This window comes from Mercenaria mercenaria, unplaced genomic scaffold (genome assembly GCF_021730395.1).
Source record: "Mercenaria mercenaria strain notata unplaced genomic scaffold, MADL_Memer_1 contig_2215, whole genome shotgun sequence".
NCBI classification, from domain to species: domain Eukaryota; kingdom Metazoa; phylum Mollusca; class Bivalvia; order Venerida; family Veneridae; genus Mercenaria; species Mercenaria mercenaria.
The window spans coordinates 1-54,074 of record NW_026460260.1 but is presented as its reverse complement, the minus strand read 5'-3'; the positions used below and the strand labels follow the sequence as shown (position 1 = coordinate 54,074).

At 37.8% G+C, this 54,074-nt stretch overlaps 2 protein-coding genes across 2 annotated transcripts; both read right to left on the bottom strand.

Annotated features, from left to right (window-relative positions):
• Window positions 1–6,819: 6,819 nt before the first annotated feature.
• Window positions 6,820–46,189, bottom strand: LOC128552261 (uncharacterized). The gene is made up of 5 exons (XM_053533290.1): window positions 46,024–46,189; window positions 28,107–28,168; window positions 21,240–21,347; window positions 7,774–7,857; window positions 6,820–6,853 (listed from the first exon to the last, which is right to left on the bottom strand). The coding sequence occupies exons 1-5, from the start codon at window positions 46,075–46,077 to the stop codon at window positions 6,820–6,822; spliced, it is 342 nt and encodes a 113-aa protein (XP_053389265.1). The 5' UTR covers window positions 46,078–46,189.
• LOC128552260 (uncharacterized) lies at window positions 15,937–19,723 on the bottom strand. Its single transcript, XM_053533289.1, has 2 exons — window positions 18,927–19,723; window positions 15,937–16,425 (listed from the first exon to the last, which is right to left on the bottom strand). The coding sequence occupies exons 1-2, from the start codon at window positions 19,100–19,102 to the stop codon at window positions 16,209–16,211; spliced, it is 393 nt and encodes a 130-aa protein (XP_053389264.1). The 5' UTR covers window positions 19,103–19,723; the 3' UTR covers window positions 15,937–16,208.
• Window positions 46,190–54,074: the final 7,885 nt, after the last annotated feature.

Here is a 54,074-nt window from a genome sequence, read left to right as displayed (position 1 = left end):
AGTCTTCAACCATTGAGACGGCCTTCATGAGTGCTTCAGTCTCTGCCTTGTAATTGCTGCAGTGTTTTCCTGTGGCTGCATGTAGTGTTTCTCTCTTGCCAGATGGGTATTGAATGAAAACTCCTGCTCCTCCATCTTTGACGGCGCATGTGGCTGATCCGTCTGTATAGACATGAGTACATGATTCCAGAGGATAGGCTTCATTGATCATAGCAAGTGTGAGGCTCTTCCAAATGCCTTCATCCTCTTGCTTCCCGCGGTCAAGACGAGGAACAGCAAGTCTCATAGTTACTGAGGACAGATCATTCGCTAGTGGGTTTATAATGTCTTCACTACCTAGGGGAGTCGTTGGTATGTTCAGCTCAGTTTTGAACTCTCGGTTGAGTTTCTTTGCCTCATGTACGAAGCTGCTACGTTTGAGCCGATTTTTTGTGTAGTCATCTAGCTTGGCTTTCATGGGATGGTCTTGAAAAGACCTGAACTTCTCTGCTTGAAGCAGAACCTTTGCATGTCTTCTGTCTTGTAACGGCTGTGTGCCCGTTAGCTTCTCCATGAAAGAGATTGGTGTAGACTTTGTAGCACCTGTCATGATCTGCAATGCTTGGTTCTGGACCTTGTCTAAAGCCTGTTGGTTAGTTTTGGCAGTAGTGGACCAGGCAGTTGAGCTATACTCTAAATGGGGTCTTACTGTTCCCTGATATACTGTCTTGAGTATTTGCTCATTTGCTCCCCACGTTGTTCCAGCAAGTTTGCGCATCATGGCAAGCTTCCTACGGGCCTTCCCTTCTGCTTGACTAATGTGGGGCTTCCAGGTTAGCCGTTTGTCAAAGGTCACTCCTATTAAATTTCAACATTCTGGGTCAAGTGGTTCTCAAGTTACTGACTGGAAATGGTTTTCAATGTTCAGGCCCCTGTGACCTTGACCTTTAAAAGAGTGACCCCAAAAATCAATAGGGGTCATCTACTCTACATGACCAATCATCCTATGAAGTTTCAATATTCTGGGTCAAGTGGTTCTCTAGTTATTGATTGGAAATGGTTTTCACTGTTCAGGCCCCTATGACCTTGACCTTTGATGGAGTGATCCCAAAAACAATAGGGGTTGTCTACTCCGGCAGCCCTACAACCCTATAAAGTTTGAAGGTTCTAAATCAGATGGTTCTCCAGTTATTGATCGGAAATGAAGTGTGACGGACGGACAGGGCAAAAACAACATGTCTTCCCCAGAGGGGTGGGGGGGGGGAGACATAAATATTGTCTTTGAGTAGTTTGCTATTTAACATATACATTTGAACTTAAAAGAACAGATGTCCTTAAGAGAGCACAATCAAGTAAGATATCTTGAACATGGCTGGCGGCAGGGTGGGTGTGGCTGTTGAAGGTTTGAACATTTTTTCAACAAGAGGGCCATGATGGCCCTATACATCGCTCACCAGAGTTGATCTGGCCTACTGACATAGTTTTTGACCCCGCATGACTAAGAGTTGAACTTGACCTAAAGATCATCAAGACAAACATTCTGACTAAATTTCGTAAAGATTTGGTTAAAACTGTGGCCTCTAAGTGTTCACAAGCTTTACCTTTGATTTGACCGGTGACCTAGTTTTTGACCCCACATGACCCAGATTCGAACTTGACCTATAGATTATCAAAACACACATTCTGACTAATTCCCATGAGTTTCAAACTTAAACTGTGGTCTCTAAGAGTGTTAAAAAGAATTTCCTTTGATCTGGCCTAGTGACCTAGTTTTTGACCTCACCTGACCCAGATTCATACTTGACCTAGAAATGATAAAGACAAACATTCTGACCCAGTTTCATAAAGACTGAGTCACAAATATGGCCTCTAAAATGTCCACAAGCTTTTCCTTTGATTTGACAAGGTGACCTAGTTTTTGACCCCACATGACCCAGTTTCGAAACTAACCTAGAGATCATCAAGACAAACATTCTGACCAAGTTTCATAAAGATTGAGTCAAAAATGTGGCCTCTAGTGTGTTCACAAGCTTTTCCTATGATTTGACCTACTGACCCAGTTTTTGACCCCACATGATCCAGTTTCCAACTTGCCCTAGAGATCATCAAGACAAACATCCTGACCAAGTTTCATAAAGATTCAGTCAAAAATGTGGTCTCTAGAGTGTTCACAAGCTTTTCCTTTGATCTGACCTACTGACCCAGTTTTGACCCCACATGACCCAGTTTCAAACTTGATCTAGAGATCATCAAGACTAATATTCTGACCAAGTTTCATAAAGATTGGGTCAAAAATGTGGTCTCTAGTGTTCACAAGCTTTTCCCATGATTTGACCTACTGACCTAGTTTTTTACCCACATGACCCAGTTTCGAACTTGACCTAGAGGTCATCAAGACAAACATTCCGACCATGTTTCATAAAGATTGGGTCAAAAATGTGTTATCTAGAGTGTTCACAAGCTTTTCCTTTGATTTGACCTACTGACCTAGTTTTTGACCCCACATGACCCAGTTTCAAACTTGATCTAGAGATCGTTAAGACAAACATTCTGACCAAGTTTCATAAAGATTGGGTCAAAAATGTGGTCTCTAGAGTGTTCACTAGGCAATTGTTGACGGACGACGCATGACGGACGACGCACGTCGACGGACGCCGGACAATGACTGGTCACAATAGCTCACCTTGAGCACTTTGTGCTCTGGTGAGCTAAAAAAGGAATGGAAAAAAGATATTTAATTTTGGTGGGTGCAGGAAAGATGGGGAGGGTACAAAACATCACATGTTGATTATAGATATTGATGGAAAATAAACAAGAGCTGTCGGAGGACAGCAACGCTCGACTATTCAACAGCCTTGTCGATTGAATGAATACGAAAGTCGAAAAAGGGGCATAATTTAAAAAAAGCAAAATAGGGTTATGGAACCTGCATAGTGCTTATCAGCTCATGACAGTGGACAAGTGTGTGAAGTTTCAATCCATTCCCATTAGAGGGTACTGAGATACCAGCTTACATATAAGAATTTAACCCAAAACTCCTAAGTTTAAAAAGGTGCATAATTTTGTAAAATGCAAAGTTGAGTTATTGACCCTTTGCACTGCATGTCATATCATGACAGTGAACAAGTGTGTGAAGTTTCAATCCTTTCCCATTAGTGGATACCGAGATACCAGCTTACATACAAAACCTTAACCAAAAAATTCTAAGTCGAAAAAGGGGCATAATTTTGTAAAAAAGCAAAATAGAGTTATGGACCTGTGCAATGTAAGTCAGTTTATCATAGTGAATAAGTGTGTGAAGTTTCAATCCATTCCCACAAGTGGTTACTGAGATACCAGCTTACATACAAAACCTTAACCAAAAATTTCTAAGTCAAAAAAGGGGCATAATTTTGTAAAAAAGCAAAATAGAGTTATGGGACCTGTGCAATGTAAGTCAGTTTATCACAGTGAATAAGTGTGTGAAGTTTCAATCCATTCCCACACGTGGTTGCTGAGATACCAGCTTACATACAAAACTTAACCAAATCGGGACGCGGACGCGGACGCGGACGCCGACGCATGGGCGAGTCCAATAGCTCTACTATTCTATGAATAGTCGAGCTAAAAATGAAAGAAAAAAGGCTGGGGGCACGACTGGCTGGAGTAGCAAGGTGGGGGAACGGTACAACTTTGCATGTTGATAAATATTCATGGAAGGTTTAAATAAATTTGGCAGGTGGGGGTGACCAAGGCAAGGAGGCAAAGGGGTGCCCAGGTGTGGGTACACAACTTCACATGTTTATAATAAATGTTCATGGAAAAGAATGAAAGAAGTTTAATGAAATTCTACCAATATGGCTCCAGACGTGGAATTTTCATTAAATCAAGGACAATAATTCTAAGAAAAATTGACCAATTAAACAAGAGGGCCATGATGGCCCTATATCGCTCACCTGTTATCATTGCACTTGAGGACAAGAAGGTCCTAAGAAAAAATATCCATGTCTAAAGGACAGGAACAACAAAGGGAAGAAATTTAACCAAAAAGAAAAAAAATTCTTACAAGGTATAGATATGTCAAAATACACCTAAAAATTGGCGGTACCATCCATGTTGTACCACAGAAAAGTGGTCTCGGGTTTTCCCTACGGCCAATAATGAAAAAAAGTTACTAAAAGTAAGCTATTTATAGTAATGTAAAAGGGAAGTAATTAAAAAAAATATTGTATGTGAACAAAAGAAGGATCTGCCAAATAAATTTGTTGACATAAATAAATTTCAGATCAGTATCTTCATTAGTTATGGAGATATACCCATTTTAATTTGAAATAAAGGGAGGTAATTTGACATAAAATCAGTCCATAGTTATATACCCTGATTGTCTCAGTCCAACTAATAACAATAATGAAATTTCAAATAAGTCCTTCAAGTACTTACTGATATAAATCCATTTTGATTACAATCAGGGGAGGTAATCAGATATAAAATAACTCTGGAACCTACAATTGGATCTGATTTGTCATGGAATCCAAGATTTATTGTAAAATAAAACCATAAATGAAGTCTCTATATGGCTGCAAAAGCCAAAATAGCCAATTTTGGACCTTTAAGGGGCCATAACTCTGGAACCCCTAAAGGAATCTGGCCAGTTCAAGAAAGGAAGCAAGATCTTGTGGTGATACAAGTTGTGTACAAGTTTCGTTAAAATCAAATCATAAATGAAGCTGCTATTGTGCAGACAAGGTAAAAAAAGCTAATTTTGGCCCTTTCAGGGGCCGTAACTCTGGAACCCATTATGGGATCTGGCCAGTTCAAGAAAGGAACCGAGATCTTATGGCAAAACAAGTTTTGTGCAAGTTTTATTAAATTCAAATCATAAATGAAGCTGCTATTGTGCAGACAAGGTCAGAATAGCTAATTCTGGCCATTTCAGGGTCCACACTCTGGAACCTATAATTGAATCTTGCCAGTTTAAGAAAGGAACCGTGATCTTACGGTGATACAAGTTGTGTACAAGTTTGGTTAAAATAAAATCATAAATGAAGCTGCTATTGTGCAGACAAGGTCAAAATAGCTAATTCTGGCCCTTTAAGGGCCATAACTCTGGAATTCATTAAGGAATCTGGCCAGTTCAAGAAAGAAACCAAGATCTTATGGTGATACAAGTTGTGTGCCAGTTTGGTAAAAATCAAATCATAAATAAATCTGCTATTGTGCAGACAAGGTCAAAAAAACTATTTTGGCCCTTTCAGGGGCCATAACTCTTGAACCCATAATGGGATCTGGCCAGTTCAAGAAAAGAACCGTGGTCTTATGGTGATACAAGTTGTGTGCAAGTTTGGTTAAAATAAAATCATAAATGAAACCACTATCGTGCAGACAAGAAATTGTTGACGCACGGACTGACGACGGACAAAGGGTGACCACAAAAGCTCACCTTGTCAGGTGAGCTAAAAAAAATGATTGGCATCATCAAAGTATGTTGGTTCATATTTTTTTTCAAGTTTCATGAAATTCTACCAGCTTGTTACTGAGAAATGACTGCAGACGTGGATTTTTCATTATATCAAGGGCAGTAACTCTAATGGAAATTGACCAATCAAAAAAAAAACTTGACAGGCATCATCGCAGTATGTTGGTCCATGTTTATTTCAAGTTTTATGAAATTCTACCAGCTAGTTACTGAGAAATGGCTGCTGACGGACGCACGGACAGACAGACGCACGGACAGACAGACGCACACCCGGACAACGCCATTTCAATAAAGGAGAAAACAAGAAAGTTGGTCAGTAGGTCACGGTAACAGCTAGGTAACTCCTAATCATTGGGGTCATCAGGGAATTATAATTAAACAGTCTAGGAAATATGATCTGATAATTTTTTAAGTGTTTTTTTCCTATTACCCCGGGGTGGAGCTTCTTTTAATCCTAGGGGCATAATCTGAATAATCTTGTTAGAGCTTCACTACACAATGCTACACACAAAATATGTAAAGCCTAGGTCTTGCGGTTTCGGGCAAGAAGATTTTTAAAGTTTTGTTCCTAAGTATAAATCTATGTAAAACTTGGGACCCCCTGGGTGGGGCCGCTTTTCAACTCAAGGCATAATTTGAATAATCATGAGTAGAGGTCCACTACACAATGCAACATACCAAATATCCAATGCCTAGGCCATGCAGTTTCAGACAATAAGATATTTAAAGTTTGTTCCTATATAAGTCTATGTAAAACTTGCCCCCCCCCACCAGGCAGGGCCTCTTTTCGCCCCATGGTAATAATTGAACAATCTTGGTAGAGGACCACAAGGCAACGCTACATACCATATAGGACAAGAAGATTTTTAAATTTCATTCCTATATAAGAAGCTTGGGACCCCAGGGGCCGTGCCTCTTTTAATTTGAACTGTTTTCATAAAGGACCATTAGATAATGTCACACGCCAAATATCAAGGCTCTACGCCTTGCAGTTTTGGACAAGACTGTAAAAGTTTTTCTTTTTGGTTGCCATGGCAACCAGAGTTCTGTGTGGAATTCAAAATAGGGCCACAAAAAGATCATTCCTGTGAAGTTTGGTATAAATCTGCCCAGTGGTTTTCAAGAAAAAGTATTTTTTCGAAAATGTTGACGGGCGCACGACAGACAATGCAGGACAAGACACTGAGCAGTCACAAAAGCTGACCAAGAGACTTTGGCTTGATATAGATAAAACAAAAATCCTTACAGGGGTTAAGAAGATAAGTTTGGTAAACAGAGGTTCACAGAGGTAAACAGGCATTTGCTGGGTATTTCTTTTGTACCGAATGAATAGAATTACCATTACGAAGTTCTCAGACAGACGGATGCACCAGTGTGATATCAATCTATAGCCTAATCCACTTTGTATCTGGGGGTTTACTGATAAACCAAAACAATGCTTTGGCAATTTATAAATTATGCTCTGGCACTTCAGTCCAGCAGAACAAACAGAAAAGTATTGACAAAAGGCCCATGCATGAATCTTCAGATCAAATTTAATCAATACCTATTACTAGGTTTCATGAGAATTTTTCACAGGGTTTTCTTTATTTAGCTCCTGTGGTCCTTAAAACTGCCCAAGCACAATCTATTGCAATTTTGATCAAAGGCCATAGAAACATGCTACAGACCATGTCAACTGATGACTTGTTAAGCGGTCCATAAGAAGAAATTGTTTATAGGATTTTCTAGTTTTAACTCAGACGACCCATTGGTTGGGCCAAAACGAAACCATTTGGACAAACTTGAGAAACGACCTTACAATGGTGCTACACACAAGGTCTGATGTTGATCCATTAACTGTTCATTAGCAACAGTATAGTTTTTAAAAATAGTTTTTAGCTCTGGGGCCCTTAAAATGAGTTAAGCTGAATCATTTAGACAATTTCGAGATAGAATCTTACAATGATGCTGCAGACTAATTGGCAAAGATCCATCAAGTGGTTCATGATAAGAAGTCATTCAAGTGTTTTTCTTTTTTTCAATTTTCTGCTTAAAGCTCTAAAAGGGGCCTAGATGTACCATTCAAATGAAACTGAGAAAGGACATAACATGGATGCTACAGACCAAGTGTTTTTCTATTCATTGTGGTCAATTAGAATTATTTAAACAAATCTGAGAGGGAAACTTGCTATAATGATACAGACCAAGTTTGGTGTAACTCGCCAGTAGTTTCAGAAAGGATGTTTAACTTACAATGTTGGTGATGGATAGAAGTCGCCAGACCATTCACTTATACAAATAGCTTTCCTTTGAATGAGCTATAAATATGTGGATACAGTTGTTAACAAAAGGAATACCTTTTTTTCTCTTCAATCTCTGTTTCTAAATCTTTTATATCCTTGATTTGTTCATCTAATTCTTTCTGTCGATCTTTTGTGATTCTGAAAACAAGAGAGCCATTATATCACTCACCAGAGTTTCACAGTTCAAACATGTATAACAAGAAACATTTCTCTGACAAATTACTATAAAAACTGGCTTACAAATTAGGGAGAGAAAGTTTTTTCAACAGAGCCATATAGGGAAAATTCGCCTCTCCTCACCCTACTTCAACCACTGGCAAAATAATTTTTGGGTGATACTCTACTAAAAGTGTTAAAAATATCTTCATGTATTGTGGTTAAGGAAGAGCTGGCATCTGAACATTTACTATGATCCCTAGGCTGATCACATCCAAAACAAATGTAAGCCTCCGAAGGTCTAGTCATAAGTAATCCAAATATAAATAGTGCTCATCATTTTTTTTTCTTTCCTAGTGCCTTTTAATAGCCACATGTTTACTTTTACTCTACCGTGTTTCTGTATGTATCACTTTGCAGTCTATTGAAACCGGCATGTTCCTATCACATGCTAGGTAAAAATGGCGGCGTGAGAATTAATGCCTCAAAAAGAGAAATTGAAAGAAGCGGTAAGGAGTAAATTCAACGGGTTTTATTTAAGGAACTGTAGTTTTCTTATATAAAAGTTAACACCCCCTTTTCTATTTGTTTTTCTAAAGCAGATATATAGTTCTTTATGGGAATATGAGCTGAAAATAGACTTATTCATGGAATTTAAGGGGAAGTAACTCAGTACAAAAGTTTAACTAGAATGTGTCTGTAGGACACAGGGTGTGCCCCCCACTGGTACATTTGTCACAAATAAGGTGAAATAATTCAAATGTTTGCAGTCTTAATGGGGTATAGCCTCAAAAAAAAGTATGAGAAGGATTCATTATTCTATACCATATATTTTTTGGGCTTTGAGCAGCAGAAACAAAAAATCCACTATTTTGGCTATTTCATGGGCCATAACTCTGTAATAAATGCTAAAATTCTCAAGAAGAATGCCAAGTGTGCAAGGTCATATTATGATAAAGACTCAAGCAAGGTTTCCAGATTTTATTCATGAATTTACAATAAATATTTTCTGATTGAGGCACATAGGTGAAAATGTGCATTTTTTAAATATATCAGGGGCCATAACTCTAAAAATAGGGGGTGGACTCAGATGAAAAATAGTAGGTGCGCAAGTTCATATCATGATAAAGACTCATGCAAGGTTTCATCAATTTATATCAAATACTTTCTGAGCTAGGGTGTCACAAGGTGAAAATGTGCATTTTGGATTATTTCAGGGGCCATAACTCTAGAAATAGGGCGCGGACCCATATTAAAAATATGAGATGCGCAAGTTCATATCATGATTAAGACTCATGCAAGGTTTCATGAATCTATATCAAATACTTTTTGAGCTAGGCGTGTCACAAGGTGAAAATGTGCATTTTTGACTATTTAAGGGGCCATTACTCTAAAAATAGGGGGCGGAGCCAACAAAAAATAGTAGGTGTGCAAGTTCATATCATGATAAAGACTCAAGCAAGGTTTCATCAATTTATATCAAATACTTTTTGAGCTAGGCGTGTCACAAGTTGAAAATGTGCATTTTTGATTATTTCAGGAGTCATAACTCTAAAAATAGGAGGTGGGGCCAGATGAAAAATAGGAGGTGCATAAGTTCATATCATGATAAAGACTCATGCAAGGTTTAATCAATTTATATCAAATGCTTTTTGAGCTAGGCGTGTCACAAGGTGAAAATGTGCATTTTTGACTATTTCAGGGGCCATAACTCTAAAAATAGGGGGCGGAGCCAGACGAAAAATAGAAGTGCGCAAGTTCATATCATGATAAAGACTCATGCAAGGTTTCATCAATTTATGTCAAGTACTTTTTGAGCTAGACGTGTCACAAGGTGAAACGTGCATTTTTACTATTTCAGGGGCCATAACTCTAAAATTAGGGGGCGGAGCCAGACGAAAAATAGAGGGTGCACAAGTTCATATTATGATAAAGACTCATGCAAGGTTTCATCAATTTATATCAAATACTTTTTGAGCTAGACGTGTCACAAACTTCGGACGGACGGACGCACGGACAAGAGCAAATCTATATGCCCCCACCACTCATGGAGGGGGGGGGGAGGGGGGGGGGAGGGGGGAAGCACAAAAAAGGTTACTTCCCTTTGGCTCTTAACCAAAGTCTTAAATTCTAAGTAAAAGGGGGCATAATTTATGATAAATTGGTGTCAGAGTTATGCACCTTGTGTCATATGATGTGGGTGGAACATCTATTTTAAGTTTGAATCAAATCCATTTAGTAATAAGTGAGATATAGTGAAAATGCATCAAAATTTACCTTAAATTCTAAGTAAAAGGGGGCATAATTCATGAAAAGTTGTGTAAGAGTTATGCATCTTGTGTCACATGATGTGGGTGATAAGGTGGAACATCTATTTTGAGTCTGAATCAAATCCATTTAGTAATAACTGAGATATAGTGAAAATGCATCAAAATTAACCTTAAATTCTAAGTAAAAGGGGGCATAATTCATGAAAAGTTGGTGTCAGAGTTATGCACCTTGTGTCACATGATGTGAGTGATAAGGTGATACATCTATTTTAAGTTTGAATCAAATCCATATAGTAGTAACTGAGAGAATAGATTTTTGGATGGGACGCGACGCGACACGATGCGACAAAACTGACTCCTATATTGTCCCTGCCAACATGTTTGGTGGGGTATAATAAAGAACAGCCAGATTTAGTGGTGTTCAGCCTAGTGTTCTTTTAAAATCGTGCCAGCAGTTGTCAGTGTTGTGATAAACCAGAATAATCTGAACAATCTTGGTAGTGAGTCACCCAAGAGTCATGCATGTGGAATTGTTTTACAATCAAGCCAGAATAATTGTCAATGAGATTTTTTAATGTTTCTAAAATAAACTTATAGTGACCATGCCCCTTAGTGTCCTTTTTTATGTGTCAGAATTATCAGAAAAACTGGGGTATAATTCATGAAAAATTTGTGCAAGAGTTATGCACCATGTGTCATGTGATGTGGGTGAAGATGTTGAACAACTATTCTAAGTTTAAATCAAATCCATTCAGTAATAACAGAGATAGAGTGAAAGTGCATCAAAACTTTTACCTGAAAATCTAAGTGAAAAGGGGAGATAAATCATGAAATATTGGTGCCACAGTTTTGGCCCTCATGTCAGATGATGTGGGTGATGATGAGGAATAACTACAGTCAAACCTGTGAACAAAGACCACTCTTCGGAACAAGCAAGTGGTCTTTGTTCACAGGTGGTCTTTATTTGGGGGGAAAGGGTCACTTCTCAGTTAGCCATTATCATGCTGATAAAAAGTATTTTTTCAGCTTTTTGCTTTCTTTATGTTCTATGTATTAATTCTGCTGGTGCAAACTTGCAAACATCAATCACGCAGTAATTATTATGTTTGCTATAATGCGAGTCAAATTTAGGCAGATTTCAAATATTTTCATGCCGGAACGGTCCAGCTTGGTCGTTATTGGGGGCAAATATGGCTCTTGGAAATGAATTAGGCTGGACGCTGTTCGCGGGTTCACGGGTGGTCGCTAGCACAAGTTTGACTGTATTTTAAGTTTGAATCAAATCCATCAAGTAATAAGAGATAAGTAGAAAAAAAGAGAAAGTGTAAAAAAAAAACTTTAACAAAGGTGGGACGCGGAAAGACGCCAACGCCGGGTCAAGTACAATAGCTCTCCTTATACTTCATATAGTTGAGCTAAAATAGGAATCTTACAAAACTGGAGTTTAATTCATTTACAGGTACATTTGTTCAATTTATATGAACATTTTACTTAATTTAGCATTTCAATATTACAATTAGAATGTGTCTGTAGGACACAGGATATGCCCCCAATTGTATATTTGTCACAAATAAGGGGAAATAATTCAAATGTTTGCAGTCTTAAGGGGGTATTAAAGCCTCAACAAACATTTTATGCAAAGAATTCATTATTCTAGGCCATATACTTTTTCAGCTATGAGCATCACAAACAAAAACAAGAGGGCCATAAAGGCCCTATATCACTCACCTGACCTATTGACTTAAAGATCATAAAGATAGTTTCACTAAGATATGGTCATAAATGTCGCCTCTAAAGTGTTAACTACCTTTTCCTTTTATCTGGCCCGATGACATAGTTTTTGAACAGACATGACCCTGATTCGAACTCGACGTACAGATTATCAAGATTAACATTCTAAGTTTCATGAAGATACAGTCATAAATGTGGCCTCTCAAGTGTTAACAAGCTTTTCCTTTGATCTGACCTGGTGACCTAGTTTTTGATCCCACCTGACCCAGATTTGAACTTGACCTATAGATCATCAAGATTAACATTCTGACCAAGTTTCATTAAGATATGATCATAAATGTGACCTCTAGAGTGTTAACTAGCTTTTCGTTTGATTTGACCTGGTGACCTAGTTTTTGACCCTACATGACCCAGATTCAAAATGGACTTTAAGATCATCATGATTAACATTCTGACCAACTTTCATGAAGACACAGTCATAAATGTGGCCTCTACTGTGTTAAAAAGCTTTTCCTTTTATTTGACCTGGTGACCTAGTTTTTTACCCCAGATAACCCAATATCGAACTCATCCAAGATTTTATTGAGGGTAACATTCTGACCAAGTTACATTAAGATTGGACAAAAATTGTGACCTCTAGAGTGTTAACAAGTTTTTCCTTTGATCTGACCTGGTGACCTAGTTTTTGAACCCAGATGATCCAATATCGAACCTGTCCAAGATTTTATTGAGGGTAACATTCTGACCAAGTTTCATTAAGACTGGGTCAAAATTGTGACCTCTAGAGTGTTAACAAGCTTTTCCTTTGATTTGACCTGGTGACCTAGTTTTTGACCAGCAGCTCATTCAAGATTTTATTAAGGGTAATAATCTGACCAAGTTTAATTAAGCTTGGGCCCAAATTGTGACCTCTAGAGTGTTAACAGGCTTTTCCTTTGATCTGACCTGGTGACCTAGTTTTTGAACCCAGATGACCCAGTATCAAACTCTTCCAAGGTTTTATTGAGTGTAACATTCTGACCAAGTTTCATTAAGATTAGACCCAAACTGTGACCTCTAGAGTGTTAACAGTCAAATTGTTGACGACGGACGACTGACAACAGACAACGGACACAGAGCGATCATAAAAGCTCACCTTGAGCACTTTGTGCTCAGGTGAGCTAAAAAATCACTATTTTGGCTATTTCAATGGTCGTAACTCTGTAATAAGCACTAAAATTCTCAAAAAGAATGCCAAGTTTGCAAGGTCATATCATGATCAAGACTCAAGCAAGGTTTCATGAATTTAAATCAAATTCTTTTTGAGCTAGGCAAATTATTAGGTGGAAATTTGCATTTTTAACTATTGTCACAGAGTTATGATTATGAATATTATTTTTGATGAATTTAATATTATGCATTATTAATATTTGATAAATTTTTAAGTAGTTGTTGGGTCAAATCATGAATGCACAGCAGCTGCATATTTATTATGGTCTGGACAGAATTAAGTATAGATATTAGGCAAGGTGTGAGCTAATTAAGTGTACATAGCTTGTCTTTGATATAACATAATGTCCATGCTGGTTTTGTCTAGAAAGCAGCATGATCTACATACTGCAATTTGGTATGGTATTACTTGTTAAAAGTCACACATAGGTGAAAGTGCCTTTGATCTTTAGTTTTGGTGGGAAAAGATGGAATCATCATTAGTAACCTAATTAATGAATATTGACAAGTTATCTATTCTTTTACAAAGGCATTGATTGGTTAAGAAAGGGTCAGCCCTGTGAAATATGATACCTGTAGGTGTGGCTACGTTCAGAAGCTGCTCAAGTTTGTAAATTGTTGTGGTCAGAAGACTTTAAGATTAAGAATGGTTTAGTCAGAAGATTTTAAGACTAAGAACTGTTTAGGTCAAAATTTGGAGTTAGATCAGAAATTAAGAAATTATGAAGAAAACATTATTAATGAGATAATGAAGTGAAATATTTAAATAATGTTTGGAAATATATTTTGTTATCTAATATGATGGACATGAATGTTACATATATATATTGGAACCATAGAAATAAAAGGAACATAGTAAAATGGAATTGTTGGTTGACTTATTAAAAATCAGGAGTTAATTCCCCTAACTCTACACTATTTCAGGGGCCACAACTTTAAAAATTTGGGATGGAGCCTGCCAAAAAATAAGAGGTGGGAAAGTTTATATCATGATAAAGACTCCTGCAAGTTTTCATTCATTTGTATCATATACTTTTTGAGCTAGGTGCATCACACGGTGAAAATGTGCATTTTTAATACTTTCAGGAGCAACAACTCTAGAAATAGGGCATGGAGGCAGACAAAAAATAGGAGGAACGCAAGTTCATATCATGATAAAGACTCATGCAAGGTATCATCCATTTATATGAAACACTTTTTGAGTTAGACTCATCACAAAGTTAAAATGTGCATTTTTAACCAGTTCAAGGGCCATAACTCTGGAAATAGGGGGCGGATCCAGATGAAAAATAGGAGGTGCTCAAGTTCATATCATGATAAAGACTCGTGCAAGGTTTAATCAACTCATATTAAACATTTTTTGAGCTAGGCCTAATACAAGGTAAAAATGTGCATTTTTTACTATTTCAGGGGCCATAACTCTGGAAATAGAGGGCGGAGCCAGATGAAAACTAGGAGGTGCACAAGTTCATATCATGATTAAGACTCATGCAAGGTTTCATGAATCTATAATATCAAATACTTTTTGAGGTAGGCATGTCACAAGGTGAAAATATGCATTTTTGACTATTTCAGGGGACATATCTCTGGAAATAGGGGGCGGAGCCAGACGAAAAATTGGAGGTGCGCAAGTTCATATCACAATAAAATCTCACGCAAGGTTTCATCAATTCATATCAAATACTTTTTGAGCTAGGCACGTCACGAACTGGCAACTGGCCAACTCGGCTGCAGTGAACTGTCACATTTCCAAGTTCCGTTTTAAAATTTCACTGTCCGAAAAAGATGTATTAACGATAACAGTCAACTTGTAACTTTAGAAACAAATCCTACTTTGACTAAATTATTTGTCTAGTTTATAGCCTCCAGATAGGTTAAATATGCAGTTTCTGAAGCTGCATGTTGAAGGATTGAACATGGACATGTTCATTGAGGCGCCATCCAGTGTTGATAAAGCTGGTCTAGGAGTAGTTTGTACAACTGGCTTAGTTGGTACAACTACCGTAGCTGGTACATGTGATGTAGTTTGTTCAGCTTCTTTAGAGGTGTGTTTCACAACCTCACATACTGTAGGCGTACATTTATTGGCGCAGCAAAAATTTAGCGCAAACGCAATTTTTGGTGAAATATCTAATTAATGCGTGGACGTGAACTAGCGCTCTCGCATAACCGCTAATTTCTAATTTTTTAACGCTGTCCGAGATGTGGCTCTCGGAGATTTACAGAGATTCACTAATGAATGATGAGTTCAAGCGAAATATCAAACAAAGTTTCCAGTGCTGGTACAGTGATGAAATCGAACACGCCCTCGCAGAAGGAACCGAGATTGAAAATCTTGACATAAACTTAAAATTGAGTAGACTAAAACCTATCCATGCTGCCTGGCTGGTCGATGCACACAGAAATGTGAAAAAAGAATCAGTCATGACAGGGTCTAATGGATGCAATCGAAAAAATCCATTAGCTATAAACTTTAAAACATGTATCAAGTATGATTTTAAGATAGTGTGCCATTATGATACTTGTATTTTTTCAATGATACTTTCAATTGTGATGTAGCTTTATGTTTACATACAGTATATAAAGTATAATATTGCCTACGTAACTGTATTGTCTTCTTGTATTTAATTATAATAAGCTGCGTGCTTTATATTCTGTATACTAGTTATAATTGCTGAAATAAAACGAGATTGTCACACATTTTAATCATTGAATCCCCTTTGTCCTACATGCATTGTGTCCTAATACAAACGTTCACACCTTTCGGTAGACGAGCGACTGCAACAACGGACATGCCCAAAGGTGATACTGAAATCGATAATAACTTGATCAAATGAGAAAAAACACAAACTACAAGCTTAAATATTTTATTTTGCATGATCATATATTTAAAATAATAATATGAACAATAAACAGGAATATCATACGAACCTTAAAATAATTAGAAAGCAGTGTAACTAGTGCAAACTCTCAGGAGTATTTATTTGCAAAAGTTCGAAGAAAACATCATCAAATGAAAATGTACATGAAAATGCTTGGACAAATTAATGCGCAGACATGAATTAGCGCACGTGCGATAGTGCTAAAAGCGCTGTTATTAGTACACCGCTAAAGTAAGTAAGCCTACAGTATGCCCCCCACATTCTCCGAACTTTTCCCCATAGTAATATTTGTCAGAATGTTTGAAAGTTTCTGCTTGGTCTGGTTGTGTACGCCTGTATTGTATGACCTTACAGAAGCCTCATTTCTATGGCCGGTCATGAACATTATGTGTCGAAGTTCAAATCCGGCATCATCCAATCCTTGTGTTGCAGTTGCTCTTAGGCAGTGTGCAGTGTATCTGAAATAGATGTCATGTTATATATATATTATGTACATATATGTGATGCGCCACATGAAAAGAGGGTAGGTCCGGCTAAGTGACGCTAATCATTAAAAACTACATCAAACAATTGTGTTTGCAATGTTTCAGACATATATTTGTATGTTTATCGGTTAACATTCACATGCTGTCATCCAAATATGCAAAAAAGATTTATACATTTTCTGAAAAATAAAAAAAATAAACTTTAAAACAGTATCAAACACTCAATAATTCAATTTCGATCCTTTTGGCCAACTACCCCGCTTTTCGCATGGCGTGTCTCGTATACATATGTCTTACAACTGTTAATAAAAGTAAATTCAAGGCAGCTCAACTATAAATTGTAAATGCCATTTTTGTTCGGATAGGTAAGCGTATTTTAAAATAATATCTAGTGAGCTTCTTCTAAAAATTTCATCATTTTTTTCATCAACTTTTGTGCATACCCGGTTTAAAGGGTAAATTATTCAGTGCATTTCAGAGTATGTACCGTATAGTTAAGTCATGTGTCAGATGTAATAACACAAGAAGTGAATATATACAAAGTACTGTGGGCTTAAAACAAGGATGTATAGCTAGTCCCATTTTATTTTGTTTTTTTTTCATAGATGAATTAGAAAGATGTTTGTCTGAGAACGATGTAAAGGGTATTCAGTTACATTCTGATACTATGCAACTATTTCTGTTAATGTTTGCAGACGATATAGCACTAATGTCTGACACTGTTTATGGTCTACAAAAACAACTAAATGTTCTAACTGGGTTCTGTAATGAAGGTAAATGAAAATAAAACAAAAATTGTTGTTTTCAAAAATAGTGGAATTTTAGCCAGAAATGAAATATGGTCTTATAATAACACACAATTAGAAGTTGTAAATAGATTTTGTTATGTTGGATTAACGTTTACTAAGCAAATGTCCATGAATAGTATGGTTCATGAATTGTGTGTCAAGGGAAACGAGTTTTGATATCAATTTTACATTCATTGTATAAACATGGTCAATTACCTAAATTTATTTTCTTTAAAATATTAATTTTGACTGCAAAATTTGTCCCCAGGTATTGTATGGATCAGAAGTATGGTGCTTAGACAAATTTGAAGAACTTGAACGTGTTCAATATTATGCATGTAAAAGGTTTATGTGTGCCAAACAAAAAGCATCAAATTCTGCAATCTTGGGTGACTGTGCAAGAAATCCATTGTATATAAAAACGCCTTAAAGTACTGGCTAAAAATTTTAAAAATGCCAGATGAAAGACTTGTGAAAAAATGTTATAACATGATGTTAAATGATGACAGATATGGGTGTGTAAATTGGGCTACTTCTGTTGAAACATGTTTGCAGACCTTCGGGTTTGGTTATGTATGGTATGAACAAAATGTACAACATGAAAACTCCTTTTTTCATATGTTCGAAAACAGACTTAGAGATGTCAGTACACAGGAGTGGTGTGAAACTGTTAGTGTTAACCCGAAACTTAGAAGTTATAAATTGTACAAAAGTGATTTTGTTTTCGAACCTTATCTAGATGTCTTAGATATTAGAAAGTTCAGATATATTTATGTCAGTTTTAGAATAGGTAGTCATGATCTTGAAATTGAAAAAGGAAGGTATGCAAATATTTCAAGACAAAATAGACTATTTCAACTGTGTGATACTAACAGTACTGAAGATGAATACCATTTTTTGTTGAAATGTACCTGTTACTCAGATCTACGTGTTTCGTATTTACCACAAAAGTATTATCTCCAACCAAATGTTAACAAATTTAATATGCTTATGTCATCTAAAAATGTAGAATTGATCAAGTCAGTTGCTGTATTCTTATACCATGCCTTTCAAAAAAGAAAACTTTGTATGCAGGAGTTATAACCACATATTGTTAACCAGTACTTGAAAGATATTGCCTGATATAAATGTATTATGTCTATTTGATTGGCTTTACACATGCTATACTTTGTACACATATTTGTAAATGTATATATATTTTGCATGGGCCGGAGGCCTTAAAGCGAATAAAACTTTGTCACTGTCATTACGACGTGCAATTTCAGCTCATGCCTCAAACGGAGTTCATCGAATTTGACAAATTTTTACACCAGTGATGTCTCAGTTGCGTCAAAAATGTATTCGAGTTATGCTTTTAACACAGTCCAATGCGATTTTTTAAATATAAAGGCCATCAGGGTGGTAACTTTTCAGTGACGCTGAGTATATATCTGTAGAGATAATAGGACTATCTTTTAAACTTGTAATGCTGACCTAAACATAAAACTTAACCAGGCAACGCCAAGGCCGATGCTGATCAAGTGATGACAATAACTCATCATTTTTATTTTTTTCAAAAAATCAGATGAGCTAAAAATTGTTGTGGTTCAACTAATCTGAATTTACCCTGGTAACAAGGTAACCTATGACATTAATTGAATTAATAGTTTATTATTATCAATATTTCAGGAGCAACTTAATACTTACATGACAGAAGAGTTTCTCAGCATTTGGATCACACTTAGAAGATATAGTTTCAAGGCCTGCACAGGACAATTCTTCTTTTCATCAGGACCAAGAGCATACATTCTCTTTGTGTTTTCTGCACCACCCTGGTTCTGCTTCTCCTGGACATCACGAGACAAATTCCATCCCATTTTCATCAGTACAAACTTTTAGGCTGTTCTTGTTTAGCTTCGGATGGAATTAAAGCCTTCTACTGACATACTGAACACTCAAAATGAACCAGATTCTATGTTGTCTAAGTTGTATTGAGATAGTTATAGGTTTTGATCATGTGTTCAGGAGGAATGATAGGCTTATGCTGAACAGGAATGTTTAATCCACTTTTAAGATTGGTTTTTATTTTAGCATTGGCCTCTTGGAAAGCTCAATCTTTTTCTCTTGTGCTTATCCGTTATCTTTGGAGCTGCTTAGGCATAGAATTTCTTGAGGTAGTTGTTCAGATCTTGCTTGGAAATGGTGTCCAAATCAACTTTTTGTCCAAGGTGCCATTCTGTGAACAAAATCTATAAATTTAAGACAAACTAGCCTATTCAATCAGTCTGTTTTATAGTAAAATACAAACAAAAAAGGCACTAAACATCTCTTTTTACTAAATTATAAGTAGGATTTGAAGAAGAAAAAAAAATGTCTCTATTTCTATGAAATGTAATTAAAAGTAATTGAGACTTGTTTGATTAGCTCATTTTTCTGTTGTCATTTTTCACATGATTTTTGTATTATTTGTGTCATTTCTTTTTTTTCCTTCAAAACTAACTAAAATTTCACTGAAAGAAATGTATGAACAGTAACCGTCAACTTAAAAACTGGTACAGCAGATGTAGTTGGTACAACAGGCAAAGTTGGTACAGCTGGTGTAATTGGTAAAACTAACTGCAAATTGTATTTCACAATCACAGATGTTTCCACTCCACAAACACATTCTCCAATATCTTCCCAAGGGGTGTTTGAGTTTCTGCTTAGTTTGGTTGTGGACGCCTCTGTTATATGATTTTACAGAAGCCATATTTCTGTAGCCAGTCATGAATATTATATGCCTTTCGTAGTTCAAACCTGGCATTGAGGAAAATATGTTTAAAAAAAATATTACGGACCGATCATAGTCATTTGGTTGTCAAGGAGACTAGATACAAAAAATTATTACTTTGCCTTGTCCTTATAACAGTACTTTTAAACATTAAATTGTATAATGTAATTTTCACATCATTTTTGCATTCATCATGGCTTGAACATTGATATGGTTATTGAAGAGGCTGTACAGACTGAATCAGATGTATATAGTTCTAAGTTAGCTAATTTACTGTAAATGTTTGATTTTTTTTTTAAAAACATGCTAATTTGTAGATAAATAATTGTTGATGTTTTTTTTTTAAGTAAAGACACTTACCCTGAAATAAGTTTACACCCCATTTGGTATTTTGTTGGGTTTTAGTAGCATATTTGTTCTGTCTGATGGCATCAAGATCCTGATTATTCAAGGTTTTAAACCTGCTAGCATTTTCAGGTTGAACTGCTGGATCCTACTCTAGATCTGTACCAAGCTCATTTTGCTGGTCTGTGTTTATACTTGGCCACCATTTACCACAAGATTTGGTTCATTCAAGCTGACATGTTCATCACTGACAGTGTTGTCATTTTCAGTTTCACTCTTGGTTTCACTTTCATTTTCGTTATTTACACTCAGAACATCAGGGAAAGGCAAATCCATCAATGCCTGTATTTCAGGTGAAATTTCAAATTGCTCTGGTTCATTTTCTGCTGACAAATACAATTCAAATAACCCGGAAAGTTGCTGGAAAGTGTCTAAATCTGAGTTACTACCGGTGTCGGCCATTTTGAGTAGCACTAGCAGACGAACTGAGATTTTCAGTAGACCGCATATATTGTGTATTTACATGAAATAAACATTAAATAATAACAAGAAGACATTTTGTTTTTTATTCTTTATTTGAACATAATTTTTTGGCCATACGATAAAGATAAGTGGAATCTAAATGTTTTGACATTCCCGCCATATCGAAAAACATGTTGGCAATGTAAACAAAACATGACCTAGTTTATGAATGAAAAAGTAGTCCGTCATGAATATCATTGAGAATGTAATGAATACATTTATGTTTCATTGTAAAATGAAAGGGTGTCACATGGCCAGAAATAACCAGTCAGAAAGAAGCTATTGTGTAAAAAGTTGAGAAGTTGCAATTATAGTATATTAAGACACTACAGCAAACGAGACAAGTAATGTAGTGTTCTAATAGTGAATATTGTAATGAATACTTTTCTGTATTCTGTAATGGTTGCTCTCTGTTTTCTTCTTCCTTGAATTTCTTGCTTACAGTAGGAGAATCTTTACTAACAGTTGGTTTTACACCCGCATCTGCTGGTCTAAAATATACAAGAAATATTCTTTAAAAAGATAGTCAGCACATTCGAGATCAATGCATAAAACAGTTTTGTTTATACTATGATAAAATAGCACTTTTGAAAATTTTTATGATAAGCCTATTTCAGTGTGTGTGTGTGTCTGGGTTTAAAACTTGGGACCCCCAGGGCAGGGCCTCTTTTCATCCAAGGGGTACAATTTGAACAATTTTGGTTTAGGACCATAAGACAATGCTACAAACCAAATATCAAAGGTCTAAGTGTTGTGGTTTCAGACAAAAAGATTTCTTAACTTTTTTTCCTATGAAAGTCTATGTAAAACTTGGGACCCCCGGGGTGGCGCCATATTTGACCCTAGGGTAATAATTAATTTTGAACAATCTTGGTAGAGGACCCCTAGATGATGCTACATACCAAATATCAAGGCCCTAGGCCATGTGATTTTGTACAAGAAGATTTTCAAAATTTTCCCTATATAAGTCTATATAAACCATGTGATGCCCGGGGCTGGGCCATATTTGACCCTAGGGGGATAATTTGACCAATCTTGTTAGAGGACCACTAGATGATGCTACATACCAAATAACAAAGCCCTAGGCCATGTAGTTTTGTACAAGAAGATTTTCAAAGTTTTCCCTATATAAGTCTATATAAACCATGTGACCGCTGGGGCGGGGCCACATTTGACCCTAGGGGGATAATTTGAACAATTCTGGTAGAGGACCACTAGATGATGCTACACACCAGATATCAAAGCCCTAGGCCCTGTGGTTTTGGACAAGAAGATTTTTAAAATTTTTCCTTTCGGTTGCCATGGCAACCAGAGTCCTGCATGGATTTCGATTCTTTGAACAATTTTGAAAGGCGGTTACCCAAGGATCGACATGCTCTACACTTTTGTTCCTGCGAATTTATGTCGTAGATATGTTTCAAATGAATTTTGAGTGCTTAATTTAATTCATTAAACAATTATTACATTTTATTATCAAAACAGCATTGTCTTTTTAAAAACTTTGTCACTGTGTGGCCGACCAGCATCAAGAACAGCCGACATTAGCCGACAATACTAGACAGTAATAACAGTGACTGGTTATCAATTTGTACAATGTTTTACCGCAATTAACCCCTAAAAAGATGCAGGACAGTCTGATCTATATTTAGACTCACTAGAATACGAAATCGGAACTAGAATGTTTCCCATATGGTATTGAATTAATTAAACGGCCGATTAAACCCAGAAATTTCAGTACTAAACAAATTCATCATTGATCTGCTAGGGTAGTCCATTCAATACTGACTTGTAATAGGAAAATAATGGACAACTTGCATCATCATCTCATTAGTGCCTGCACTTTATGACCCTTCTACAGGTAAGGCTATAAAAAATCAATTAACTACTTGGAGGGCCGCTGGATATAAAATTATATTAGAAATCAAAATAAACAAAGGGCCATAACTCATTAAAAAATTGTTGAACCAGTCTGATATTTAGGACACAACTAGGGTACCAATACATCATTTTGACATAGTTTGGTCAAAATCTGCCCAGTAGTTTCTGAGGAGATGCGATAACAAGAAATTGTTAACAGGCGGACGGAATGACAGACGGACGGACTGACCACGGATGCAGTACATAGCCCACAATCTGATGTTGGTGGGGTAATAAATAGGTACTGTAACTTACAATAATATTTTGTCACTTCTGCAGCAGTCATCGCTAAGCAAATTGAAGCTGAATGTCCTGCTACCGTAATCAGTCGATTATAGGTCGCACTTGTGAACAGGACACAGTGAAAAAATATCAGCAGAATTCTGGAAAAATGCTTATACCCACTTATCACTTATCCGAATTTATGTTTATCCGAAATTCGCTGTAGTTTCTACGAACTCACCGGTTTCCGCTAAAGTATTTAAATTGAAAAGCATAAACTCTGTGTAAGCACTGAACTGCAGCATCCTCTGATCACTCCACGAATATTGACGCCAGCAAAAACAAAAGTACACTTTGGCACCTGGCAGTAAAATGACGTAATTTTAAGACTGGTTTGCAAATTGTTTTGAACATTACCAGGGCTTTTTCAACCTGTCTCACGGGGCCGATATTCAGCCCCATTCCCAATGTAAAAATATGCTCGATTGTTCCCAATCTGGAGCTAAAAATTCCCAATCTAAAGAAAGATTACCCAACTGAAATCAATCATTTTTTGTTATTCAAAGATAATTCTTGCATAGTAAGTTTTGTTTGCCAAGAAAATCAAACAAAATGTTGGAAAAACCAACTCGTTTCTATTTTTAGTAACATGACGTCTGCAACCTCGGCAAAAATTAAATACAAGATTTTGCTAAATAGATGTATGATATGATATGTACGCAAAAAACTCCTCAAAATGCAAGAAAAGATCAATATTCAAAGTACCCAAAACATGTTGACAGATAGTTCTTATACCATTAAAATCAATTGTCACCTCATTTCGCGACCCAGTTTTTTCACTCAAACATACTCCCACTTTGCCACTCTACTTTTTGGAAAATTCAGTTATGAATGTGGTGAAAACAAACTGTAAACAAAAGTTTTAAAGATGACAAATGAAGAGTTACTGTATTTTTTGGCAATATTGAAAAACAGTACTAAAAAAAATAAATTCTCAAAATTTCTCAAGGGGACACTTTATATTTGTAATTCATTTGAATGTCTTCCAGTAAAACTTGATAATTATATGTTAAGAAATCATTTGATTTGTCGACACATTTTCCCAATTTTGACAATTTACCGCGTTAAAAATTCCCAATTTGACCAGGGGCCTTTTTCCCAAAACCCCCTGAAAAAGCCCTGATTACGGATCAGCGACTATGATCATGTAATTGGATCAGTCTAAAATCTCCCATGCACATGACTACAATTGCCTCCGGGTATGATTAAACGGTTAATTGTTTGCAGATTGTGACAGTAGGTGTAAGATAAGTAATGCCTGGGCGTGAATTTCTCGATGAACAAGAGGATTATAAACAACTATCAAAATTATGTTTGAAGACTAGATAATCGATTTCCGGGCTACCTGACATGGGGTTTCAAGTATTAAATGCAAAATGTGTGAAAACACGCCGGAAAAGTTTTACACAGGTTTTGTTAAAAATTTAATAATCAGTTACAGAAAATTTCTTGTAAAATATATTTTAATGAAAAAAAGCATTTATTTATCTTAAGATTTTACGTGAGCTCTATATTTTACACTTTATGCAAAAGTAATTAAAGACACCGGGTCCCGATACCGGCTATTAGCTATGCCTGAGTCATTGGTATTTACTCCCCTAGAATTCTCTTCAATACAAAGGTAAGTGGTGTAAACAAAGATCGATTTTCTTAATTTTTGAGTCGGCCCCATATATAGGAGGCACCTGTCCCTCAAGACCAGAATCTCGGTAAAAAATGTGCGTCTTATATTCGTAGGATGACGGTAATTCAAATACATGTGTTGATACTGCCTGTGACATGACAGACACCGAGCGGTCACAAAAGCTCACCATAAGCCTTTGGCTCAGGTAAGTTAAACAAGAGGACCATGATGGTCCTGAATCGCTCACCTATCCCCACATGACCCAGTGTTGAACTGAGTATGACGTCGTTATTTCTATTATTTGTCATAGTGACCTAGGTTTTGAGCATATGTGACCTAGATATCATCAAGATAAAAAATTCTGACCAGTTTTCATGAACTCCATTGAAAAATATGACCTCTAGAGAGGTCACAAGGTTTTTCTATTATTTGACCTAATGACCTAGTTTTTGAAGGCACGTGACCCACTTTTAAACTTGACCTAGATATCATCAAGGTGAACAATCTCACTGATTTTCATGAAGATCTCGTGAAAAATATGGCCTCTAGAGAGGTCACAAGGTTTTTCTATTTTTCAACCTACTGACCTAGTTTTTGACCGCACATGACCCAGTTACGAACTTGATCTAGATATCATCAAGCTGAACATTCTCATTAATTTTCATGAAGATCCATTGAGAAATATGGCCTCTAGAAAGGTCACAAGGTTTTTCTATTTTTAGACCTACTGACCTAGTTTTTGATCGCACGTGACCCAGTTTCGAATTTGATCTAGATATCATCAAGGTGAACATTCTGACCTATTTCCATGAAGATCTCTTGAAAAATATGGCCTCTAGAGAGGTCACAAAGTTTTTCTATTTTTAGATCTACTGACCTAGTTATTGACCGCACATGACCCAGTTTCGAACCTGACCTAGATATCATCAAGGTGAACATTCTGACCAATTTTCATAAAGATCCCGCGAAAAATATGGCCTCTAGAGAGGTCACAAATTTTTTTCTATTTTCAGACCTACTGACCTAGTTTTTGACCGCACGTGACCCAGTTTCAAATTTGATCTAGATATCATCAAGGTGAACATTCTGACCAATTTCTATGAAGATCCATTGAGAAATATGGCCTCTAGAGAGGTCACAAGGTTTTTCTATTTTTAGACCTACTGACCTAGTTTTTGACCCCACGTGACCCAGTTTCGAACTTGACCTAGATATCATCAAGGTAAACATTCTGACCAACATTCATGAAGATCTCTTGAAAAATATGGCCTCTAGAGAGGTCACAATGTTTTTCTATTTTTAGATCTACTGACCTAGTTTTTGACCCCACGTGACCCAGTTTCGAACTTGATCTAGATATCATCAAGATGAACAATCTGACTAATTTTCATGAAGATCCATTGAGAAATATGGCCTCTAGAGAGGTCACAAGGTTTTTCTATTTTTAGACCTACTGACCTAGTTTTTGACCCCACGTGACCCAGTTTCGAACTTGACCTAGATATCATCAAGGTGAACATTCTGACCAATATTCATGAAGATCTCTTGAAAAATATAGCCTCTAGAGAGGTCACAAGGTTTTTCTATTTTTAGATCTACTGACCTAGTTTTTGACCCCACGTGACCCAGTTTCGAACTTGACCTAGATATCATCAAGATGAACATTCTGACCAATTTTCATGAAGATCCATTGAGAAATATGGCCTCTAGAGAGGTCACAAGGTTTTTCTATTTTTAGACCTACTGACCTAGTTTTTGACCCCACGTGACCCAGTTTCGAACTTGACCTAGATATCATCAAGGTGAACATTCTGACCAATTTTCATGAAGATCTCATGAAAAATATGGCCTCTAGAGAGGTCACAAGGTTTTTCTATTTTTAGATCTACTGACCTAGTTTTTGACCGCACGTGACCCAGTTTCGAACTTGACCTAGATATCATCAAGATGAACATTCTGACCAACTTTCATAAAGATCCCATGAAAAATGTGACCTCCAGAGTGGTCACAAGCAAAAGTTTACGGACTGACGGACGGACGGACGCACGGACGACGGACGACGGACGCCACGCGATCACAAAAGCTCACCTTGTCACTTTGTGACAGGTGAGCTAAAAACATTAAAAACAAGGCAGTCTGAAAGACAGCTAAATCCCCCGCCGCTGGTATGGATAGTGAAAGGGTAAACCTTTGACCTTGAGCTGTGACCTTGACCTTGAACTGACATGGCTGACCCATGAATTCTGCACATTGTCTAGATGAGATGATCATTTGACCCAAGTTTCATGAAAATCCTAAAAGGGGTTTAGGAGATACAGAGCTCAACCTCTGACCTTGAGTTGTGACCTTGACCTTGAGTTGACATGGCTGACTCATGAATTCTTGATGAGGTGATCATTTGACCCAAGTTTAATGTAAATCATTCAAGGGGTTTATGAGATACAGAATGGACACAAAATGGAAGGCTCAAACCTTTGACTCTAAGATGTGGCCTTGAACTTGTGCCAGCATGGCTGACTCATCAATTCTGCACACCATCTTGATGAGGTGATCATTTGACCCAAGTTTGATGAAAATCCTTCAAGGGATTTAGGAGATACAGAGCGGACACAAAATGAAAGGCTCAAACCTTTGACCTTGAGTTGTGTCCTTGACCTTAAGCCGAGATGGCTGACTCGTGAGTTCTGCACATCATATTGATGAGGTGATCATTTAATCCAAGTTTCATAATTACCCTTCAAGAGGTTTAAGAGATACAGAGGGGACAGGTAATGGTAGGCTCAAACCTTTGACCTTGAGTTGTGACTCTGACCTTGAACTGACATGGCTGACTCATGGGTTCTGCACATCGTCTTGATGAGGTGATCATTTGATTCAAGTTTCATGATTATCCTTCAAGGGGTTTAAGAGATACAGCGTGGACACGAAATGGAAGGCTCAAACCTTTGACCTTGAGTTGTGACCTTGGCCTTGAACCGACATGGCTGACTCATGGGTTCTGCACATCATCTTGATGAGGTGATCATTTGACCCAAGTTTCATGAAAATCCTTCAAGGGGTTTAGGAGATACAGAGCAGACACAAAATGTTGCAGAAGGATGGAAGGACAGAAGGACGGAAGGACGGAGACCATTCCTATAACCCCCCACCACTTATGGCGGGGGATTAATATGGAACTAGGCTTGTTACTGATCAATCTTCTATAGTTTCATTCAATCCAACCTGTAGCACAGAAGTATTCATGATATTCTTCATCAAAAACTGAACTTGAATTCTACTGAAGCTTCTTGAGCTGGCTATGATCATCAGAGTTTCACAGCTCAAAGAGGGAGAATTATTCGAATATACAATTCTGCCAAATTACTTTGGTGAGCAAAAAAGATGAGTGAAACTAGCCTTAACAATATTTCATGTTATCTATACTTACCCAAAATCTAAATCAGTTATGTTAACAGTAGTGTTAGATGCTGTCTCTATTTTCTCGATCTTCTGGAATGAAAGAGAACTTTCAGAATGTGGTATATCCTTAAATTTTGATGTGTACATGTGTATCAGATGCCAAATAAAATTGAGTTTATATGTGCTGTTTTTTAGTCATAATCTCATCCATGATTTGTTTTACATTTAAATAAAAAACTAGAAGATGTTTTTGTAGAAACGCACATGTCTCCAAAAATGCATAGTCGTAATAGGCAAGAAGTCAATAAGGGACAGAAGCGAAAATCAAAGAGACACTGATGGTTGACTGCATTAGGGATCATCTACTTTGCATGTCCAATAATCCCATTAAGTTTCAACATACTGGATCTAGTGGTTCTCAAGTTATGAATTGGAAATGGTTTTCAATAATAGAAAAACTATTGGTGCCAATGTTATGTCCAAAAATAAAATACTAAGTTTGCAATACGTTTCTAAACAGTTCTAAGAGTTTGCAATAAGTTCTCTGTACATTCAGCACATTTTTAGTACGTTTATTACGTTTATTCAAAGTTCCTACAACGTCGATCTCATCTCAGTACAATTATACAAGTTAGGGTATAAATGCATGACGCTGCCATACAGGCTCAAGATTTAGGCACAAGGTATAGCCAAGTTTATGCCTTTGCTTTTTTCTTCTTTGTAATAGAAAGAGCATTGAAACTCTAGGGTAAACGATTTGTACAAGGGGGCATATATCTAAGCCCCGAGTATAAATCATTTACCCGAGAGTTTTAATGTTCTTTCTGTTTTGTATCATAGCCATCCATATGGTAGTTGTAGGTGTTCCACGTTGCCACCATATACAGCAGTTAATGAGTACTTAAAATCCTTGCTTTACAAATATTTGTATCATAGCTTGGTGTTTTTCTTAACAAATTTGGTGCAGGTAATTCGAATACACGGAGTACAGGGTGCGGTAACTGAAAGTGTGCAGGTATTTAATACCCGCACACTAGTTACCGCACTGTTAGATAGGCAAGTATGCCAGCATAGCTGGAACAGTAGACAACGGAGTGTATTTTATTGATTTTCTGCTCTAGCAATGGTTTATTTTACCTGGGCATTACACATTTGTAAAGCAAGGATTTTAAGTACTCGCTGAACTACTGTATATGGCAATGTGGAACGCCTACAACTACCATATATGGATGGCTATGATACAAAACAGAAAGAACATTAAAACTCTCGGGTAAACGATTTATACGCGTAAAGCCCAGGTAAAATAAACCAATGCTAGAGCAGAAAATCAATAGGATACACTTTGCTGTCTACTGCTCCAGACATGCTGGGATACTTTCCTATCCAACAGTGCGGTAACTAGCGTGCGGGTATTAAATATCTGCACACTTTTAGTTACCGCACCCTGTACTCAGTGTATACGATTTACCTGCACCAAATTTGTTAAAAAAAAACACCGAGCTATGATAAATGTTTCTTACTATGTCCACCTTCATCTTCTGACTTACACACAGAGTTGTCAGAAGGTGCAGGGAATAAATTATGACACTAATCCTCTCGACTTTCACATTCAGTTTATTCAGTTTATTTATGTTTCGGTTTCTGTGAGATATTGTCTTTTACTGTTTTAACTTCACTTTTCTTTGGAGTCACTTTGATACTTGCCTATTGCTGTAGATTTTTGTGTCTTGAGAGGCTGAAGAGACAAACTAGAGGAGAACTTGGTGAAACGCGATGGCTTTTAATAGCCATCGGGCTAGAACGTGACTGCAATTTACGTTCTGAACATACAAGGGAGAGATGAGAACGTGCAATTTTTTCCAAACTGAACTTACTATATATGGACTTCAGACGGGATAAAGACGTAATGGACGTATCGAGAACTGTTTATGAACTAACTACAATCGAACTATGGATATGTTCCGGCCAAAGTATAAAATAATGTTCTAGCCAGATCGCAACCCGTTTTACAATATTTTGGGACGGGTTGAGATGTTTTGAGATTTAGTTTGGTGTGATGGGGCCTTTATGTTAAATGATGTGGGTGATGATGAGGAATACCTCTTTTTAAGTTTGAAGCTTTCTGTAACATCAGAAATAAAATAAAAATGCATCAAAATTAAGCTTAGATTCTAAGTAAGAAGATGGCATAATTCATTAAAAAGAGCTGTCCATAAGACAGCGTGCTCTACTATTTGTTGATTTGACAGTAAAACGAATATAATTATGTCTCAATAATAAGTGACTTTGACCTTGGGTATAATGGATCCAACCCTTGCAATAGTAACAAAGATATGACAGAAAAAGAAAGGCTGCCGAAAAACTTTTAACCTTAAAAACTAGAATGTGTCTGTAGGACAAAGGGTGTGCCCCACCACTGGTACATTTGTCACAAATAAGGGGAAAAATTCAGTTTTTTGCAGTCTTAATGGGGTATAGCCTAAAAAAAAATGAAAAAGAGTCATTATTCTATACCATATACTTTTTGAGCTATGAGCATCACAAACAAAAAATCCACTATTTTGGCTATTTCAAGGGCCATAACTCTGTAATAAACACTAAGATTCTCAAGAAGAATGCCAAGTGTGCAAGGCCACATTATGATAAAGACTTAAGCAAGATTTCATGAATTTACATTAAATACTTTATGAGTTAGGCACATAATTAGGTGAAAATGTGCATTTTTTTACTATTTCAGGGGCCATAACTTTAAAAATAGGGGAAGGAGCCAGCAAATAAATAAGACGTGTGCAAGTTTATATATGATAAAGACTCATGTAAGTTTTCATCCATTTATATCATTTACTTTTTGAGCTAGGTGCATCTCAAGGTGAAAATGTGCATTTTTGACTATTTCAGGGGCCATAACTCTGAAAATAGGGATGGAGGCAGATAAAAAATAGGAGATGCGCAAGTTCATATCATGATAAAGACTCATGCAAGGCTTAATCAATTTATATGTAATACTTTTTGTGTTAGGTGCGTCACAAGGCGAAAATGTGCATTATTAACTATTTCATGGCCAGTAACTCTGGATATAGGAGGTGGACCCAGATGAAAAGTAGGAGGTGTGCAAGTTCATATCATGATAAAGACTCATCCAAGGTTTATTAAATTTACATTAAACGCTTTTTGAGCTAAGCGTGTCACCAGGTGAAAATGTGCATTTTTGATTATTTCAGGGGCCATAACTCTGGAAATAGGGGGCGGACCCAGATGAAAAATAGGAGGTGTGCAAGTTCATATCATGATTAAGACTCATGCAAGGTTTCATGAATCTATATCAAATACTTCTTGACCTAGGCGTGTCACAAGGAAAAAATGTGCATTTTTTACTATTTCAGGGGCCATAACTCTAACAAGAAGACCATGATGGTCCTGAATTGCTCACCTGTCCCCACATGACCCAGTTTTGAATTGAGTATGACATCATTTTTTCTATTATTTGGCATAGTGACCTAGTTTTTGAGCTCATGTAACCCAGTTTTGAATCTGACCTAGATATCATCAAGATAAATATTCTGACCAATTTTCATGAAGATACATTAAAAAATATGGCCTCTAGAGAGGTCACAAGGTTTTTTATTATTTGACCTACTGACCTAGTTATTGATGGCACATGACCCAGTTTTAAATCTGACCTAGATATCATCAAGGTGAACATTCTGACCAATTTTCATGAAGATCCATTCAAAAGTATCGCCTCTAGAGAGGTCACAATGTTTTTTATTATTTGACCTACTGACCTAGTTATTGACGGCACATGACCCAGTTTTGAATCTGACCTAGATATCATCAAGGTGAACATTTTGACCAATTTTCATGAAGATCCATTCAAAAGTATGGCCTCTAGAGAGGTCACAATGTTTTTCTATTTTTAGACCTACTGACCTAGTTTTTGAACGCAGTTGACCAAGTTTGGAATTTGAGCTAGATATCATCAAGACGAACATTCAGACCAACTTTCATACAGATCCAATGAAAAATATGGCCTCTAGAGAGGTCACAAGGTTTTTTTATTATTTGACCTACTGACCTAGTTATTAATGGTGTGTGACCCAGTTTCGAACTTGACTTAGATATCATCAAGGTGAACATTCTGACCAATTTTCATGAAGATCTATTCAAAAATAAGGCCTCTAGAGAGGTCACAAAGTTTTTCTATTTTTAGACGTACTGGCCTAGTTTTTGACCACAGTTGGCCCAGTTTCAAACTTGACCTAGATATCATCAAGATGAACATTCAGACCAACTTTCATACAGATCCCATGAAAAAATTGGCCACTAGAGAGGTCACAAGGTTTTTTTATTATTTGCCCTACTGACCTAGTTATCAACGACACGTGACCCAGTTTCGAACTTGACCTAGATATCATCAAGATGAACATTCAGACCAACTTTCATACAGATCCCATGAAAAAACAAGACGACCATGATGGTCCTGAATCGCTCACCTGTTCCCACATGACCCAGTTTTGAGTATGACGTCGTTTTTTCTATTATTTGACATAGTGACCTAGTTTTTGAGCTCGTGACCCAGTTTTGAACTTGACCTAGATATTATCAAGATAAAAATTCTGACCAATTTTCATGCAGATCCATTGAAAAATATGGCCTCTAGAGAGGTCACAAGGCTTTTCTATTATTTGACCTATTGACCTAGTTTTCGAAGTTACGTGACCCTGTTTTAAACTTTATCTAGATATCATCAAGGTGAACATTCTCACTAATTTTCATGAAGATCTCATGAAAAATATGGCCTCTAGACAGGTCACAAGGTTTTTTATTTTTATACCTACTGGCCTAGTTTTTGACCACAAGTGACCCAGTTTCGAAACTTACCTAGATATCATCAAGGTGAACATTCAGACCAATTTTCATGAAGATCCATTGAAAAATATGGCCTCTAGAGAGGTCAAAAGATTTTTCTAATTTTAGACCAACTGACCTAGTTTTTGACCGCAGTTGACTCAGTTTCAAACTTGACCTAGATATCATCAAGATGAACATTCAGACCAATTTTCATACAGATCCCATGAAAAGTATGGCCTCTAGAGAGGTCACAAGGTTTTTTTATTATTTGAACTACTGACCTAGTTTTTGAAGGCACGTGACCCAGTTTCAAACTTGACCTAGATGTCATCAAGGTGAACATTCTGACCAATTTTCATGAAGATCCATCCAAGGGTATGGTCTCTAGAGAGGTCACAAGTTTTTTCTATTTTAAGACCTACTGACCTAGTTTTTGATCGCAGTTGACCCAGTTTCAAATTTGACCTATATATCATCAAGATAAACATTCAGACCAACTTTCATACAGATCCCATGAAAAATATGGCCTCTAGAGAGGTCACAACATTTTTACATTATTTGACCTACTGACCTAGTTTTTGATGGCACGTGACCCACTTTCGAACTTGACTTAGATATCATCAAGATAAACATTCTGACCAATTTTTATGGAGATCCATTCACAAGTATGGCCTCTAGAGAGGTCACAAGGTTTTTCTATTTTTAGACCTACTGACCTAGTTTTTGACCGCACATGAACCTGTTTCGAACTTGACCTAGATATCATCAAGATGAACAGTCAGACCAACTTTCATACAGATCCCATGAAAAATATGGCCTCTAGAGAGGTCACAAGGTTTTTTTTATTATTTGACCTACTGACCTAGTTTTTGAAGGCACGTGACCCAGTTTCAAACTTGACCTAGATATCATCAAGGTGAACATTCTGACCAATTTTCATGAAGATCCATTCAAGGGTATGGTCTCTAGAGAGGTCACAAGGTTTTTCTATTTTAAGACCTACTGACCTAGTTTTTGATCGCAGTTGACCCAGTTTCAAACTTGACCTATATATCATCAAGATAAACATTCAGACCAACTTTCATACAGATCCCATGAAAAATATGGCCTCTAGAGAGGTCACAACGTTTTTACATTATTTGACCTACTGACCTACTTTTGATGGCACGTGACCCACTTTCGAATTTGACCTAGATATCATCAAGATAAACATTCTGACCAATTTTTATGGAGATCCATTCACAAGTATGGCCTCTAGAGAGGTCACAAGGTTTTTCTATTTTTAGACCTACTGACCTAGTTTTTGAACGCACATGACCCTGTTTCGAACTTGACCTAGATATCATCAAGATGAACAGTCAGACCAACTTTCATACAGATCCCATGAAAAATATGGCCTTTAGAGAGGTCACAAGGTTTTTCTTTTTATTTGACCTACTGACCTAGTTTTTGAAGGCACGTGACCCACTTTCGAATTTGACCTAGATATCATCAAGATGAACATTTAGACCAATATTCATATAGATCCCATGAAAAATATGGCCTCTAGAGAGGTCACAAGGTTTTTCTATTATTTGACCTACTGACCTAGTTTTTGATGGCACATGACCCACTTTCGAACTTGACCTAGATATCATCAAGGTGAACATTCTGACCAATTTTCATGAAGATCTCGTGAAATATATGGCCTCTAGAGAGGTCACAAGGTTTTTCTATTTTTAGACCTACTGACCTAGTTTTTGATGGCACGTGACCCAGTTTCGAACTTGACCTAGATATCATCAAGGTAAACATTCTGACCAATTTTCATAAAGATCCCATGAAAAATGTGTCCTCTAGAGTGGTCACAAGCAAAAGTTTACGCACGCTCGGACGCACGGACGGAGGGACGATGGACGACGGACCAATTTTCTTGAAGGTCTTGTGAAAATTTTGGCTTCTACAGAGGTCACAAGGTTTTTCTATTTTTAGACCTACTGACCTAGTTTTTGACCGCATGTGACTCAGTTTCAAACTTGACCTAGATATCATCAAGGTGAACATTCTGACCAATTTTCATAAAGACCCCATGAAAAATGTGACCTCTAGAGTGGTCACAAGCTAAAGTTTACGCACGGACGGACGGACGGACGACGGACGCTGCGCGATCACAAAAGCTCACCTTGTCACTTTGTGACAGGTGAGCTAAAAATAGGCGGCAGAGCCAGACAAAAAATAGGAGGTGCACAAGTTCATATCATGATAAAGACTTATGCAAAGTTTCATCAATTTATATCAAATACTTTTTGAGCTAAGCGCATCCTGAACTTCGGACAGACGTCCGCCCATGCAATTCATGTATTAGGTGGTCATTCCATTGTTTGCAAACAATAGAATGACTACTTAAGGAACAAAAGAATTAAGTGGTTACAGAATGAATACAAAGGATTTCTATTGTCCTAGGCCACACCTCCTACCACCTAAGGTACCAATTGTATGAGCGCACGGACACATGGACGGACGGACAAGAGCAAATCTATATGCCCCCACCACTCATGGGGGTGGGAGGGGGGGGGGGGGGGCACAATAAAAAGTATAACCCCTTGGTGGCCTTGACCTTGGGTATAATAGGCCCAGCCCCTGCACATACTTTGTTTGCATGTTGACAAAGTTCCTAGCTAAAGCTTTAAAAACAAGAAAACTAGAAGATGCTTTTGTAGAAAAGCTCATGTCTCCCAAGTCGTATAAGCAAGAAGTCAACAGGGGACAGGAGCAGAAGTCCAAGAGACACTGATGGCTGGCTACAATAGGGATCATCTACTTGGCATGTCCAATCATCCCATTAAGTTTCAACACTTTGGGTCTAATGGTTCTCAAGTTATGAATTGGACAGCGTTCCCTAGGTTCAGCCCCAGTGACCTTAACCTTTGACTGAGTGACCCCAAAATCAGTAGAGGTCATCTACTCTGCATGTACAATTATCCTTTATTAGGTTTCAACATTCTGGGTCAACTGGTTCTCAAGTTATTGACTGGAAAGTGTTTTTGATGTTCAGCCCCCTGTGACCTTGCCATTTCATGTAGTGACCCCAAAATAATAGGGGTTATCTACTCTGTTAGTCCTATTACCCTATGAAGTTTGAAGGTTTTAGGTCAAATGGTTCTAAAGTTATTGACCGGAAATGAATTTCCATGTTCTGTCCCCTGTGACCTTGATCTTTGATAGAGGGATTCAAAAATCAATAGGGGTCATTTACTCTGCATGTCCGATCATCTAATGAAGTTTCAATATCCTGGGTCAGGTAATTCTCAAGTTACTGACCGGAAGTGGTTTTCCATGTTCATGTCACTGTGACCTTGACCTATAATAGAGTGACCCCAAAATCAGTAGAGGTCATCTACTCTGCATGTCCAATCATCCTATGAAGTTTCAACATTCTGGGTTCAGTGGTTATTAAGTTATTGATATGAAATTGTTTTCCATGTTCAAGTCCCCGTGACCTTGACCTTTAACAAAGCAACCCCAAAATCAATAGGGGTCATTTACTCTGCATGACCAATCATCATATGAAGTTTAAACATTCTGGGTCAGGTGGTTTTCAAGTTACAAACCAGAAATCATTTTCCATGTTCGGGCCCCTGTGACCTTGATCTTTGATCGAGTGACCCCAACATCGATAGGGGTCATCTACTCTACATGTCCAACCACCTTAAGTAGTTTCAACATCCTGGGTCAAGTAGTACTCAAGTTATTGATCAGAAATTGTTTTACATGTTCAGGCCCCTGTGACCTTGACCTTTAAACAAAGTGACCCCATAATCAATAGGGGTCATTTACTCTGCATGTCCAATCATCCTGTTAAGTTTCAACATTCTGGGCCAAGTAGTTCTCAAGTTATTGATCGGAAATGGTTTTCCATGTTCAGGCCCCTGTGACCTTGACCTTTGATGGAGTGGCCCCAAAAGCTATAGCGGATGTCTACTTCATATGCTGTGCCATCCTATGAAGTTTGAAGATTGTAAGTCAAATGGTTCTCTAGTTATTGATCGGAAATGAAGTGTGACGTACAGACGGACGGACAGGGCAAAAACAATAAGTGTGGGGTAAGACATAATTAGGAGAAAGGGTCAAGGTAAAGATTATGCAAGATTACTTTTGAAACTTGTAAAAACTAGAATGTGTCTGTAGGAAACATGGTGTGCCCCCACTGGTATATTTGTCACAAATAAGGGGTAATAATTCAAATGTTTGCATTCTTAAGGGGGTATAGCCTCAACAAACATTTTATAACAAGGATTCATTATTCTAGGCCATATACTTTTTGAGCTGTGAGCATCACAAACAATAAAATCCTTTATTTTGGCTATTTCAAAGGCCATAACTTTGTAATAAGCGCCAAGATTCCAAAGAAGAATGCCAAATGTGCAAGGTGACATCATGATACACTTTTTGAGCTAGGCACATAATTAGGTGAAAATGTACATTTTTGACTATTTCAGGGGCCAAATAATAAGTGGTGTGCATGTTTATATCATGAATAAGGACTCATGCAAGTTTTTATCCATTTATATATACTTTTTGACCTAGGTGCGTCACAAGGTGAAAATATGCATTTTTGACTATTTCAGGGACCATAACTCTCAAAATATAGGGCAGAAGCAGACAAAAAATAGGAGGTGCGCAAGTTCATATCATGATAAAGACTCATGCAAGGTTTAATCAATTTATATATAATACTTTTTGAGTTAGGCGCGTCACAAGGTAAAAATGTGCATTTCTGACTATTTCAGGGGTCTTAACTCTAGAAACTTGCAAGTTCATATCATGATTAAGACTCCTTCAAGGTTTCATGAATCTGTATTAAACAGTTTCTGAGCTTGTCACAAGGTGAAAATGTGCATTTTTTACTATTTCAGGGGCCATAACTCTGGAAATAGGGGCAGAGCAAGACGAACAAGAGCTGTCCATAAGACAGCCAATGCTCAACTATTTGAAATATTGTCCCAGAAGCAAGAAAATATTACTCAAAATGTTAAAATATCAAAAGATTTTCAAGTTCAAAAGGAGACATAATTTTACCAAAATGCATGTCAGAGCTTGTGTCATGTTTAACACCAAATCAAAAGTGTTTCTATTCATAACCCGGAAAAACAAATGTGCGTGAAGTAACATTCAGACAGCATTGTCTTTGGAGTATTGTTTAATGTGTAATACATACAAGAGGGCCATGATGGCCCTATACATCGCTCACCGAGTTGATCTGGCCTACTGACCTAGTTTTTGACCCCGCAAGACCAAGAGTTGAACTTGACCTAAAGATCATCAAGACAAACATTCTGACTAAATTTCATAAAGATTTGGTTAAAACTGTGGCCTCTAGAGTGTTCACAAGCTTTTCCTTTGATTGACCGTTGACCTAGTTTTTGACCCCATATGACCCAGATTCGAACTTGACATATAGATTATCAAAACAAACATTCTGACTAATTCCCATGAGTTTCATTGTGGTTTATAGAGTGTTGAAAATAATTTCCTTTGATCTAGCCTGGTGTCCTAGTTTTTGACCCCACCTGACTGAGATTCATACTTGACATAGAAAAGATAAAGACAAACATTCTAACCCAGTTTCATAAAGATTCAGTCACAAATGTGGCCTCTAAAGTGTTCACAAGCTTTTCCTTTGATTTGACCAGGTGACCTAGTTTTTGACCCCACTTGACCCAGTTTCATACTTGACCTAGAGATCATCAAGACAAACATTCTGACCAAGTTTCATAAAGATTGGGTCAAAAATGTGGTCTCTAGAGTGTTTACAAGCTTTTCTATTGATCTGACCTACTGACCTAGGTTTTGATCCCACATGACCCAGTTTCAACCTTCACCTAGAGATCATCAAGACAAACATTCTCACCAAGTTTCATATAGATTGGGTAAAAAAAATGGCCTCTAGAGGGTTCACAAGCTTTTCCTATGATTTGACCTACTGACCTAGTTTTTGACCCCACATGACCCAGTTTCGAACTTGACCTAGAGATCATCAAGACAAACATTCTGACCAAGTTTCATAAAGATTGGGTCAAAAATGTGGTCTCTAGTGTTCACAAGCTTTTCCTTTGATCTGACCTACTGACCCAGTTTTTGACCCCACATGACCCAGTTTCATACTTGATCTAAAGATCATCAAGACAAACATTCTGACCAAGTTTCATAAAGATTGGGTCAAAAATGTGGTCTCTACAGTGTTCACAAGCTTATCTATTGATCTGACCTACTGACCTAGTTTTTGACTCACATGACCCAGTTTCAACTTTCACGTACAGATCATCAAGACAAACATTCTGACCAAGTTTCATGAAGATTGGGTCAAAAAAGTGGCCTCCAGAGTGTTCACAAGCCTTTCCTATGATTTGACCTACTGACCTAGTTTTTGACCCACATGACCCAGTTTCGAACTTGACCTAGAGATCATCAAGACAAACATTCTGACCAAGTTTCATAAAGATTGAGTCAAAAATGTGGTCTCTAGAGTGTTCACAAGTTTTTCCTATGATTTAACCTACTGACCTAGTTTTTGACCCCACATGACCCAGTTTCGAATCTGACCTAGAGATCATCAAGATAAACATTCTGACCAAGTTTCATAAAGATTGGGTCAAAAATGTGGTCTCTAGTGTGCACAAGCTTTTCCTATGATTTGACCTACTGACCTAGTTTTTGACCCCACATGACCCAGTTTCGAACTTGACCTAGGTATCATCAAGACAAACATTCTGACCAAGTTTCATAAAGATTGGGTCAACAAGAGTGCCAGAATGTCACAATATATGCCCCTCACAGCAAATTTCTTTACACTAGCACCTGTAATTGCAAATGGAATTTTAATTTTGTAGTTGTTTACAATGTTTTTTTTTTAGAAATTATTGTAATTCTTTTATTTTTCTAAGTCCACAAAAAAAAAATTACCAGCCAGAGATACCTTAAAATACACCCAAAATTTGAAAGCAACATCAATGTTGTACCACAGAAAAGTGGTCTTGGTTTTTCCCTACGGTCAATTATAAAAAAGATACTATGTAAGTTATTTATAGTAACAACAAAGGGAAGTTAATCTTTAAAGAAAACAAAACAAACAAGAGGGCCATGATGGCCCTATATCACTCACCAGTTATCATTGCACTTGAGGACAAGAAGGTACTCAGAAAAAATATCTAAGTCCAAAGGACCGTAACAACAAAGAGAAGAAATTTAACCAAAAAGAAAAAAAAATTCTTACAAGGTACAGATATGTCAAAATACACCTAAAAATTGGAGGTACCATCCATGTTGTACCACAGAAAAGTGGTCTCGGTTTTTCTCTACGGCCAATAATACAAGAGGACCATGATGGTCCTGAATCGCTCACCTGTCCCAACATGACCCAGTTTTGAACTGAGTATGACGTCATTTTTTTTCTATTATTTGACATAGTGACCTAGTTTTTGAGCTCATGTGACCCAGTTTTGAACCTGACCTAGATATCATCAAGATGAACATTCAGACCAACTTTCATACAGATCCCATGAAAAATATGGCCTCTAAGAGAGATCACAAGGTTTTTTCATTATCTGACCTACTGACCTAGTTATTGATGGCACGTGACCCAGTTTCAAACTTGACCTAGATATCATCAAGGTGAACATTCTGACCAATTTTCATGAAGATCCATTCAAAAGTATGGCCTCTAGAGAGGTCACAAGGTTTTTCTATTTTTAGACCTAATGACCTAGTTTTTGACCGCAGCTGACCCAGTTTCGAAACTGATCTAGATATCATCAAGATGAACATTCAGACCAACTTTCATACAGATCCCATGAAAAATATGGCCTCTAGAGAGGTCACAAGGTTTTTCTATTATTTGACCTACTGACCTAGTTTTTGATGGCACATGACCCAGTTTCGAACTTGACCTAGATATAATCAAAGTGAACATTCTGACCAATTTTCATGAAGATCTCATGAAAAATATGGCCTCTAGAGAGGTCACAAGGTTTTTCTATTTTTAGACCTACTTACCTAGTTTTTAACCACAGTTGACCAAGTTTCGAACCTGCCCTAGATATCATCAAGATGAACATTCAGACCAACCTTCATACAGATCCCATGAAAAATATGGCCTCTAGAGAGGTCACAAGGTTTTTTTTATTTGACCTACTGACCTAGTTATTGATGGCACGTGACCCAGTTTCGAACTTGACCTAGATATCATCAAGGTGAACATTCTGACCAATTTTCATGAAGATCCATTCAAAAGTATGACCTCTAGAGAGGTCACAAGTTTTTTCTATTTTTAGACCTAATGACCTAGTTTTTGATCACAGCTGACCCAGTTTCGAACTTGACCTAGATATCATCAGGATAAACATTCAGACCAACTTTCATACAGATCCCATGAAAAATATGGCCTCTAGAGAGGTCACAAGGTTTTTCTATTATTTGACCTACTGACCTAGTTTTTGAAGGCACGTGACCCAGTTTCGAACTTGACCTAGACATCGTCAAGGTGAACATTCTGACCAATTTTCATGAAGATCTTATGAAAAATATGGCCTCTAGAGAGGTCACAAGTTTTTTCTATTTTTAGACCTACTGACCTAGTTTTTGACCGCACGTGACCCAGTTTCGAACTTGACCTAGATATCATCAAGATGAACACTCTGACCAACTTTCATAAAGATCCCATGAAAAATGTGACCTCTAGAGAGGTCACAATCAAAAGTTTACGCACGCACGCACGCACGCACGCACGCACGGACGACGGACGCTGCACGATCACAAAAGCTCACACTGTCACTTTGTGACATGTGAGCTAAAAAAAGTTACTAAATATAAGCTATTTATAGTAACGTAAAAGGAAAGTAATTAAAAAAAAAATTATTGTAAGTGAACAAAAGAAGGATCTGCCAAATAAATCTGTTGACATAAATGAAATTTCAGATCAGTATCTTTATTAGTTACGGAGATATACCCATTTTAATTTGAAACAAGGCAGTCTGAAAGACAGCTAAATCCCCCGCCACTGCTATGGATAGTGAAAGGGTAAACCTTTGATTTTAGCTGTGACCTTGACCTTGAACTGACATGGCTGACTCATGAATTCTGCACAACGTCTTGATGAGGTGATCATTTGACCAAAGTTTCATGAAAATCCTTCAAGGGGTTTAGGAGATACAGAGCTGAAACCTTTGACCTTCAGTTGTGACCTTGACCTTGAGTTGACATGGCTGACTCATGAGTTCTTGATGAGGTGATCCAAGTTTGATGAAAATCCTACAAGGGGTTAAGGAGATACAGAGTGGACACCAAATGGAAGGCTCAAACCTTCGACCCTTAGTTGTGACCTTGACCTTGAGCTGGCATGGTTGACTCATAATTTCTGCACATCGTTCTGATGAGTTAATCATTTGACCCAAGTTTTATAAAATTCCTTCAAGGGGTTTAGGAGATATAGAGCGGACACAAAATGGAAGGCTCAAACCTTTGACCTTCAGTTGTGACCTTGACCTTGAGCCGACATGGCTGACTCATAAGTTCTGCACATCGCCTTGATGAGGTGATCGTTTGACCCAAGTTTGATGAAAATCCTTCAAGGGGTTTAGGAGATATAGAGCGGACACAAAATGGAAGGCTCAAACCTTTGACCCTAAGTTTTGACCTTGACCTTGACCTTGAGCCGGCATGACTGACTCATGGGTTCTGCACATCGTCTTGATGAGGTGATCATTTGACCCAAGTTTTATAAAATTCCTTCAAGGGGTTTAAGAGATATAGAGCGAACACAAAATGGAAGGCTCAAACCTTTGACCTTGAGTTGTGACCTTGACCTTGAGCCGGCATGGTTGACTCATGGGTTCTGCACATCGTCTTGATGAGGTGATCATTTGACCCAAGTTTTATAAAATTCCTTCAAGGGGTTTAGGAGATATAGAGCGGACACAAAATGGCAGGCTCAAACCTTTGACCTTGAGTTGTGACCTTGACCTTGAACCGACAAGGCTGACTCATGGGTTCTGCACATCATCTTGATGAGGTGATCATTTGACCCAAGTTTCATGAAAATCCTTCAAGGGGTTTAGGAGATATGGACCGGACACGATTTTGTTACGGACGGAAGGACGGACGGAAGGACGGACATTCCTACATATGGATACTTATGTGGCTACTCTTTTGTTCTCTCTATTGTTCTTTTAGCCACATAAGAGAAAAATAGCCACATAAAAGAATTACAGAATGAATGACATCAAAGAAAAAGTACAGTTACCTATTTTCCTATAGCCACCTAAGTATGCAAATGTGAGCTCGGACGGACAGACGGAAGGACGGACGCAGACCATTCCTATAATCCCTCCGCCACGGCGGGGGATTAATAAAGGGAGGTAATTTGACATAAAATCAGTCCATAGTTATCTACCCTGATTGGCTCAGTCCAACTAATGACAATAATGAAATTTCAAATAAGTCCTATAAGAACTTACTGAAATAAATCCATTTTGATTACAATCAGGGGAGGTAATCAGATATAAAATAACTCTGAACCTACGCTTGGATCTGATTTGTCATAGAATCCAAGAATTATTGTTGCTGAAGTTATTTTGGAAGTTTGTATCAAATAAAACCATAAATGAAGTCTCTATATGGCTGCAAAAGCCAAAATAGCCAATTTTGGACCTTTAAGGGGCCATAACTCTGGAACCCATGATGAAATCTGGCCAGTTCAACAAAGGATCCAAGATCTTGTGGTGATACAAGTTGTGTGCAAGTTTGGTTAAAATCGAATCATAAATGAAGCTGCTATTGTGCAGACAAGGTCAAAATAGCTAATTTTGGCCCTTTCAGGGGCCATAACTCTGGAACCCATTAAGGGATCTGACCGGTTCAACTAAGGAATCAAGATCTTATGGTGACACAAGTTTTGTGCAAGTCTGATTAAATTCAAATCATAAATGAAGCTGCTATTGTGCAGACAAGGTCAAAATAGCTAATTCTGGCCCTTTCAGGGGCCATAACTCTGGAACCCATAAAGGAATCTTGTCAGTTCAAGAAAGGAACCAAGATCTTATTGTGATATAAGTTGTGTGCAAGTTTGGTTAAAATCAAATCATAAATGAAGCTGCTATTGTGAAGACAAGGTCAAAACAGCTAATTCTGGCCCTTTCAAGGGCCATAACTCTGGAACCCGCAATGGGATCTGGCCAGTTCAAGAAAGGAACCAAGATCTTATGGTGATACAAGTTGTGTGCCAGTTTGGTAAAAATCAAATCATAAATAAAGCTGCTATTGTGCAGACAAGGTCAAAATAGCTAATTCTGGCCCTTTCAGGGGCCATAACTCTGGAATCCATAATGGGATCTGGCCAGTTCAAGAAAGGAACCGAGATCTTATGGTGATACAAGTTATGTGCAAGTTTGGTTAAAATAAAATCATAAATGAAACCACTATCGTGCAGACAAGAAATTGTTGACGCACGGACGCACGCACGGACGGACAGACGACAGACGAAGGACGAAGGGTGATCACAAAAGCTCACCTTGTCACTATGTGACAGGTGAGCTAAAAAACAAAAAAATTGCAAGTCCGTACAAAAATCCTTACTAGGTAGAGATAGCTCAAAATACACCTAAGAATTGGATGTAACATGCCTGTTGTACTATAGAAAAGTGGTCTCGATTTTTTCCCTACTACTAGTAATGAAAAAGTTACAATATAAGCTATTTATAGTAACAACAAAGGGAAGTAATTCAAAAGAAGGGACCAGTGTTGACACACCGTCTCATGATGGTGTACAATTGTGCCAAGTTACATCAAAATCCCTCCATGCATGAAGAAGAAATGTTCCGGACAAAGTCATTCTTGTATTTGACCTTTGGCCTCTAAGTGTGACCTTGACCTTAGACCTAGGGACCTGGTTCTCGCGCAAGACACTCCGTCTCATGCTTGTGAACATTTGTGCCAAGCTACATCAAAGTCCTTTCATGCATGAAGAAGATATGCTCCGGACAAAGTTTTCATTCTTGTATCCTTTGACCTCTAAGTGTGACCTTGACCTTAGACCTAGGGACCTGGTTCTTGTGCATGACACCCCCTCTCATGATGATGAACAATTGTGCCAAGCTACATCAAAATCCTTCCATGCATGAAGAAGATATGCTCCGGACAAAGTCATTCTTGAATTTTTCATTCTTGTATCCTTTGACCTCTAAGTGTGACCTTGACCTTAGACCTAGGGACCTGGTTCTTGTGCAAGACAGTCCGTCTCATGATGATGAACAATTGTGCCAACTTTCATCAAAATCCCTCCATGCATGAAGAAGATATGCTCCGGACAAAGACATTCTTGAATTTGACCTTTGACCTCTAAGTGTGACCTTGACCTTAGACCTAGGGACCTGGTTCTTGCGCACGACACTCTCTCTCATGATGGTGAACAACTGTGCCAAGTTTCATCAAATTCATCTACTGGTTATGACCAACCTCTATGAATTTTCAGGATCCTAGACCCAAGCGTTCTTAAGTTATCATTGGGAAACCTTTTAACTGATTTATGTCATTGTGACCTTGGCCTTTGACCTACTAACCTCAAAGTCGCTTTTGACCTGTATTTTATCATGTTACACCTGTGTACAAAAATCTATGATCCTAGGCCCAAGTGTTCTCAAATTATCATTCGGAAACCATTTAACTGTTTCAAGTCATCATTACCTTGACCTTCGACCTACAAACCTCAAAGTCAAACTAAATCTGTATTTCTTGATGTTACACTTTTGTACCGAAAGTTATGATCCTTTAACTGTCCAGAGTCACTGTTACCTTGACCTTTCACCTACTGACCTCAGAGTCGAACTTGACTGGTATTTTCTGATGTTACACCTGTGTACCAAAAATTATCTAAATCGGTCTAGCCTTTCATGGGTTATTGTCTGGAAACCATGAAAACCAACAGACTGACAGACTAACAAGCTCACTCCTATATACCCGCCAAAACTTTGTGTGTATGTGTGTGTTCGGGTTTAACATCTTTTTCAACAATTTTTCTTTTGTGGGGGTATATCAAAATATAGAAGGATGTAGATATAGTATACCTTTAATTCTTTAGAAACCTTTTCCATATCAGCCATCTGCAAAATCATCTTCATCTGTTCCTCAGACAGTACTGATGTTCTCTTTCTGCTATCAACAGTACTAACAAAATATTTCGTTGCTAGCTCTTTCACTGCTGACTCATCTTTCTTAAATCAAAATATATAGTTTGGGTACAAACTTCTCAACAGAATAACAAGAGGGCCATGATGGCCCTATATAGCTCACCTGAGTTTAGGTGCTAGTTTCTACTAAATAAATACGTGTATGCGTGGTTTTTGTTGTCTTTTTTCAGGGTGGGGGCGTCAAGGTATGGTATGTTTTTGTTCATGTTTTTTTGAGGAATCAGAATAATTTTATCAATCTTGGTAAATCACACAAGGACCATTTGTGTGAATTATGATCACTAGGGATCATCTTCTTGGCATGTCCAGTCATCCCTTTAAGTTTCAACATTCTGGGCCAAGTGGTTCTCAAGTTATTGTTCAGGCTCCTGTGACCTTGACCTTTGATCAAATGACCCCAAAATCAATAGGGGTCATCTACTCTGCATGTCCAATCATCCTACTAAGTTTCAACAGTCTGGGTCAAGTGCTTCTGAAGTTATTGATTGGGAAGTGCTGTTATGTTCAGCCCCCTGTGACCTTGACCTTTGATATAGTGACCCCCGGCACCCCCACCCACCCCCACCCACCCCCACCCCCTCAAGTTATTGACCAGAAATGGATTTCCATTTTCTGTCTGCTGTAACCGTGACCTTTAATAGACTGACCCCAAAATCAATAGAGGTCTTCCTTCTACTCTGTATATCCAATCTTCCTATGAAGTTTCAACATTCTGGGTCAAGTGGTTCTCAACTTACTGTCGGGAAATGATTTTACATGACAAGGCCTCTATGACCATGACCTTTAACAGTGATCCCAAAATATATTGAGGTCATCTACTCTGCATGACTAATCACCCTATGTTTCCACATTCTGGGTAAAGTGGTTCTCAAGTTATTGATTGGAAATGGTTTTCCATGTACAGGCCCCTGTGACCTTGACCTTTAACAGTGCAATCCCAAAATAAATAGGGGTCATTTACTGTGCATGACCAATCATCCTATGAAGTTTCAACATTTTGATTCAAGTGGTTCTCAAGTTATTGATCAGAAATAGTTTTCCATGTTCAGGCCCCTGTGACCTTGACCTTTAATAGAGTGACCCCAAAATCAAAAGGGGTCATCTTCTGTGCATGACCAATCATCCTATGAAGTATTAACATTCAGGGTCAAGTGGTTCTCAAGTTATTTATTTTCCATGTTCAGGCCCCTTTGACCTTGACCTTTGAAGGAGTTACCCCAAAAACATTACGGGTCATCTACTCTTCATGTCTAATCATCCTATGAAGTTTAAACATTCTGGGTTAATTGGTTCTCAAGTGATTGATCAAAAATGGTTTTCCATGTTCAGGTCCCTGTGACTTTGACCTTTGACAGAGTGACCCCAAAAACAATAGGGGTGGTCTACTCCATAAGCCCTGTCACCCAATGAAGTTTGAAGGTTCTAGGTTAAATGGTTCTCCAGATATTGATCGGAAATGAAGAGTGATGTACAAACAGACGGACAGTGCAAAAACAATATGTTATAGTGGGGGGGGGGGGGGGGGGGGGGGGGGGGGGTGGGGGGGGAGACATAATTTTGTAATAGCAGTCGTCTGCTGCAATATTGCTGTACGTTCTAAAACAAACAGGAAAATTCAATGAATCGGTATCCCCCGCCGAAAGGGTTTGTGGTGAGGAATGGCAAAAAAATATATCTGGCAAAAAGTTAAGGATGTAGTTTAAGAGGCAAATAAGTTTATTAGTCAAAATCAATTTAACAGAAAATGAATGTTTTAAGTGTATATAATAAATGTATCTTATGTTGATCCTTGAAGTGTAACTAGAATGAAATACTGTCTTTATAAATGGCACCAAGTGTTGCTTTTTAACATGTACATCTGAACTTAAAAGAACAGATGTCATTAAGAGAGCACAATCAAGCAAAATATATTAAACATGGCTGGCAGAGGGGTGGGTGTGGATGTTGAAGATTTAAACATTTTTTAAACAAGAGGGTCATGATGACCCAGGATCACTCACCTGAGTAATATGAGCTACATGTTTCAAATGTCAACCTGATGATTTTTAGAAAGATTTTTTGGAAGATTTTCCGATGTACAATCAAGTAACCCCTGGGGCGGGGCCAATTTTACCCCGGGGATCATGATTTGAACAATGTTTGTAGAAGTCTACTAGGCAATGTTACATATCAAATATCTAAGATCTGGGCCTTCTGGTTTATTTTTAGCAAATTTATAAAGATTTCCCTATGTACAATCAAGTAACCCCATGGGGCGGGGTCAATTTGACCCTGGGTGGGGGTCATGATTTGAACAAGTTTTGTAGAAGTCTACTAGGCAATGCTACATGTCAAATATCTAAGATCTAGACATTCTAGTTTATTTTAAGAAAATTTTTTAAGATTTTCCTATGTAAAATCAAGTGACCCCAGGGGTGCAAGTGACCCCTGGGGTGGGGTCAATTTTGACCACGGGGTCATGATTTGAATAAATTTTGTAGAGGTCAACTAGGCAATACTACATGTTAAATATCTAAGCTCTAGGCCTTTTGGTTTATTTTTAGAATTTTTTTGAAGATTTTCCTATGTAAAATCAAGTGAGACCCCTGTGGTGGGGTCAATTTTGACCCCTGGGGTCATGATTTGAACAAATTTTGTAGAGGTCCACTAGGCAATACTACATGTCAAATATCTAAGCTCTAGGCCTTCTGGTTTATTTTTTTTTTAATTTTGAAGATTTTCCTATAGAAATCTATGTAAAATCAATTGACCAATTTAGTAGAGCTCAGGTGAGCTAAAAACTGCCAATTTAGCCTTGTCCGCTCCCTTAGTCAAACTGTTTTCATCTGACCTTTATCAAACTTGCTTACAATGTTTATGGGCATAATATCTTAGCCAAGTCCTGTGAAGTTTCATCAAAATCCAGCCAGCAGTTTTACCAGTGAAAGCTGGAAAGCTTTTTCTATTTTTAGCTCTGGTGGCCATTTTGTGCAGCAAACCAGAACATGTCAGCGATATGCACAACTAGGGTTGGTAATGATCACTTCAATCTGAAGTTTAATAGAAATCCAGTCAGCAGTTTGACCTGTGAAAGCCAAACAAGATTTTTCTATTTTTAGCTCTGGCGACCATTTCGTACAGTGAGTAGAACATGCCAGCGACAACTAGGGTACTAATGACTGTTATGAAGTTTCTATGAAATCCAGCCAGCAGTTTGACCTGTGAAAGCCGGACAAGATTTTTCTTCCTTTAGCTCTGGTGGCCATTTTGTGCAGCAAAGCAGAATGTGCTTGCAATATGCACAGAATGAGTTGGTACTGATCACTCTTGTAAATTTTCGTTGAAATCCAGCCAGCAGTTTGAAGTGTGAAAGCCAGACAAGATTTTTCTATTTTTAGCTCTGGCAGCCAATTTGTTCAGCGAAGCAGAACTTGCCAGCAATATGCACAACTAGGGTTGATCCTGATCACTACTAAGAAGTTTTGTCAATAATCTGGCCAGCAGTTTGACCTGTGAAAGCTGGACAAGCTTAATGCTGACCAGTGGACAGACGGACATGCCACCAAAATGATACAGGGGGCCATTTCTTTAGTTATTAGCTCACCTGAGCACAAAGTGCTCAAAGGTGAGCTTTTGTGATCGCCCTGTGTCCGTCGTCCGTTGCCGTCCGTCCGTCGTCAACAATTTGACTGTTAACACTCTAGAGGTCACATTTTTGGCCCAATCTTAATGAAACTTGGTCAGAATGTTACCCTTAATAAAATCTTGGACGAGTTCGATATTGAGTCATCTGGGGTCAAAAATTAGGTCACCAGGTCAAATCAAAGGAAAAGCTTGTTAACACTCTAGAGGTCACAATTTTGGCCCAATCTTAATGAAACTTGGTCAGAATGTTACCCTTAATAAAATCTTGGACGAGTTCGATATTGGGTCATATGGGGTCAAAAACTAGGTCACCAAGCCAAATCAAAGGAAAAGCTTGTTAACACTCTAGACCCAAACTTAATGAAACTTGGTCAGAGTGTTACCCTTGATAAAATCTTGGACGAGTTCGATATTGAGTCATCTGGGGTCAAAAATTAGGTCACCAGGTCAAATAAAAGGAAAAGCTTGTTAACACTCTAGAGGTCACAATTTTGGCCCAAACTTAATGAAACTTGGTCAGAGTGTTACCCTTGATAAAATCTTGGACGAGTTTGATATTGAGTCATCTGGGGTCAAAAATTAGGTCACCAGGTCAAATCAAAGGAAAAGCTTGTTAACACTCTAGAGGTCACAATTTTGTCCCAATCTTAATGAAACTTGGTCAGAATGTTACCCTTAATAAAATCTTGGACAGGTTCATTATTGGGTCATAATTATGGGGTCAAAAACTAGGTCACCAAGCCAAATCAAAGGAAAAGCTTGTTAACACTCTAGAGGTCACAATTTTGGCCCAATCTTAATGAAACTTGGTCAGAGTGTTACCCTCAATAAAGTCTTGGACGAGTTCGATTTTGGGTCATCTGGGGTCAAAACTAGGTCACCAGGTCAAATCAAAGGAAAAGCTTGTTAACACTGTAGAGGCCGCATTTATGACTGTATCTTCATGAAACTTGGTCAGAATGTTAATACTGATGATTTTAAGGTCCAGTTTGAATCTGGGTCATGTCAAGTCAAAAACTAGGTCACCAGGTCAAATCAAAGGAAAAGCTAGTTTACACTGTAGAGGCCACATTAATGACCATATCTTAATGAAACTTGGTCAGAATGTTAATCTTGATGATCTATAGGTCAAGTTCAAATCTTGGTCAGGTTGGGTCAAAAACTAGGTCACTAGGTCAAATCAAAGGAAAAGCTTGTTAACATTCTAGAGGCCACATTTATGACTGTATCTTCATAAAACTTAGTTGGAATGTTAAACTTGATGATCTTTAGGTCAAGTTCAAACCTGGGTCATGTCGGGTCAAAAATTAGGTCACCGGGTCAAATCAAAGGAAAAGCTAGTTAAAACTTTAGAGGCCACATTTATGACCATATCTTAATGAAACTTGGTCCGAATGTTAATCTTGATTGATCTTTAGGCCAAGTTTAAATCTGGGTCAGGTGGGTCAAAAACCAGGTCACTAGGTCAAATCAAAGGAAAAGCTTGTTAACATTCTAGAGGCCATATTTATGACTTATCTTCCTGAAACTTAGTCAGAATGTTAAACTTGATGATCTTTAGGTCAAGTTTGAATCTGGATCATGTCAGGTCAAAAACTTGGTCTTGGGGTCAAATCAAAGGACACACTTTAGAGGCCACATTTATGACCAAATCTTAATGAAACTTGGTCTGAATGTTAATCTTGATGATCTTTAGGTCAATAGGTCAGGTGAGCGATACAGGGCCTTTATGGCCCTCTTGTTTTTTATTTTGTTGTATAGGGGGCCCTGGCCCTATATACTATTGTAAACGGATTCAAGCTATTTTTCTCTTTACAGTTAGATGGCCCTTTCTTTTAAGCTGCTCGGACAGCTGACATACAGGCGGACAGGCAGACAGACAGATGGCAAAGGCAAAACCAGTATGTATCTCCATTTTATGGGGGAGACATAATGATGTGATTAGACAATATCAAACATGAAGATTTTTTTTAAGTTTCCACTACATAAACAAGGGGTAAAGTGACCACACATCCTAGTGGCAATGCTTTTTGATGAAAAAGAATAAATTACATAATTTCCGTAAAAGGTCATCTAAGAAACATTTGTGTAAAATTGTATTAAAATTGGACCTGCTGTTTCTGACAAAAAATATAATACAAGTTTCTAATATAGATACATAGGGAAAAAATGGACATGAACCCTGGTGGTCAATGGGTTTTGATGAATCAGACAGGCAGACAGACAGATGGCAAAGGCAAAACCAGTATGTATCTCCATTTTATGGGGGAGACATAATGATGTGATTAGACAATATCAAACATGAAGATTTTTTTTAAGTTTCCACTACATAAACAAGGGGTAAAGTGACCACACATCCTAGTGGCAATGCTTTTTGATGAAAAAGAATAAATTACATAATTTCCGTAAAGGGTCATCCAAGAAACATTTGTGTAAAATTATATTAAAATTGGACCTGCTGTTTCTGACAAAAATATAATACAAGTTTCTAATATAGATACATAGGGAAAAAATGGCCATGAACCCTGGCGGTCAATAGGTTTTGATGAATCAAAATAATTTGAACATTTTTGGTAGACTGGGTCGACCAATTTATGTGAATTTCTTTCCAAATCGGCCTGAAATTTCATACATTGAGGAGATTTTTAAAGTTTCCACCATATATGTATAGGGAAAAGTGACCACATCAAATTCCACCAAATGTTTAAAAGAAGATGTTGTTCAAAGGAAAGTGTGGAAGGACCATGAACAGCCAAACAGTAGCTGGATGCTGGTCACGAATGCTGGATGGTGAGCGATCACAATAGCTTACCTCGAGCACTTTGTGATCAGGTGAGCTAAAAATTCAACTAGCACAGCATGACTATTGTCTATTTAATATATATGACGCTTCAATACATTTTAGTTAATTTAAAATTGTATTATGATGTCTGCATTATAGCGTGAAGAGGTCTTTTCATTCACTGGATGACACAGTGAAAACGAGGAGCCTCCTATCTAATGAACATGTCCTTAAATTTTATGGTAGGCATAATTATCATCACTTTACGCATACTTTATAACACACCCCTAAATAATTACTTTCACTTTTTTTAATTCACCAATTTCATTCATGATAAACTTAAGAGCTGCACTCTTCCATATGCAGGAATGTCCTTGTGTTTTTATGAGCATATTTTAGAAACAAGAGAGCCATAATGGCCCTATATTACTCACCTGTTATCATTGCACTTTGGACAAGAAGGTCAAACTAGATGCCCAAGAGCAACATGTCAAGCCCGCCAGCTGTCAAAAGGACTGGGAGTTGCACACTAATCTCTGTCTCACTGACACAAACATTTGTGCCAAATAAAACAATTGTGCCAGGTTATTTTATAATCCTACATTCAATGATGAAGTTATTGTCCGGACAAGGTCAATTTTTTTTTTTTTTTTGAGGCCCCAAATGGGTAACCCCGTTTTGTAACCTTGACCTAAGAGGCCTAAGTCATAAGTGTGACCCATCTTCTCAATATGGTTAACTTTTGTGTCAAATTATTTTCAAATCTCTTGATAAAAGGCAGAGTTATGGACCAGACAAGAAACAACTTTGACTTCAAAGTGTGACCTTGACTTTGGAGCTAGGGGTCTGGGTCTTGCACATGATACCTCATCTCATTATAGGGAACATTTATGCCAAGTAATTTCAAAATCCCTTCAACAACGGCAGAGTTATGGATCGGACAAGAAACAGACCATGCTAACATTTGACCTCTAAGTGTGACCTTGACCTAATGGAAAAAAATTGGCTGGTCAGTTCTTTCCCCCTAGCCAGTACTTGACCTGTTGGGTGGGGAGAAGAAATTAACTGGTCAGTTCTTTCACCCCTAGCATATACTTGACCTATCAGATGGGGGAAGAAATTGACCAGTCGGTTCTTTCCCCCCTAGCATAAACTTGACCTGTCAGATGGGCGAAGAAATTGGCCGGTCAGTTCTTTCCCCCCAAGCCAGTACTTGACCTGTCGGGTGGGGAGAAGAAATTGACTGGTCAGTTCTTTCCCCCCTATCATATACTTGACCTGTCAGGTGGGGGAAGAAATTGACCAGTCAGTCCTTTCCCCTCCTAAACCAGTACTTGCTCTGTTAGGTGGGGGAAGAAATTGACTGGTCAGGTCTTTCCCCCTAGCCAGTACTTGACCTGTCGGGTGGGGAGAAGAAACTGACCAGTCAGTTCTTTCCCCCCTAGCATATACTTGACCTGTCAGGTGGGGGAAGAAACTGACCAGTCAGTTCTTTCCCGCTAGCCAGTACTTGACCTGTTGG

What these genes read in the sequence shown, in the direction of transcription:
- LOC128552260 (XM_053533289.1), bottom strand. Translation starts at nt 19,102, where the DNA reads ATGAAAATGGGATGGAATTTGTCTCGTGATGTCCAGGAGAAGCAGAAC. An exon ending in CTGAGAAACTCTTCTGTCAT is followed by an intron (nt 16,426 to 18,926) that starts GTAAGTATTAAG and finishes CATCTATTTCAG; the next exon opens with ATACACTGCACACTGCCTAA.
- LOC128552261 (XM_053533290.1), bottom strand. Translation starts at nt 46,077, where the DNA reads ATGAAGATGATTTTGCAGATGGCTGATATGGAAAAGGTTTCTAAAGAA. An exon ending in ATAACTGATTTAGATTTTGG is followed by an intron (nt 21,348 to 28,106) that starts GTAAGTATAGAT and finishes TGTATATTTTAG; the next exon opens with ACCAGCAGATGCGGGTGTAA. An exon ending in GAGATTGAAGAGAAAAAAAG is followed by an intron (nt 6,854 to 7,773) that starts GTATTCCTTTTG and finishes TTGGTTTATCAG; the next exon opens with TAAACCCCCAGATACAAAGT.